The sequence below is a fragment of the Urocampus carinirostris genome, chromosome 14 (genome assembly GCF_059441175.1).
Source record: "Urocampus carinirostris isolate Australia breed hairy pipefish chromosome 14, RoL_Ucar_1.0, whole genome shotgun sequence".
Lineage (NCBI taxonomy): Eukaryota > Metazoa > Chordata > Actinopteri > Syngnathiformes > Syngnathidae > Urocampus > Urocampus carinirostris.
This window is the reverse complement of record NC_142362.1, coordinates 2,485,940-2,558,028: the sequence shown is the minus strand read 5'-3', so window position 1 is coordinate 2,558,028 and position 72,089 is coordinate 2,485,940. Positions and strand designations below refer to the sequence as shown.

General features: G+C 41.7%; 1 protein-coding gene across 1 annotated transcript; it reads left to right on the top strand.

The window, feature by feature from the left end:
* The first annotated feature begins 21,103 nt into the window (after positions 1–21,103).
* Positions 21,104–51,224, top strand: tnfsf11 (TNF superfamily member 11). The gene is made up of 4 exons (XM_088352333.1): positions 21,104–21,355; positions 42,822–42,857; positions 48,541–48,667; positions 49,547–51,224. The coding sequence occupies exons 1-4, from the start codon at positions 21,155–21,157 to the stop codon at positions 49,981–49,983; spliced, it is 801 nt and encodes a 266-aa protein (XP_088208459.1). The 5' UTR covers positions 21,104–21,154; the 3' UTR covers positions 49,984–51,224.
* The last annotated feature ends 20,865 nt before the right edge of the window (positions 51,225–72,089 follow it).

Sequence of the window (72,089 nt, the reverse complement as noted above, 5' to 3'; positions counted from 1 at the left end):
AACACAGCAATCTGTGTTTCCAGCTACCAACCTTCCTGTGCGGAGTTTGCATGTTCTCCCTGTGCTTGCGTGGGTTTCCTCCGGGCACTCCGGTTTCCTCCCACATTCCAAAAACATGCATGTCCGGTTGATTGGCCAGTTGAGGGTGTCCCCTGCCCACTGCCCGAAGATAGCTGGGATGGGCTCCAGCACCCCCGCGGCCCTAATGAGGATAAGCGGTGCAGATAATGGATGGATGGATATATATTTATTTTTGCATATCTATTATGACTGTGCCACCTATGACTGCATCTCCCTTGGTTCAGTTCATGTTGCATGACATTCAACAAAAAACAAAATTATAAGGTAAACACTTGTGACCCGGCTAAGATAACCCGGTGTATGTTCTGTTGTTACTCTTCAAGTCGTAAGCGATGGTGACAGTTGGCTGCGCCTTAATCAATATAATTGTCCGGATTGTTTTTGCAAACATAATTTTAGATAGTTTAAGTCTAATCCACTGTCAAACTCCTCTATAATCCTTTCGCATGACGCTGTATTCCCTAAAAAATGTGGTCAAATTATGGTATCGGTGCATACTCGGCCTTGATACCCTACGGGACAAATAACGTTGTTGCGGTTTAGCCGCAACAGAGCCATATTTGAAAACGTCTCATCCCATTAGCTACACCGCTTATCCTCAGTAGGGTCGCGGGGGTGCTGGAGCCCATTCCAGCAATCATCGGGCAGTGGGCAGGGGACACCCTGAACTGGTTGCCAGCCAATCGCAGGGCACACAGAGACAGACAACTCACTCCTAGGGACAATTTGGACCGGCCAATTCACCTGAAATGCATGTTTTTGGAATGTGGGAGGAAACCGGAGTGCCCGGAGGAAACCCACGCAAGCACGGGGAGAACATACAAACTCCGCACAGGAAGTCTGGAGCTGGATTTGAACCCACGCAGGAGGTTCCCAAGACATCAACTGTGCCGCACATGTGCTAACCACTGCGCCGCCGTGCTGCCCCTATTTGAAAACGTACAAAATGTAAAAATAGTTCATGGTTTTTACACAAAACCTACCTACCGATGTACCTACTTACCTACCTACCTACCATACAAAACGAAAAAAAACTTTATTTCTTGGTGTGACACTGCTACCAGCCTTCCTGTGCGGAGTTTGCATCTCCTCCCCATGCTTGGCATTCAGAAACATTAAAAGAAATGAAGAAAAAACATTGCAATAGTCAGAAAATGTTACTTTTGTAGAGCAAGTGGAGGGAATTCAATATGGAATTACTCCATTCTGAGGAAAAAAGCTATTGAATCGGTGTATTTTGAGTAGAAAATAAGGACACACCCAGTCAATTTCCTTACCTTAACTTCTTAACTTAACTTAAATAAAGTCTTGTTAGTCAGCAGTTAAAAAACAGAGCAGTTTTCACACCTTGGATGGTTCCTGGACTAGGGGATTAGCAAGAATCTACTCGTATGGTTGCCAAAGATGTGGGCTGTTCACAGTCAGCTGTATCAAAGATTGGGACCAATTACAGACAGCATGCGAAGGTTGTTAAAGTCAAGCCAGGGAAGACATGTAAACGTGAAGAGAAACAACTAAAGGCCGTATGTCTTGGTGCTACAAAGTCCAAGAAACATTACAAGAATAAGAAAGAAAAAATGGGAAAAGGATGTCAAAGAAACAAGGTAAAACTAAGAAAAAAATAAAACAAAAATAAAAACATTACATGAAAAAAGTAGGACAAAATTACCTCGAAAAGGAAAATGAGTTATTTGATATGTTCTTACCAGGTTATTGTTTGGAAGTAGGGTTGAATAGTCAGTCAATCAGTCAATAACTGTACAACAAGACAAATGAAGAGGAAATGAGGGGAAGTTGGAGTAAATGTATGTGACAAAAAGTGTGCAAAATCGCCTCAAGGGAATGGGATTTTCATATAGGAAAGTTAAAAGGAAACTAAACACAAAAAAAACAAGACTGCAATAGGCTAAGGAGAGGAAATCATGGACTGTGGATGACTGGATGAAGGTTATCTTCAGCGAGTCACGAATCTGTGTAGGACAAGGTGATGATGCTGGAAACTTTGTTTGGTACTGTTCCGGTGAGTGTTGCCTGACTTTCCATGTACAAAAACCCAGGCTTCGCACGGTCCTACCACAGAGCAACACAGAAAACATTGGCATTACCAGAAAGAGCCACAGGTTCCCGACCCCCTGCCCCGATCGGCCACCCCCGGAATCCTGTTCCGCCCGCCAGGTTATCGTCCGTTCCGCTCGTTCGACTCCCGAATTCCTGACTTTTTGTCCCGCTGCTGAAAATCAGCAGTCAGCAAATTTCGGGAGAGGCCCCGCAGTGTTGTGTCTTGTCCTCTATGCGGTGTCAGTGACATCAGATAGGCGGCGTCCTGGCGTGGTGGATCCCCTGCTGACATCACTTCCCACCCAACAGCAACAAACGGCCGAGTTGTTGGGAGAGTCTGAGAAGGGGGGCGGGGTGTGGGTTGACTCCGTTCGGTGGAATCCATGATCCCTGTGAGCCGGGCTTTGTGTCGGAGGGGAAAACCGGCTACATCATCCCACCCGGGCCTTTTGTTTACCTCGGCTGGAAGAAACTCTCCATTGTTTTGCTTGGTGTGCCCCGTCTTTCATCATCTGGGTTCTCAATAGGTGAGGAGCTTCAGGACCTTTGTGAGGGAGGCTAGGAAACGCTAGGGGAAGAGGGAGGATGACTCGATGCCGACTCATTTCCACCGATTTCCACATCAATGCCCGTTTTGTCTGAGGAAAGGACGCCGGTCTTAGTGAAGAGTTGACGGTTCGAGGAATGGTTTTCGACCAGTTTGCCGGGGCATACTAGGGTGCCGCAAGAAATTGCTCGATTTTATATTTGCAAAAAGCATTGTTCAGAAAAAATTCTTCTACTCTATAGCATATGAATATGAATAACCTATATTTTTTGTTGACAATATCTGTGTATTATTTGTTATTGCAACATATGTTGCAGCTTAGTCATCCTGGAAGGGGATTACCTCATGTGTGGCCCCCTCGCAGGGTTTCTTCAGTTTCTTCATGTTGAGGTTTTTGAGTTTTTCCTTGCCCTCATGTTGGTTTCAGATCAGGGGATGGTCTAATAATAGTCTGCATTAATACTCTGTGGTTTGCAATAACCTGCGCAGCCCTTTGAGACTCTTTGTGATTGAGGGCTATACAAATAAACATGACTTGACTTGAGGTTTTTGAGTTTTTCCTTGCCCTTATGTAGGTTTTAGATCAGGGGATGGTGTCATAATAGTCTGTAGTTTGCAGAATTCTGTGGTCTGTGCAGCCCTTTCAGAATCCTAGTCATTAATAGCTATACAAATAAACATGACTTGACTGGAGGTTTTTGAGTTTTTCCTTTCCCTCATGTAGGTTTTAGATCAGGGGATGGTGTCATAATAGTCTGTAGTTTGCAATAGTCTTTGATTTGTGCAGCCCTTTGAGACTTTGTGATTATGGGCTATACAAACAGACTTGACTTGACTTAAGGTCTTTGAGTTTTCCTTTGCCCTCATGTAGTCTTTAGATCAGGGGATGGTGTCATAATAGTCCGAAATAATCTGTGGTCTGTGCAACCCTTTGAGACTCTTTGTCATTAAGGGCTATACAAATAAACATGACTTGACTTGACTTCATTATCCTCATTTTGAGGTTTTTGAGGGTTTTCGAGTTTTTCCTTGCCCTCATGCAGGTTTTAGATCAGGGGATGGTGTCATAATAGTCTGTAGTTCGCAATAGTCTGTGGTCTGTGAAGCCCTTTCAAACTCCTTGTGATTAAGGGCGTCACAAAAAACATGACTTGAGGTTTTTGAGTTTTTCTTTGCCCTCATGTAGGATTTAGATCAGGGGATGGTGTCATAATAGTCTGTATTAATGGTCTGCGGTTGGCAATAACCTGCGCAGCCCTTTGAGACTCTTTGTGATTGACTTGACTTCCTCTATTGATCATCCATATCAGTAGGTGGCAGCAGATTACTATTTTTTTTCATATAAACTTAAATAACTTATTGTGTTTGATGAAGCGGTCTAAAATTGCATTTAAAAATTAAATGATTATATAATATTATTTTGATTTATATTTTCTTATTTTACCCTGCAAAAATTACCAGTGGAACAAAATTATTATTATTATAACAATGTCACAAGGTGTTGGCAGACCCAAATGCAGGACAAGGAGACTGAATCGAATGGATGGGGGGGCGATTATTTAGCAACAACAGGTCTTTACTAGGGAGAAGGGAGTGTGGGACCGGAACTGCTGAGGAGGGAAACTTCAGAGGGAGTCTTGGTGTCAAGAACCGGAACAGATACAGGACCCAATCGCGTGACGTTCTCACGCAAGCCTTTTATTTTACGCGAAATGGGGAGTCTTGCACGTTAGGCAGCCGGTCTGGCGTGGAAAAACAGGAAGCCAAAGACCGACGAGATCGATTCCAATTGCCCGAGTTGATATCGGACGGATGGGGAAGATACCGGACAGGACAGACATACAGGATTGATAACGAATCAGGATATCGAAAAAAAAAAAACAGGAGAAACTAGACGGGAGCAAAAACTGGAGCAAATAACAGGACAAAAACAGATGGAAACAAAACTGGAACCCGAAATTAAACAGGACAAAAATAAACGGACTGAAAATATCAACAGGAAAACAGGACCGAGTCAGAACCCACGTCTTGCGGGGCAGAAGTCTGTTTGACGGGCTGACAAAGGAAGCAAGAGAGAGCTGAGCTTTATATAAACAGAAAGTCAATCTCTCAACCAGCCGCAGCTAACACCACACGGGCGGGGCCAATTGGGCACCACGGCAACCGTGACACACACGGGCGTGGCTAATTAGGCACCACGGCAACCGTGACACACACGGGTGTGGCCAATTGGGCACCATGGCAACCGTGACACTTGGGGGCGGTGAAAATCTTGAGAAGGAGATTTGGGAGTACTTTTAAAAAGATGGCTAGAGTAAAAGACCTTTGGACTAAAAGGGAAATGAATGAGGTCTGGGAGGAGAAGCTTTAAATCTTGAAAGGGAGATTTGGGAGTACCTTTAAAGAGGTGGATAGAGTGGCTGGTAACGGAGTAGGTGAAAACGGATCGAGGAGGGAACTAAAGAAGGAAGTCCTGGGATGAGAAGCCTTTAAGGAAAGTTTTTCAGGAATCAAGACAATTCAGCAACGTGAGTTGGGAGCCTGGGGTGTTTATAGTAGAGGTGGCTAACTGTCTAATTAGAATCACCTGGATAGAAGAAAAGCGAGGGGACTGGAAAATTGGGCAATTCTGCCGTCTTCTGGAGAAAATAGGGACCACAGGCACCAAACCATGACAAACTTAGGCCACTACGTTGGAAATATTTTTTACCTATTCATCCTTCCAGTCTTTTAGCTTTTTTTTTTCTTTAAAGTGTTGTTTAATTTCAAGTGCCATCTCTAATCGTTTTGTATTTATGTTTTCACAACGTTGATATCAAAGACAATAAAGGAAATTGAATTCAAACTGTTTTTACTGCGCAGTTTTTTTTTTTTCAATCGAGCTGTAGGAAATTTGCATCTCTCTACCGCCATCTCCTGGCTCATGTCATCATTGCAGCTCACGTGTCATTTTGGATGCGCTTGGATAAACTCTGTTTGGTGTGTCTTGGCCTTTTCTTACTTTCACCATTTTCATCCTGCACAAAAAATGGGAACAAAAATCCTTGGGGAACAGCTTAACATCAATACCTCAGCTTCCATTCCTGGTACCTAATGTGTTCCACCCCGAACAGCTCTGCTCAAAGTAAGATAAGAGCAAATAGGTGTCGTGGAAAACAAAAAAATAAAAGAACCTCTTGATGGAACCGAAACACACGGATGGAATTCTTCTTGGGGAAAGAAAGGAGGATGGATTCGATAAAAAATGACCGACTGAGGAGATCAATTCTTCCTCATGCCATGAGGCTCTTTAACACCACCCGGGGGAGTAAAAGCCCACATGAAACCCCACCCCCACATTTGCATATTAGCCTATTTTTATGACAGTGTGTATTTTATGTAGCACTATTTAGATACTCTATATCAACACGTTATATTGGGTATTTTTGTATTCTATTTCTTTTATTCTATTATTTTATTTTTCAACACAAGCGTGAATTTCCCTACGGGGATGAATATAGTATCTATCTATTTATCTATCTATCTCTGTCTATCTGTCCATCCATCATCCATCTATCTATCTATCTCCCCTCTCTATCACTCTCTACCTATCTATCTCTCGTTCTCTACTGTATATCACTCTCTCTACCTATCTCTCTCATACTGTATCTATCTATCTAGATCTAACTAAAGATCTGTCTATCTATCTAGATCTAACTAAAGATCTGTCTATCTATCTAGATCTAACTAAAGATCTGTCTATCTATCTATCTAGATCTAACTAAAGATCTATATGTTCATCTATCTAGATCTAACTAAAGATCTATCTGTCTAGATCTAACTAAAGATCTATCTATCTAGATCTAACTAAAAATCTGTCTATCTCTCTAGATCTAACTAAAAATCTGTCTATCTATCTAGATCTAACTAAAGATCTGTCTATGTGTCTATCTAGATCCAACTAAAGATCTGTCTATCTATCTAGATCTAACTAAAGATCTGTCTATCTATCTATCTAGATCCAACTAAAGATCTATCTATGTATTTATCTAGATCTAACTAAAGATCCATCTATCTATCTAGATCTAACTAAAGATCTGTCTATGTATCTATCTAGATCTAACTAAAGATCTGTCTATCTATCTATCTAGCTCTAACTAAAGATATATCTATCTATCTAGATCTAACTAAAGATATATCTATCTATCTAGCTATCTATCTGGACATCTATCTATCTATCTATCTCTAAGATATGTGAACATTTCAAAATAATATTATAATTTGTTATTTCAGTCAATATTTAGCCGTAGCCATCCTCAAGGCCTAGGTGTGAAACACTCGTTCTGGCACTGCTTTACGGTTGAGGATTTCTCTCCCAGGTTGTGTTTGGTGGATGGTCGCCATCTTCTGGAACTGTTACATGACTTCCTCCCGGAGTTGAAGCCAACCATAGGACCTTTGGCCCACGTCATTTGATCCCGACTCGTTTCGTGCGGGGGATTCTGGCCTCCGTGTTTCGAAACATCTGCAGTTCCCGCCCGAAATCAGACGGGATCGACCCGGACTTCCCGCCACCCTGATAGATTTCGTCCCGGGAGGGAGATCAGGAAGGCGATCGTTCGTCTTTATCTATAGCGCTCATTAGCGTCGGGGAGTGTTCACTGATAACATTGGGTCTTTTGTCTGAGGATGAAAAGCTAATCCATTATCTCTTCAACTTTGATCTTTATTCTCCAATATGCTATAAGCGCAGAAGTGGAAGTACTCTGTTAAATTTACTTGAGTAAGTTTTGGGAAATGTTGTACTTCTAGGAGTATTTTTGATTCCCTTGAGTAAATGTGTGAAGACAAAAAGGTACTTTTACACCGCAACATTGAAGTCGTTACTTCGTTACCTAAAAAATCCACTCTACGTAAGTACGCGTCTGTCTGTCTCCGCTAAGGCGCAATTATTTCCTGCCAGGCTCTACCATGTTCAACCAATCAAACGTAGCATCCTCATCACGTGACCATATGTAAACGTTGTTTACAGAGGAAACAGAAAGAAAATGTCGCTTAGCAACACGGACTATGAAAACATGCTAACAGTTAAATGCTAACAAAGTATGCTTATGGCTAAATGGTAACAAGTAATGCTAACAGGTAAATGCTAAGGGTTGCATGCTAACAAATTATGCTAATGGCTATATTCTAACTAGTAATGCTAAAGGTTAAATGCTAATAGATACATGCTAAGAAGTCATGCTCACGGATACATGCTAACAAGATATGCTGTATATAACAACCAGATGCTGACGACCATGTGCTGTGATTTGCATAATAGGTTAGCGTGAAGCTTTTAGCATTTAGCAGTTAGCATGACTTGTTAGCATGAGTCTGTTGGAGCAACTTGTTAGCATGTACCCGTTAGCATGTATCATTTAGCATTACTTGTTAGCATTTAGCCGTAAGCATACTTTGTTTGCATGTAACTGTTAGCATGTAGTGATTAGCATAATTTGTTCAAAATCTCCCGAAATGCAACGACCAATGAGATCCATTACTTCTTCTATTCCTGAACCAATAAAACGTTTTTCCCCTTATTGTGCTAATCTCAACAGCCAATCAAATTTCCTCCTTTAAATTTTGTTTTCAGAAGCCAATCAGACAAGAGTCCTGTGCAGTTTAATTAAAGTCTTTCTTTTAAACAACAATGTTAATGTAGCTGTTGGAATAACTTGTTAGCATGTACCCGTTAGCATGTATCATTTAGCATTACTTGTTTAGCCGTAAGCATACTTTGTTAGCATGTAACTGTTAGCATGTAGTGATTAGCATAATTTGTTAGCGCAAAGCTGTTAGCATTTAGCCGTTAACATGACTTTTTAGCATTTAGCTGTCAGCATAATTTGTTAGCATGGAACAGTTAGCATTTAACCGTTAGCATGACTCGCTAGCATGTTGCCGTTCGCAATACTTGTCAGAATGTAGCCGTTGGCATCATTTGTTAGCGTGAAGCAGTTAGCATTTGGCTGTTAGTGTACGTTATTTGGACGTGAAGCTGAAAGTGTGAAAGCTATCCATACACGTATTGTTTATTCATCCCTTAAAGGAGCAGTATGTAATTTTTTAGCGCCTCCTAGTGATACAAAAAAACTTTCATTGAGAAAAATCAACAACATTCATTTTAATGCTAGACAAAAGCTCATCAACTAGGATATCAAAGTTATTTTTTGATAAATATTCATACGTGGAATCCCTACCTCGAAAAGACATTATGTTTGTCTGTTGTTTATCTTGCTGCTACGCTGTGCTCCGTGGCACTGTTTTTTCTTCGAATTTGACCATCTTGCGGTGAAATATTACACGATGGGGATTCGAACTGCCAACCTGATCCGCCCTTCATTTGCCTTCATCCATCTTCCCATCAAGTTTAATGATCTTCCCAGTCCCTGCTAAAGAGAAGCAACACAAGAACGTGATGCTGCCACCACTATGTTTAACGGTGGGGATAGTGTTTTCGGGTGTGTCTCCCATGCGGCTTCTTGTAAATACCAAAAGAGCATTTGTTTTCAAGCTAGGGCTTTCTTCTCTCTACTCTTCCATAAAGACCCTATTTATGCAGAGTATGACTAATAGTTGTCTTATGCACGGATTGTCCCACCTCAGCTGTGTATGCCTGCAGTTCATCCAATGTTTTTGTGGGACTCTTTGTTGCTTCTCTGATTAGTTTTTTCCTTGTTTGAGCTTAAAGTTTAAGGAAGCGGCTAGGTCTTGTTTGGTGATTTTAGTCATTTTATGCTCTCTCCATTTTTATATTATTGGTCGCACAGTGCTCCCTAGGTGTCAGGACCAGAGCGGAAACAGGACCCAATTGCGTTACGTTTACCACAAGGTTTATTGAAAGAAAGAGGAAGGGCTGCACCCACGATCTGGTATTCGCAAGAAGCAAGTCACTCTCACACTCAGACTGTGATCCTAACATGGAAGTGGATCTTCCGTAGTGAGCGATGGCAGTGTCAGGGACGGAAAAACTGGTCAGTAGCCGGGACCGGGAGAGCAAACCGTGGTCGGGGTCGGAAACGAGTCGTAAGCCAGGACGGGAGAGCAGACGTGGTCGGGATCAAAACAGGTCATAGCCGAAGACAAACGGGAGCAAAACGGGACAGGCAGGAGTCAGGGTCGAAAAAGGCTTGCCTCGTATGAACAGAGGTTCGCAGACGGACTGACAACAGGAGAGTGAGAGGACTGGGTTTCAAATAGTGACAGGGAGCCAATCAGAACCCGCGGCAGTTGGTGCCAAATGAGCGGGCACAGGTGATTCACATCGGTAATCATGACACCAGGATGTGTAAATCTTCTTATATCCCTGCTTCCTGCTTTGAACTTCTCAAACAACTTATCCAGGACCTGCCTGGTGTGTTCTCCAGTCTTCATACTACGGTCTGTTCTCCAGTCACATCACAGAGCGAGTGCATCGAGACTCAATGACACGCAGGTGTACTCAGCCGTTGTTAGTCATTCAGGTCTTCATTGGATCATTCAGAAGTCATCCTGGAACTTCTAGAGTCAGTTGGATGAGGTATGAGAACAGGGGGGGGCGATATTTTTGCAACACATACTTTTCAGTTTTTTTAACAATGTGGTTGTCTTACAAGTTGTCGATTCTTCGAAAATACGATCAGTTTTGTATCTATAAATTTGGAGCCTGAAACGTGGCAATACTCTCGCTAGGCGCGGTAAGAAGTTCCTTTGATGCTCTCCGCCCGTACAGTGTGAACGTGCATGCGCGCACGGCCGTGCGTTTGACCCCCGGCGCTATGAAAACGAGCTGCGTGAGAGCGGCAAGGTGGAGAGCGCAAAAGTGAGCGGGAGATGAGACTTTCCATGCAGGAGGGCGGCGATGAGAGGTGTATTCACCGAGAAGTACTTGGTGAAAAACTGACTCAAGTACTGAGTAACCGTAGCAACGTCATAGTTATTGATTTTGTTGAAACAACCAATCAGATCATCCAATGATCAAAGTCCATCCAATCAAGAACTTCTCAGGACACCGAAGTTCACTGTACGCAGAATATCAAACAGGAATAAAACAAGCAAGTCATGTAAAGTTCAAATTAAGATTCAGGATGTGAAGCCATGGGTGCGCCTCTTCTTCTATGTTTTTATAGTCGGTATTGCTAAGCGACATTTTCTGTCTGTTTCCTCCTCCAACCACGTTTATATATGGTCACGTGACGAGGCTGCCACGTTCGATTGGTTAAAAATGGTCGAGCCTGGCGGAGTTCTGAGTCAAAATGATTGCGCCTTAGCGGAGACAGAGAGACACCTATTTTATGTTGACAATATGTGTATCATTTGCCCTCATGTAGGTTTTAGATCAGGGGATGGTGTCATAATAGTCTGTAGTTTGGAATAGTCTGTGGTCTGTGCAGCCCTTTGAGACTCTTTGTGATTAAGGGTGTCACAAATAAACATGGCTTGACTTGGCTTGAGGTTTTTGGGTTTTTCCTTGCCCTCGTGTAGGTTTTAGATCGGGGGATGCTGTCATAATAGTCTGTAGTTTGCAGGGGTCTTTGAATTGTGCAGCACTTTGAGACTCTTTGTGATTATGGGCGTCACAAATAAACATGACTCGACTTAAAGTTTTTGAGTTTTTCTTTGCCCTCATGGTGGTTTTAGATCAGGGGATGGTTTCATAATAGTCTGTAGTTTGCAATAGTTTGTGGTCTGTGCAGCCCTTTGAGACTTCTTGTGATTAAGGGTGTCACAAATAAACTTGACTTGACTGAAGTTTTCAGTTTTTCCTTGCCTTCATGTAGGTTTTAGATCAGGGGATGCTGTCATAATAGTCTGTAGTTTGCAATAATATGTGGTCTGTGCAGCAATTTGAGACTCCTTGTGATTAAAGTCACAAATAAACATGGCTTGACTAGACTTGAGGTTTTTGAGTTTTTCCTTGCCCTCATGTAGGTTTTAGATCAGGGCATGGTGTAATAATAGTCTGTAGTTTTCAATAGTCTGTGGTCTGTGCAGGACTTTGAGACTCTTTGTGATTAAGGGCTAAACAAATAACATGACTTGACTTGACTGAGGTTAAGAGTTTTTCCTTGCCCTCATGTAGGTTTAAGATCAGGGGATGGTGTCATAATAGTCTGTAGTTTGCAGAATTCTGTGGTCTGTGCAGCCCGTTGAGACTCCTTGTGTCATGTCCAGCATGGTCGCCATGACAATCAGCTGGCCCCGCCCCTTGGCACCGGCTGTATCAGATTGTCTAAATTGCGTGAGTGCTTCTTAAGGGCGGGTTTTGGGGACTGCCGGTTGCTGGATCATTGCATTGTTCATTGTTCTGTTTTGCTCTGTTCTGTTCTGTTTGATTCGAGGAAGACCTGCAATGCCCGTTTGTCTGACTTAGTGCCTTTAAGCCTGTTTTGTGAGTATTTCCTAGTCTGAGTTTCTGATTGCCTGTAAGCCTGTTTTTGTTTTGTTTTTGTCCCTGCGTGTTGGACGACTTTTATTTTCCAAATAAAAGTAACTGATCGTTACGCAATTGAGTTCACACTTCCTGCCTCCCGGTCCGGTCCTTGACACCTTGTGATTAAGGGTGTCACAAATAACTATACTTGACTAGACTAAGGTTTTAAGTTTTTCCTTGTTCTTATGTCGGATTTAGATCATGGGATGGTGTTATAATAGTCTGAAGTTCGCAATAGTCTGTGGTCCTTGCAGCCCTTTGAGACTCTTTGTGATTAAGGGCAAAACAAATAAACATGACTTGACTTGATGTTTTTGAGTTTTTCCTTGCCCTCTTGTAGGCTTTAGATCAGGGGATGGTATAATAATAGTCTGTAGTTTGCAATAGTCTGTGGTCTGTGCAACCCTTTGAGACTCCTTGTGATTACGGGCTAGACTAATAAACATGACTTGACTTGACTGAGGTTTTGAGTTTTTCCTAGCCCTCATGTAGGCTTAAGATCAGGGGATGGTGTCATAATAGTCTGTAGTTTGCAATAGTCTTTGATCTGTACAGCCCTCAGTCTTTGTGATTAAGGGCTATATAAAAATAAACATGACGTGACAGAGTGGACAGAAGGTCCCTGGACGACACCTCCATTCCCGACTCCGATAACATCTATAACGTGTGACAACGTGACACTCGGGAAAGGAAGAACCTAAAACGACGGTCTTTGTTGTGTCTGTTCTCTAGATGAGAACAATCTGGACGAGTCTTTTGTTTTGGTGACATCATCGTATCTCCTGCGCAGAGGTGGAGGGGGTGGGTCAAGTCCGGGAGAGCCTGCTGATGTCATTAATTGGATTTAGCCTTTGTAATGTGTGTCACTTTATCTAAGGGGGTCTGGAACATTTTTGAAAGCAAAAATATTTCGATTTTTTTTGTTGGGGGGGGGAGACACACCATATACATATTGTATTCTATAGTTTATGAATGATCTATATTTCATGTTGATATCTGTGTATTAATGGTTATTACAACATCCGTTGCAGCCTGGTCATCCTGGAAGGGGGATGACCTCATGTGCAGTCCCTTCTCAAGGTTTCTTCATGTTGAGGTTTTTGAGTTTTTCCCTTGCCCTCATGTAGGTTTTAGATCAGGGGTCTAATAATAGTCTGTAGTTTGCAAGAGTATGTGGTCCGTGCGGTCCTTTGAGACTCCTTGTGATTAAGGGCGTCACAAATAAACATGACTTGACTTGACTGAGGTTTTGAGTTTTTCCTTGCCCTCATGTAGATTTTAGATCAGGGGAGGGTGTGATAGTAGTCTGTAGTCTGTACTCGGCATTGGTCTGTGCAGCCCTTTGAGACTCCTTGTGATTAAGGGCGTCACAAATTAACAGGACCTGACTTGACTTGAGGTTTTTGAGTTTATCTTTGCCCTCATGTAGGTTTTAGATCAGGGGATGGTGTGATAATAGTCTGTAGTCTGTACTCGGCATTGGTCTGTGCAGCCCTTTGAGACTCCTTGTGATTAAGGGCATCACAAATAAACAGGACCTGACTTGACTTGAGGTTTTTGAGTTTTTCCTTGCCCTCATGTAGATTTTAGATCAGGGGTGTAATAATAGTCTGTAGTTTGCAAGAGTATGTGGTCCGTGCGGTCCTTTGAGACTCCTTGTGATTAAGGGCGTCACAAATAAACATGACTTGACTTGACTGAGGTTTTGAGTTTTTCCTTGCCCTCATGTAGGTTTTAGATCAGGTGATGGTATAATATCAGTCTGTAGTTTCCAATAAGCTGTGGTCTGTGCAGCACTTTGAGACTCCTTGTGATAAATGGCCATACAAATAAAAATGACTAGACTTGACTTGACTTGAGGTTTTTGAGTTTTTCCTTGCCCTCATGTAGATTTTAGATCAGGGGAGGGTGTGATAGTAGTCTGTAGTCTGTACTCGGCATTGGTCTGTGCAGCCCTTTGAGACTCCTTGTGATTAAGGGCATCACAAATAAACAGGACCTGACTTGACTTGAGGTTTTTGAGTTTATCTTTGCCCTCATGTAGGTTTTAGATCAGGGGATGGTGTGATAATAGTCTGTAGTCTGTACTCGGCATTGGTCTGTGCAGCCCTTTGAGACTCCTTGTGATTAAGGGCATCACAAATAAACAGGACCTGACTTGACTTGAGGTTTTTGAGTTTATCTTTGCCCTCATGTAGGTTTTAGATCAGGGGATGGTCTAATACTGGTCTGTGGTCTGTGCAGTCCTTTGAGACTCCTTGTGATTATAAAATCAAGCTTCCTTATTGGTTATTTGGGAAGCCATCTAGCTAAGTTGCTATTTTAGAAATGTAACTCAAACTGGAGTACCCTTTGAGCTAGTTCCTAACACATAGTAGTTCTCAGGTTGTGGACCCCTGACCTACTGGATTGGGAGCCCAACGCCGAGATTTGACACCACCTTGAAAGTAGTTTTCCCATTTCAAATCGTGAAATAAATTCGATACCCCCGCATCCTTGACTCCCCCTCCTCCATTTTTCAACCTGAGGTTAAAACCCCCGAAAAGAAAGAACCCACCCGCCTACCATCTCTCCACTGACGCAGCACACGGATCCCGACCTTGCCAGGAATTAGCCGCAACCCAACGAATAAACAACAACCGGGTCTCACGAGGTTATTAACGACCCCCTGAATGCACCGCACGGAGGCCCCGCCAAAATAAGAGAAGGGGATAAAATCAGGACGACGGTACTATAAATGTGACGTGGGGGGGAAATGTATGAGAGGCTGTTTCAGAAGTAAATCATAGCCTAATACTCTCACACATGCTACACTATACTGTCATACAGTCACAATCATATCCAGGCATAAACACTCCTCACTCACACATACTACTATAATCTCATATACAGACTACTACGCTTTCACACGCAAGCTACCATACTCTCACACACATACTGCTGTACTCCCACACATACTCACACTGTTATATTTTCTCAAACATACTATGATGCGCCCTACAAACCCTTCTATGGAATCTCACACATACTTTTATACAATATGCATACCTATATACTATAGTGTTATACGCCACTCACGCGCACTACTATGGAAACCCAGAAACAATATTATACTCTCACACACATACTGCTATACTCCCAACACATACAATACCGTAGACTCTCACACACTGTTATACTTTCTCACAAACACTGTGATACGCTCTACAAACCCTTCTATGGAATCTCACACATTCTTTTATACGATATACATACCTATATACTATAGTGTTATACGCCACTCACGCACACTACTATGGAAACCCAGAAACAATATTATACTCTCACACACATACTGCTATACTCCCAACACATACAATACCGTAGACTCTCACACACTGTTATACTTTCTCACAAACACTGTGATACGCCCTACAAACCCTTCTATGGAATCTCACACTTACTATTGTACTCTCTCACACATAGCTAAACTGGTATTACTATCAGGGTTTTTTATACCTAGTATAATGATCACCTCATCTCTCAGCACAGTTTTACTGGGGTACACACTGATGTGTGTAACCCACTACTATACTACACTACACTACTATACTGCCCCACACCGAATATAATAGACTCTCACACACTGTTATACTTTCTCAGACACAGTATTATACGCCACCCACACACTACTATGGAAACTCAGACACAGTATTATACTCTCACACACATACTGCTATACTCCCACACATACAATACCATAGATTCTCACACCCTGTTATACTTTCTCACACACACTGTGATACGCCCTACAAACCCTTCTATGGAATCTCACACATACTATTATACTCTCTCACACATAGCTTAAACTGGTATTACTATCAGGGTTTTTTATACCTAGTATAATGATCACCTCACCTCTCAGTGCAGTTTTACTGCAGGTACACGCTGTGAGTAACCCACTACTATACACTACTACTATACTACACTACACTACTATACTGCCCCACACTGAATACACTGAGTACACACTGATCTGTGTGTAAGCCAATCTCTAAATAATTATGTCTTCCTGTTAGACCGAATCAACTTCCTGTTTAATACTGCACATTGAAATTGTCCGTGAATGAGATTATACTAGTATGTGTGAGTTTTATCGTGTGTTGCTTAGGGTATAGGAGTATGTGTGAGAATTTAGTAGTGGCCATGAGAGTATAAAGGCTTGAGTGAGAGTCGCGTTTGAATAAGCGCATAGTTGTATGAGTGAGAGAGAATAGTAGTATGTATGTGACAACATTTTAGTGTGTGTAAGAGTATAGTAAATCTGTGAGAGAGTATAGTAGTGTAAATGAGAGTATAATGGTATAAATGAGGGCGGAGAGTAGCATGTGCATAAGAGTATTTTAGTTAGAGAGTATTGTCTTATATGTGAAAGAATATAGTAGTATATGTATTTGTATATGTATGCATTGTAGTGTGTGTAAGAGAGTATAGTAATATAAATGAGAGTATAGTAGTCTTTGTGTATGTGCATGGCTGTGTCTGAGTAGACTTGTGCTTGTGATTGAGAATGATGTTGTATATGAGATCAAATAGATTGTCTATAAATAAGATTATACTAATTTGTGTAAGAGGGTATTATAATGTGTTGCATAGTGTATATGAGTATGTGTAAGAATTTAGTAGTGGCCATGAGAGTATAAATGCATGTGTGAGAGAGTATTATAGTGTGTTTCTTAGAGTAGAGGAGTATATGTGAGAATCTAGTAGCATGTATTACTGTATAGTGCTATGAGTAAGAGATTAGTGTGTAAGCGCATAGTCGTATGAGTGAGGATAGTAGTGTGAGCATAAGAGTATAGTCAAGACTATAGTAGTACATGTGAGAGAGTAGAGCAGTAAGTGACAGCATTTTAGTGTGTGTAGGAGAGTATAGTAAAACTCATGAGAGAGTATAGTAGTGTGAATGAGAGTATAGTGGTATAAATGAGGGAGAATAGTAGTGTGTGCATAAGAGTATTGTAGTTAGAGTGTATAGTAGTATATGTAAGAGATTATAGTAATATTTGTGTGACAGCATTGTGTAAGAGTATACTAACATAGTTTACTAGTATAAATGAGAGTATAGTAGTGTTGTGCATGCCTATGACTGTGTTTGAGTTTAGTAAAATTGTCTATAAATGAGATTATACTAGTAAGTGTGAGAGAGTATTGGAGTATAAATGAGAGTATAGTAGTATTTGTGTACGCGTATGACTGTGTCTGAGTTTAGTTGTGCATGTGATAGATGTGTTATATATGAGAGCAAGTAAATTGTCTATAAATGAGATTATACTAGTATGTGGGGGAGAGTATTTTTGTGTGTTGCAGAGTGTAAAGGAGTATGTGTGAGAATTTAGCAGTGGCCATGAGAGTACAGAGGCATGTGTGAGAAAGTATTATAGTGCGTTGCTTAAAGTATTGGAGTATGTGTGAGAATCTAGTAGCGTTTATGACAGTATAGTGAAATGAGTGAGGGAGTAATTGCATAGCTGTATGAGCGTGTGCATAAGAGTATAGTAGAGATTATAGTAGTATATGTGAGAGAGTACAGTAGTATGTGACAGCATTTTAGTGCAAGTAAGAGAGTATAATAATACCTGTGAGAGAGTATAGTAGTGTGAACGAGAGTATAGTGGTATAAATGGGGGAGGAGAGTAGTGCGTTCACAAGAGTATAGTAGTCGAGAGTATAGTAGTATATGTATGAGAGACTATGGTAGTATGTGTGTGACAGCATTGTGGTGTTAGTAAGAGAGTATAGTAACACCTGTGAGAGAATATAGTAGTGTGAACGAGAGTATAGTAGTATAAATGGGGAGGAGAGTAGTGTGTTCATAAGAGTATAGTAGTTCGAGAGTATAGTAGTATATGTAAGAGAGACTATGGTAGTATGTGTGTGACAGCATTGTAGTGTGAATAAGAGAGTATAGTAATACCTGTGAGAGAGTATAGTCGTGTGAACAAAAGTATAGTAGTATAAATGGGGGAGGAGAGTAGTGTGTTCATAAGAGTATAGTAGTTAGAGACTATAGTAGTATATGTAAGAGGGAATATTGTAGTATGTGTGTGACAGCATTGTAGTGTGAGTAAGAGAGTATAGTAATACCTGTGAGAGAGTATAGCAGTGTGAATGAGAGTATATTAGTATAAATGGGGGAGGAGAGTAATGTGTTCACAAGAGTTTAGTAGTCAGAGAGTATAGTAGTATATGTAAGAGGGAATATGGTAGTATGTGTGTGACAGCATTGTAGTGTGAGTAAGATAGTATAGTAATATCTGTGAGAGAGTATAGCAGTGTGAATGAGAGTATAGTCGGATAAATGGGGGAGGAGAGGAGTGTGTTCACAAGAGTATAGTAGTCAGAGAGTATAGTAGTATATGTAAGAGGGAATATGGTAGTATGCGTGTGACAGCATTGTGGTGTTAGTAAGAGAGTATAGTAATACCCGTGAGAGAGTAAAGTAGTGTGAACGAGAGTATAGTGGCATAAATGAGGAGGAGAGTAGTGTGTTCACAAGAGTATAGTAGTTAGAGAGTGTAGTAGTATATGTAAGAGAGAATACGGTGGTATGTGTGTGACATCATTTTAGTGTGTTAAAAGAGTATAGTAATATGTGTGAGAGAGTATAGGAATATAAATGAGAGTATAGTAGTCTCTGTGCTTGCGAATGAGTGTGTCTGACTATAGAGCACGATGTTATACATGAGAGCAAGTATAATATATTTCTCAAACGGCCTCTGGCAGGAATGCGGTTGTGTAAACATAACTGATATCTTGCGTGCGGTTAATGGAAATAGAAATACGGCGCACTAAACGCTTATAGCATATTGAGGTTTTTGGGGTTGGGGGGTGGGTGGTACTTGGGGAGGGTCATATAAGAGGGGGGGTCTGGAAGCTGCCTAAGAAAACTTGTTCCTGGAAAACCCGATTTAAGACCGACCAGAAACCCCCACCCCCCCCCCCCCCACGGGTGGATTTTGCTGAAATGTGTTAAAAGACTGCAGTGTTAAACATGTTGAGTTTGAGGTGATGGACCCATGCGGGGGAGGCGGAAACTAGGAAACAGGGGTGCTTGAGACAAGGGGGGTACTAGGGGTCTGACAAAATTCCTAAACAAGAAACCGAAAACAAAAATAAACCTCTCTCCCCCTCTCACTCTCTCTCTCTCTCACTCTCTATTTTATCTTTCCTTTTATTTTTTCATTCTCTCTCTCTTTTTCCATCTCTCTTTTGTCCAAACCTTTCTCTCTCTCCCTATTCCCCACTCCCCTCTCTCTCTCTTTTTTCTCTCTCTCTCTCTCCTTTATCTTTTATTTCCTCTTCTTTTTTCTTTCCCTCTTTTTCCATTTCTCTTGTGTCCAAACCTTTCTCACTCTCTCTCTCTCTCTCTCTCTCTCTCTCTCTCTCTCTCTCTCTCTCTCTCTCTCTCTCTCTCTCTCTCCTTTATCTTTTATTTCCTCTTCTTTTTTCTTTCTCTCTTTTTCCATTTCTCTTGTGTCCAAACCTTTCTCTCTCTCTCTCTCTCTCTCTCTTTTTTTTCTCTCTCTCTCTCCTTTATCTTTTACTTCCTCTTCTTTTTTCTTTCTCTCTTTTTCCATTTCTCTTGTGTCCAAACCTTTCTCTCTCTCTCTCTCTCTCTCTCTCTCTCTCTCTCTCTCTCTCTCTCTCTCTCTCTCTCTCTCTCTCTCCCTCTCTTTCTCTTTCTCCTTATTGTTCTTCATCCCTTATTTAATCTGTCCCTCTTTCTCTTTTTCCCCTGTTGTCTCATTCTCTCATTTTTGCTGTTGTCTCTCTCTTTCTCTTTCCTTTCTCAAGTTTTGCCTTTTTATCCCTCTTCGCCCTCTCTCTCTAGCTCTCTCTCTCTGTCGATCTATTTTTCATCTTATTTTCTCTCTTTTGTCCAAACCTATCTCTCTCTCTCTCTCTCTCTCTCTCTTCCTCTCTCTCTCTCTCGCTCTTTTTTTCTCACGCTCTCCTTTATCTTTCTTCTCTTCTTTTTTCTTTCTCTCTTTTTCCATCTCTCTTGTGTCCAAACCTTTCTCTATCTCTCTTCTTCTCTCTCCCCCATCTCTCTCTCTCTCTCTCTCTCTCTTTCTCTCTCTCTCTCTCTCTCTTCGTGGGGCAGGCCCGCCTATAGTGACGGGGTTGAACGAGAGCCGTGGGCCAAATTTCACGTCACGCTCTCTCTCTCTCTCTCTCTCTCTCTCTCTTTTTTCTCTCTCTCTCCTTTATCTTTCTTTTCCTCTTTTTTTTTCTTTCTCTCTTTTTCCATCTTTCTTGTGTTCAAACCTTTCTCTGTCTCTACCTCTCTCTGTGTCTCTCTCTCTTTCTCTTTCTCTATTCGTGGGGCGGGCCCGCCTTTAGTGACAGGGTTGAACGAGAGCCGTGGGCCAAAATCACGTCACGCTCTCTCTGTCCCTCTCTCTCTCTCTCTCTCTCTCTCTCTCTCTCTCTCTCTCTCTCTCTCTCTCTCTCTCTCTCTCTCTCTCTCTCTCTCTCTCTCTCTCTCTCTCTCTCTCTTTATTGTTGTCTTTCCCTTACTCGATCTTTCCCTCTTTCTCTTTTTCCCTTTTTGTCTCATTCTCTATTTTTTGCTGTTTGTCTTTGTGTTTCTCTCGTTCGTTTCTCAAGCGCACCCTTCTCTCTATCTCTCTCTTGCTCTATTTTTCATATGTTTTCTCCGTTTTTCAATTTCTCTTTAGTCCGAACCTATCTCTCCCCCCCATTTCTCTCTCTCTCTCCCCCCATCTCTCTCTCTCTCTCCCTCTTTCTCTCTCTCTCTTCGTGGGGCGGGTCAGCCCCACTACGGCCCGCCTATAGTGACGGGGCTGAACGGGAGCCGTGGGCCAAATTTCACGTCACGCTCTCTCTCTCTCTCTCTTCCACTCTCTCTAGCCCTCATCTACCGCCCCCTCCCTCCCTCCCTCCATCCCTCTCTTTTTTCCTCCAGGCACTCTCACTCCGACTCTCCACTCGACTGAGGAGCGCATCGCGACGTCGGCACGGGGGGGAGCATGGCAGCAGCCGCCCACGGCGATTACAGAGGCTACCTGCGCAGCACCGTGGAGGCGGAAGGCGGACATCAGCGCCTCCAGGCGGCCGCCTCGGAGCACTCGCACCGGCCGCTCCTCTTCGGGACCCTGCTGCTCATGGGATTGCTCCAGGTGGCCTCCAGCGTGGCCATCCTGCTCCACTTGACCGGATACCTGCAGGAGGTAAGAGCTTTTTTTGTATATACCTCGTTTCAACTCGGGGGGGCCACACCGTAGAACAAACATTCCGTCGGGGGCCGGACGAGTAGATTCAAGAGAAAGAAAAAGAGGGATCAAGAAATAAGAGAAAGAGGGAGGGACAAAGAAAGGGAGAGAGCGTGAGAAACAAAAGAGGTAAGAGTCGTGAGAGAGGGGGAAAAGAAAGGGAGAGGAAGAAAAGAGAGAGAAGAGAAAAGAAAGCGCAAAGGGTATGAAGAGAGAAAGAGAAATGAGAAGTTAGAGCAAAAGCGGTTAAAAGACACAGAAAGAAAGAGACAAAGAGCAATAAAGGAAGAGAAAAAGAGAGACATGGAGGGTGAAAGAGACAGAGACAGAGTGGGAGAAAAGGGGTGGAAAAGAAAGAGAGAGAGAGAGAGCGTGAGAAACAAAAGATAAAAAGTCGCGAGAGAGGGGGAAAAGAAAGGGAGAGGAAGAAAAGAGAGAGAAGAGAAAAGAAAGCGCAAAGGGTATGAAGAGAGAAAGAAAAAGAGAGAAAAAGAGAAAAAGGAAGTTAGAGCAAAAGAGGTTAAAAGACACAGAGAGAAAGAGACAAAGAGCAATAAAGGAAGAGAAAAAGAGAGACATGGAGAGTGAAAGAGACAGACACAGAGTGGGAGAAAAGGGGTGGAAAAGAAAGAGAGAGAGAGAAAGAGAGATAGAGAGAGAGATAGAGAGATAGAGAGAGAAATATAGAGAGAGAAGAAATAAGAGAAGGAGGGAAGGAAAAGGAGAGAGGGCGGGACAAAGAAAGAAAAAGAGAGAGAGGGAGAGAGCGTGAGAAACAAAAGATAAAAAGTGTCGTGAGAGAGGGGGGAAAGAAAGGGAGAGGAAGAAAGAAATCCAACGAGAAATTGAAAGAGAGAAGAAGAGAAACAAGGAGAGAAAGAGATAAGGAGAAATTAAGAGAGACAGAGAAGGAGAGAAAAGGAAAAAAGGAAGAGAGAGCAAAAGAGGTTAAAAGACACACAGAGAGAAAGAGTCAAAGAGCAACAACGGAAGAGAAAAAGAGAGACACAGAGAGTGAAAGAGACAGAGACAGTGGGAGAAAAGGGGTGGAAAAGAGAGAGCGAAAGAGAGAGAGAGAAATAAATACAAGTACATTGTCTTTGTTCGAGGCACCTGGCTTTGGCAACATCAAGTGGACATATTTCAACCTACAGCTTATTTTTCTCTTGCGCTTCTCTGAGTGTTGTCTCGCGGGCCGGATTCAATCCCTTAGCGGGCCTGATATGGCCCGCGGGCCGCCTGTATGACACCTGTGCTCTAAAGAAAGGGTCTCACACTCATATGAGTTTGGATTTAGGGGTGTAACATTTCATTATAAAGCAATAATCGGGTTTTCTTTCCTCTCAAAATGTTTCCCTTTACTAATATATAACCTCTTGTAGAGTTAGCAACTGTTTATTTATCGAAACAACAATTAAATTAATTTCTACTGTGGTTTATTGAACTCGAGGGAAGTTCATGTAGAATGGAAAGTGACCAAGATACCGTGCACTCATTTGAAAACAGGGACCCTAATTTATATAACGGAGAAAAAAACGAGGAAAATCATGTAAAAATAATCATTTTTTCATTGTTCTCTATCTTGAAAGACATTCAAAAGACTTTATAATGTCACGACTGGTACAAGCAGGGGACCCAAATGCGTAACGTTTCACACAATGCTTGATTAAGGGATCGGGAAAGTCAGGGCGAGAGGAGAAGACAGCGATCTGGTGCTCCCTGGGCAGTAGGAGCGGGAAACCCTCGCGAACGAAGCGGGGTCGGAGATCGGAACTCGTCGGGTTGCCGGGACGAGCAGGAAGTCGAGGATCGGGGATTGATACAGGAAACAGAATCACGATATGAGTAGCTGGGACAGGAGAACGGAGCTAGGATTGGGCGAGAGGAAAAAGACAGTGATCTGGTGCTCCCTGGGCAGTAGGAGCGGGAAACCCTCGAGAACGAAGCGTGGTCGGAGATCGGAACTCGTCGGGTTGCCGGGACGAGCAGGAAGTCAGGGATCGGGAATTGATAAAGGAAACAGAATCACGATATGAGTAGCTGGGACAGGAGAACGGAGCTAGGATTGGGCGAGAGGAAAAAGACAGTGATCTGGTGCTCCCTGGGCAGTAGGAGCGGGAAACCCTCGCGAACGAAGCGGGGTCGGAGATCGGAACTAGTTGGGTAGCCGGGACGAGCGGGAAGTAAAGGATCGGGGATTGATACAGGAAACAGAATAAGGATATGGGTAGCTGGGACAGGAGAACGTAGCTAGGATTGGGCGAGAGGAAAAAGACAGCGATCTGGTGCTCCCTGGGCAGTAGGAGCGGGAAACCCTCGAGAACGAAGCGTGGTCGGAGATCGGAACTCGTCGGGTTGCCGGGACGAGCAGGAAGTCAGGGATCGGGAATTGATAAAGGAAACAGAATCACGATATGAGTAGCTGGGACAGGAGAACGGAGCTAGGATTGGGCGAGAGGAAAAAGACAGTGATCTGGTGCTCCCTGGGCAGTAGGAGCGGGAAACCCTCGCGAACGAAGCGGGGTCGGAGATCGGAACTAGTTGGGTAGCCGGGACGAGCGGGAAGTAAAGGATCGGGGATTGATACAGGAAACAGAATAAGGATATGGGTAGCTGGGACAGGAGAACGTAGCTAGGATTGGGCGAGAGGAAAAAGACAGCGATCTGGTGCTCCCTGGGCAGTAGGAGCGGGAAACCCTCGCGAACGAAGCGTGGTCGGAGATCAGAACTCGGCGGGTTGCAGGGACGAGCGGGAAGTCAAGGATCGGGGATTGATACAGGAAACAGAATCACGAAATGAGTAGCCGGGACAGGAGAACATAGCTAGGATTGGGGATCGATACAAGAAACAGAATAGGGATACGAGTAGCTGAGACAGGAGAAGGGAGCTAGGATCGGCGATCAATGGTGTTTTACATGGGCTATGTAGCTGATGCCTAGAAGTTTCCTGTAGCATCTCCAAAAACTGGATTTTTTTCCCAGTTTTGCTGTGAGAGTCCATGTCTCCTAAGCGTAGAGGAAGATGGAAGTAACCAGGGCTTGCATGATCTTGTTCTTGTCCCTCAAGATGGGTTTAAGTCTGGCAAGCGCGGCTGTGGTTTGAGCTAACCTGGCCATGATTTCTGGTTTTGACCCCTCTTCTGATATGACAGCTCCAAGATGATTAAATTTGGTGACAGGTTCTAGCTCTCCGTGGTTGATGGTGATGTCTGTGGTGATACCTTGGGGATTGTTGGTCATAACTTTTGTTTTTCTCTGTGCTGGTTTGGTTCTTTGTCCAGGCAATTGACCAGATCTCTTGAGTTCCTGTCCTTCCAATCTGGCAAGATCATAGTGATGTTGTGTCCCCCAATACTGACTGTACCTTCATGTTGCTCCAGAGCTTTGGACATGATCCTCTCCAGGAAGATGTTGCAGAGAGAATACAGCCTAGTCTCATTCCGACTGTGGTTTCAATGGTACCATTGATCAGTACTGCACGGTGGCAATGGCATACAGTTGCTCAAAGGTCTAAACGAGTTGCTGGCCCAGGTTGTCCTTCTGGATGGGTTTAAGACTGGCAAGCGCAGCTGTGGTTGAAGCTATCCTGGCCATGATTACTAGTATTGACCCCTCTTTTGATATGACATCCCTAGAATATTTATATTTGGTGACAGGTTCTAGCTCTCTGTGGTTGATGGTGATGTTTGTGGTGATACCTTGGGGATTGTTGGTCATTATTTTTGTTTTTTTCTGCGCTGATTACCACCCCATACTTGGTTGATGCTTTGTCCAGGCGATTGAGCAGATCTCTGAGTTCCTGTTCGTCTCCTGCCAATCCGGCAAAACAGACGTTAGTGACTGTACCTTCATGGTGCTCCAGAGCTTTGGACATGATCCTCTACGGGAAGATGTTGCAGAGAGAATACAGCCTCGTCTCACACCGACTGTGGTTCTAAACCAGGCTTAGCATATTTGGTATGGGAGTCATCCAAAAGTCATTGAAAGTAATCCAGTTAAAGTAACCCTACCCAACCCTGGTTTTGCCGGGGATCAAAGAGATCAAAGCCAGGAGAGAAAGCTGACCATGTGTTGTGAGTCATCATTTTATTCCTATTTACTTTCTTTTGTCTTTAATTAGCATGCTTGGTATTGGAGTCATCCAAAAGTCATTGAAAGTAATCCAGTTAAAGTAACCCTACCCAACCCTGGTTTTCCCGTGGATCAAAGAGATCAAAGCCAGGAGAGAAAGCTTACCAAGTGTTGTGAGTCATCATTTTATTCATATTTAGTTTTTTTTATCTTTTATTAGCATATTTGGTTTTGGAATAATCCAAAAGTCATTGAAAGTAATCCAGTTAAAGTAACCCTACCCAACCCTGGTTTTGCCGGGGATCAAAGAGATCAAAGCCAGGAGAGAAAGCTGACCACGTGTTGTGAGTCATCATTTTATTCATATTTAGTTTCTTTTGTCTTTTATGAGCATATTTGGTATTGGAGTAATCCAAAAGTCATTGAAAGTAATCCAGTTAAAGTAACCCTACCCAACCCTGGTTTTTCCAGAGATCAAAGAGATCAAAGCCAGGAGAGAAAGCTTACCACGTGTTGTGAGTCATTATTTTATTTATATTTCATTTCTTTTGTCTTTTATTGGCATATTTGGTATTGGAGTCATCCAAAAGTCATTGAAAGTAATCCAGTTAAAGTAACCCTACCCAACCCTGGTTTTGCCGGAGATCAAAGAGATCAAAGCGAGGAGAGAAAGCTTACCACGTGTTGTGAGTCTTCATTTTATTCCTATTTACTTTCTTTTGTCTTTTATTAGCATATTTGGAATTGGAGTCATCCAAAAGTCATTGAAAGTAATCCAGTTAAAGTAACCCTACCCAACCCTGGTTTTGCCGGGGATCAAAGAGATCAAAGCCAGGAGAGAAAGCTTACCACGTGTTGTGAGTAATTATTTTATTCATATTTACTTTCTTTTGTCTTTTATTAGCATATTTGGTATTGGAGTCATCCAAAAGTCATTGAAAGTAATCCAGTTAAAGTAACCCTACCCAACCTTGGTTTTGCCGGAGATCAAAGAGATCAAAGCCAGGAGAGAAAGCTTACCATGTTGTGAGTCATCATTTTATTCATATTGAGTTTCTTTTGTCTTTTATTCGCATATTTGGTTTTGGAGTCATCCAAAAGTCATTGAAAGTAATCCAGTTAAAGTAACCCTACCCAACCCTGCTCATTTGTATCTTATCAGTTATCTGTAGGCAATAATTATTATTGATCCCTACGATTAATCTTAGTTTTTGCGTTTATGATATTTATGATGAGTAAAAAAATACATTTGGCATCGGGTTAATCATTTCCGTACTGTATTTTGATACGGCATGTCGTGAATAGAATAGAATATACCTTTATTGTCATTGTTACGAAATGGGTTAACATATTGTGACAACGAAATTGGGCATGACGCTCCAGTTTCACACATTAACAGTGAGGTAAAAAAGACAAGAAGATAAAGGAACAGAGAGGGTAAGGTTATAAAACAAGGAGGATAAGGTTCTAGTTATGTCAGGAGACCGGACCAGATCGGGGCAGGAGGCAGGAAGGGTGAACTTATTCGCGTTAACGATCAGTTACTTTTATTAAGGAAATAAAAGTCATCCAACACTCAGGGACAAAAACAAAAACAGGCTTACAGGCAAACAGGAACTCAGACTAGGAATACTCACAAAACAGGCTTTTACTCAGAACGGGCAAGTACAGGTTTCCTCAAGTCAAACAGAACAGAATAATGCAAAGTCATGCAATGAACCCGCAACCTGCAATCCCCGAAACCCGCCCTTAAGAAGCACACACGCAAATGAGAAAATCTGCTACAGCCCGTGCCAAGGGGGCGGGGCCAGCCGGTTGCCACGGCGACCATGCTGGACATGACACGTTATGATTTACACCAAATTTACACAAGAAATGTCGGCATGTAGGATGTTACAAACAGTTTGGTATCGTAATATAGTTGGTATCGTAAGGGTTTGTACAATTATGAGAAACTGTCTCTGAGTCTGTTTGTTTTTGTTTTGTGTGACCTGTAGCGCTTGCCGGAAGGCAGCGGGTCGAAGAGGTCTGCTGAGGTAGAGAGAGCAGGCAATGTCCTCCAGACTGGGCAGAGAGCAACCGACGATTTTCTGGGCTGTTTTGATGACCCTCTGGAGCGTTTTATGTTGCTTATTGGTAGAGGTACAGTGGAACCTCGGTTTTCGAACGGCTCTCAGTTCGAACAAATCAGTGTTCGACCAAAAATTTCGAGAAATTCTTGCTTCGCTGTTCGGTCAAAAAATCGGAGTTTGAACGCCGGTACGCTAGGGTGCGAAGTTGAGCAGCGTACGGGTGTTTTAGCCCCTTATTATTGGGGTGGCAGTGGCTCAGGAGGTAGAGCGCTCGTCTTGGGATCAAGAGATCGCAGTTCGAATCCCAGCTCCTCTGTGTCACATGTCGAAGTGTCCTTGGGTAAGACACTGAACCCCTAATACCCCCAATAAGCAGGTTAGCGCCTTACATGGCTGCACGGCCGCTATTGGGAAATGTGAAGCACACTGTAAAGTGCTTTGGGAAGTCATTGACTTGAAAAGCACTATGTAAATCATTTCATTTCATTATTATGCCTCCGAAGAAAGTCAGTGCAAGCAGCCAAGTTGCGACAGGTGAAAAAAGAAAAGTAGTATGTACAACTATTGCATTTAAGAAAGAAATAATATAAATAGATATTAAGGCGTGCGAGCGCCTTCTGCTGACCACCACAAAGGTAAGACATCCTATTCATAAGATTATGAAAACGCGGATGTACGATTAGCCCGGGTTAGCTTTAAGTTTACGTTAAACATTCAGGGTGTTGGAACGGAGCCCAACATTGAGGGTGTTGGAACGGGGCCCCTTTCCGATGAACCGCTCACCACTTGTTGTGGAGACCCGGGTGCTAAATGACTTGTAAACGACCTGATTATTTTATTTTTACACGATCACGTTAGCGTCATCTTACGTACGGAAGATTACGAAAACACGGACGTACGATTAGCCTGGGTTAGCTTTATGTTTACGTTAAACATTCAAGGTAAACATTCAGGGTGTTGGAACGGATTAAAACGATTGACATTATTTTGAATGGGAAAAACGATTTCGGTGATGGAACAAATCGGTTTTCGAACAGGGTTCTGGAACCGATTATGGTCGAGAACCGAGGTTCCACCGTATCGGCCTTTAGAAGAAGGATTCTATCGGTTCTTATAACGTAGGAATGAACAATTATGGTGTATCGCTAGTGTCAAGTAGTTTCTCACTCCGAGTTGAAAACCACAGCGATTGCCTAACACCCCCGCTCTCTCCCTGACTCCACCGGTTGATTTTTTCTTCACGGCTCTCGGCAAAGTGTTTACGCAGAAGACAAAACAGAGACGTATCATTCCATAAACAAAGTCAGAGTGCAGCAGGAAATCAAAACCGAGGCTTTCCAGGTGAACCCGAAGCACCCTGACGCAGCTCCGACGCGGTCTGCTTTCTTTTCGGGCTTGTCTGGACACGGAGGGCGTCCGACTCCCCCCGAAACCGCCGAGAAAATCATAAAAAAGGAAAACATGGTGACAGAATGTAAATATTATTGTAAACGAGGAATGGGTTTTCGCAATGATCTTACAAAAACAACGAAGGCTGGGTTTTTTTCAGTTTTTGCACATCTACGTCTTGCACAAATTGCAGGAGAAACATCTCCATGGTGCAAGATGATGTTCAGAGTCTTCAGTTCTTTGTTTTAAAGGACACTGTGTATCGTGACCCGGGGTTGCTCAAACCACAGCCGCACTTGCCAGTTTTAGTTTTCATTTGAGCTCTGAAAAGTGATGAGTCCCGGGGACTCGCATGCTCAAACATCTATGCAGGGGTGTCAAAGTCATTTCAACTCGGGGGCCACACGATAGAACAAACATTCTGTCGGGGGCCGGATTAGTAGATTAAAGAGAAAGAAAAAGAGAAAGAAATAAGAGAAAGAGGGAGGGAAAAGGAGAGAGGGCGGGAAAAAGAAATAAAAAGAGAGAGCGTGAGAAACAGAAGATAAAAGTCGTGAGAGAGGGGGAAAAGAAAGGGAGAGGAAGAAGTAAATCCAAAGACAAATAGAAAGACAGAAGGAGAGAAAGAAAGTGTGAAGGATATGAAGAGAGGAAGAGAAAAGAGAGAAAAGGAAAAAAGGGAGTTAGAGCAAAAGAGGTTGAAAGACACAGAGGGAGAAAGAGACAAAGAGCAACAAAGGAAGAGAAAAACAGAGAGTGAAAGAGACAGAGTGGGAGAAAAGGGGAGGAAAAAGAAAGAGAGAGAGAGAAATAAATACAAGTACAGTGTCTTTGTTCGAGGCACCCTTTGGCAACATCAAGTGGACATATTTCAACCTGCAGCTTGTTTTTCTCTTGCGCTTCTTTGAGTGTTGTCTCGCGGGCCGGATTCAATCCCTTAGCGGGCCTGATCTGGCCCGCGGGCCGCCTGTTTGACACCTGTGATCTATGGTGCCGAACCAATGTTCCCAGTAATTTTCCACACGGGTCTGAGCGTTCACACAGGTGAGCAACGCTTGAAACGACAGTGAGCAACGGCAATCCCAAGTGTGGCAACTGAGTCATGATCAAACATGTCCAAAACTTGACATCAAGTTACATTTTGCTGAGTTTCCGGCAATGCAAAATTAATTTTCTCTTTTGAATGAATTGACTCATGTACGATGGCCTACAAACGTCATTTGTTTTTACAATTCTTTCACAAGATTTCCATTTCTTTTTTTTCCCGGTATCTTTTGTGGCATAATATGAACATTTTTGGGGGATGATTGAGTCGGTTGTGAGATAAAGAACTGTACTTAATCCCATTTTTGAGTGGAAGTACAATGTTGGCAACAAGATTCACTTGATATCATTGGAAATGATTTGAATGCTGTCATGATGACCTAATTGGAGCCACCTGGGGTAATCATCTGACGCGCTGGAATGCGCTCCCTGATTGGTTTATGTTCCCTTTTTAAGCACGCTACGCGGAGACCTCTTCGTCCGAGGTTACTTTTTACCCCGTTTGACTCGCCTGATTTTCCTGTGTCTTTTTGACTTGTTTACCTGATTCTGCCTGCCTCCGATCCGACCTGCTTCCGTCCCACGCTACGATCTTCTCTCCAGTCCCGGTAAACTCGACCCGCTTCCGTCCCACGCTACGATTGGCTACGTGTCCCGAAGTCGTCTTCACGGCGTTGCTGCTGACGTTCGACGGTCATCGCGTCTCCCGCTAACCCTGTACGCTTCCCCAAATAAAAGACTTGGGGTCTCCTGCTCTGTTCTGGTCCGCCCTGACAGAATGCAACACAAACTTTTTCTTCTTTTTCCCTGTTTTTTTTTTCCAATTTTTTTTAATTGCTTTAAAAAAAATCTCATTGTGTTTATTTTTCCTAGCTGTTACTTTTTTACTTTGTTTTACACTTTGGAAATACTGCAAACATAAATAGTACAAAAATATTAAAAAAAATAATAATAGAGTATTACTACAAATCACCAAAATCATAAAAGTACTGCAATACTACAAAACACGACACACATACAATTAAAAATCTATTATCTTAATACAACAAAAATACTACAGAAACACTAAAAATTTACTACTATGGAAAAACTACCGAGAAAACTACTTCATAAATAGTACAAAAATAAAACTACAGTAATACTACAAAAATTCGACAACAGAAATATTGAAAAAAAATACTTTGATAAAGTACAACTACTGTAACGCTTGAAAACTAAATATCAAAGATCGGCCCATTGGCCCAAAATTTTGGACCCAATGCGGGCCCCCGACTCCAAATAGTTGCCCACCCCTGGAGTAGATGGAGAATTAAAGGTACAATGTACATTATTTAGCGCCCTTTAGTGGTAAAATATTGGATTCATTAAAAAAAATAAGCAAAAAAATTTGACTTGGTCCTGTTGCCTGTTGGCATTTCCTGTCCGGTATTGTTCCCGTTTATTGTTTAATATCGGTTTCTAGTTTCGTTCCCGCTTACTTTTGTCCTGTTTACCATTCTCCCCAGTTTTCGTTTCCGTCTAGTTTGTCCTGTTCTATTTCAGTATCCTGTATTATCATCACTCCTGTCTGTCCCGTCCTGTCCGGTATCGACCCCATCTGGCCGATATCTACTCGGGCAATTGGTATCGATCTCGTCAGCCTCTGGCTTCCTGTCATTCCACACCGGACTGGCGCCTAACATGCATGACTCCCCATTTCCCGTAAAATGAAAGGCTTGCGTGAGAAACGTCACACGTTTGGGTCCTGATCCGGTTCTGGTTCCCGACATTGACAACTATTGAAGAAGGAAATGAAATACAAAATGATGTATGAGTGGCCGCCATTGAACTGCTACTGAAAGGTAGAGTAAATGGTTTAAAAATGTTATATTTTTAGGATTTACCAGTAAATTAATACATTTCTTGTTTTTTTGGCATGGCACGACCTACTGAAAATGGGTCCCAACCCACTTTTGGGTCCTGTCCCATCAGTTGAGAAAAAACGGTTCAGTCTGATTGTAATTATGTAAAAAAATCAGAAGGGACCTCCAAAGAGACGTGTAAATCAGTATAAACACAGAACACATAGATGACTCTCGCGTTTACGTCCGACATTTTGGTTTCAAAACAAAGATTTGTATTTTTTCCTCTCGAATTTAAATAGTCAACAGTAGGGCTGCTCGACAATTGTGTAATTACAAGACACTGCAGTTTTTTTTAAGGATTCACAGTTCCTCTTTGTGATTTGGGTTATAATGGTGTAGGGTTTTTTGCTTTAGTTTAATGTATTTAGTGTTGAAAATAATCATTCCTTATGTACAAATTCGCCTCTAGATGTCGCTAGCGCTACACTAAGTTATTTCTTTGAGTTCTTGGAATTCTGATATGAATGACTGATCCAGAAAGAGATGGAACCAAGGAACCAGGAAGAGGTTGTCACGGTTGGCATCAGCTGCGGCTTGTTGACTGATTGGCTTCCCTCCTACTTAAGCTCAGTGCTCTCACTCGCCCTTTGTCAGTCCGTCAACGAACCTCTGCACCCGGAAGACATAGGTTTTGACTCTGTCCGGTTTCGTGCTTGTGTTTCCTGTCCGGTATCGTTCCCGTCTATTTAGTCCTGTTTGATATCGATCTCCAGCTTCGTTTCCGTCTATCTCGTCCTGCTTGTTATCGGACTCCAGTCTCCAGTGCCTGATATCAATCCTGTCTGTCCCGTCCTGTCCGGTATCGACCCCATCTGTCCCATATCTGCTCATGCAATTTGGTATTGATCTCGTCGGCCTCTGGCTTCCTGTCATTCCACACCAGACTGCTGCCTTACGTCTTCCGCCCAACAATCGCCGGATCACCGGCATTTGGGTTCACGTGCATGACTGCCCCATTTCCTGTAAAATAAAGCTTGTGTGAGAAACGTCACGCATCTGGGTTCTCCTCCTGTTCCGGTTCTTGACAAATATAACACAAACAATTTATTAATACATGTAATCAAGACAGAGAACGCAAGGGTTACTGCGAAAATCGGCCGGTAAAAAGTTACGAGTAAAAACAAAACAAAAGATTTTTGCTATAATGCTAATCCATTTGGGGGGGAATCCCTTTGTACGGAAAATTTCACTTATATTTTCTCCAGGAACCAACAGGATGATGTTTAGTTTAAACCGTCACCTTGGAAGCTGCGCCTGGAGCTGAATTTACTTTGTGCTCCAAGGTGTTTATGGCTTTCGTGTTGACAAAAAGGCTGCAAATTGGGCTGATGCGGTTGGGTTCTAGTCCAGGCATAACACTCGGTTTGAAATTGATAGTGGGCCAATGGGTCGTCCACAATGGGCAGAAATTTAGCAAAGTGAATCTGTACGCTGGAATGTCCCCTAAACGATACATTCTCTAATTATGCCAAAATTATTTCATCAATACATAGCCCTGAATGTTTCAATTACAATTAAAAACTTCATGTTATCAAACTTTATTGTAATCCAATGCAGATTTGTGGTCTCTGTGGGGAGACCAAGGAACTGTCCATCAGGGGGTGGAGTCATCCCAGCCTGAGCTCTTTGAACTGGGGTGAAATGTGAGAGTTCAGTTCTGTCTCCCGTTTATTGTTTTCTTGTTTCATTTCTGGTTCCAGTTTAGCTTTCGTCCTGTTTATTATTTTCTCCAGTTTTCGTTCCCGTCAAGTTTCTCCTGTTAATTTTCGATATCCTGATCAGTTATCTATCCTGTCTGTCACTTTCTGTCCGGTACCGACCCCCTCTGTCCGATATCAACTCGGGCAATTGGAATCGATCTCGTCGGTCTCCATTTCCCATAAAATAAAAGGCTTGTGTGAGAAAGTCACGCGATTGGGTCCTGTATCTGTTCTGGTTCTGAGGGATTGGTCTTAAATGTATTGCATGTGGTCTTGAAAAGGTCTTACAGGGTTCCTGCGGATCCTTGAAAATTATTTAAAAAAGCATTAAATTCATTTTTTTCCTAAATAAAGCCTTAATTGGCATTAAAATGTCTTAATCTGTAATCAGTCTGTAGTCTGCAATATTCTGTGGTCTGAGCAGCCCTTTGAGACTCCTTGTGATTAAGGGCGTCACATATAAACATGGCTTGAGTTTTTCCTTGCCCTCATATAACTAGACTTGACTTGACTGAGGTTTTGAGTTTTTCCTTGCTCTCATGTTGGTTTTAGATCAGGGGACTGTGTCATAATAGTCTGTAGTTCGCAATAATCTGTGGTCTGTGCAGCCCTTTGAGAGTCCTTATGATTAAGGGTGTCACAAATAACTATACTTGACTAAGGTTTTGAGGTTTTCCTTGCTCTCATGTAGGTTTTAGATCAGGGGATAGTGTCATGATAGTTGGTAGTTCGCAATAGTCTGTGGTCTGTGCAGCCCTTTGAGACTCTTTATGATTAAGGGTGTCACAAATAAGTAAACTTGACTAAGGTTTGAGTTTTTCCTTGCTCCCATGTTGGTTTTAGATCAGGGGATGGTGTCATAATAGTCTGTCATCTGCAATCATTTGTGGTCTGTGCAGCCCTTTGAGACTCCTTGTGATTAAGGGTGTCACAAATAACAATACTTGACTTGACAAAGGTTTTGAGTTTTTCCTTGCTCTCATGTAGGTTTTAGATCAGGGGATGGTGTCATAATAGTCTGTAGTTGGCAATAATCTGTGGTCTGTGCAGCCCTTTGAGACTCTTTATGATTAAGGGTGTCACAAATAACTAGACTTGACTAAGGTTTGAGTTTTTCCTTGCTCTCATGTTGGTTTTAGATCAGGGGATGGTGTCATAATAGTCTGTCATCTGCAATCATTTGTGGTCTCTGCATCCCTTTGAGACTCTTTGTGTTTAAGGGCTATACTGATAAACATGACTTGAGGTTTTTGAGTTTTCCTTGCCCTCATGTCGGTTTTAGATCAGGGGATGCTGTCATCATGGTCTGTCGTCCGCAATAACCTGTGGTCTTAAGGGCTTTACAATCAAACATGTTTTTTACTTGACTTTTATCATGGAAAATTGGAAAACTGGTCTGAAAAATCCCAACGAATCCTATCCCCCAAAAATCGTTTCAATCCCCTCCTCTCAAATTTCAACCGGCATGTTCTCATCCCGAGAGGAAAAACGGAACCCCTGGAGGGAGCATAATACTGTCGCTCAGTCTGCAAAGAATTGGCCGAGGGCCCCGAGGCCACCGGGTTCATGACCTGCCGCTAACCACAATATGGAAGTCGGGGCGGCTTTGCGGAGAGAAGACATCTGACATCCATATTAAAGAAATACGAGTACTCTTACTGTACACTTGGCATTTCTACTTCTTCTGAAGATATTTTGTTTTCATAAGCGTGCTATTTGTTGCTGGGCGGGGGCCAGAGAAGAGTGACTGTTGCTTTTGGACTCGGCATAGCGGTCGGAGTTCGTCTCTTCCTCCAGGAGCGGCTCTGGCAGACAGGGGTGCGGTTTTTGGTCATTTTATGATGCTTTGGGATGGGTGGGGGTTATTACCTACATGGGTGAGTCAGGAGATGCTCCAGGAGTACCTTCTGGCAATGGACCATCAGATGCCTTCAACACCTGCACGGGGTTTCCCTAGCTCAGGGGTGTCAAACTCATTTGAACTCGGGAGCCACACGATAGAACAAACATTCTGTCGGGGGCCGGACGAGTAGATTAAAGAGAAAGAAAAAGAGAGATGAAGAAATAAGAGAAAGAGGGGGAGAAAAGGAGTGAGGGCGGGACAAAGAAAGAAAAAGAGAGAGAGGGAGAGAGCGTGAGAAACAGAAGATAAAAAGTCGTGAGAGAGCGGGAAGAGAAAGGGAGAGGAAGAAAGAAATCCAAAGAGAAAAGGAAAAAATGAAGTTAGAGCAAAAGACGTTAAAAGACACAGAGAGAGAAAGAGACAAAAAGCAACAAAGGAAGAGAAAGAGAAAGAGAAAGAGAAAGAGAGAAAGAGAAAGAGAAAGAGAAAGAGAGAAAGAGAGAAAGAAAGAGAAAGAAAGAGAAAAAGAGAGAGAGAGAGAGAGAAAGAGAGAGAAAAAGAGAGAAACAGAGAGAAATGAGAGAAAAAGAGAGAAAGAGCGAGAGAGAGAGAGCGAGAGTGAGTACAGTGTCTTTATGAGAGGCACCTGGCTTTGGCAACATCAAGTTGACATATTTCAACCTGCAGCTTGTTTTTCTCTTGTGCTTCTCTGAGTCTTGTCTCGCGGGCCGGATTCAATCCCTTAGCGGGCCTGATCTGGCCCGCGGGCCGCCTCTTTGGAACCTGTGCCCTAGCTCATAGAAGGAATGTTGCATCTAATGTTATTTTTTTCTTTCTTTTCCTTTCCTGGCATTGTTCCTGGTAGTTTTCCACCAAGTCGGTGAGCAACGCTTGAAACAACAGTGAGCGGCGGCGATCCCAAGTGTGGCAACTGAGTCATTGTCAAACATATGAAATGAAATGATCTGCATTTCTATCGCGCTTTTCAAGTCAATGACTTCCCAAAGCGCTTTACAATGTGCTCCACATTTCCCAATAGCGGCCTTGCAGCCATGTAAGGCGCTAACCTGCTTATTGGGGGTATTAGGGTTCAGTGTCTTACCCAAGGACACTTCGACATGTAACACGGACGAGCCAGGATTCGAACTGGGATCCCTGGGATACCTCCTGAGCTACTGCCGCTACATTTTTGGGGCCTTATTGAGTCGGTTGCACGATACAGAACTGTATTTAATCACATTTTTGAGTGGAAGTACAATGTTGCCAACAAGATTGACTGTCATGAACCAGAATGGAATCTCGGACCCAATTGCGTTCGTTTTAAAGTCAAGTCAAGTCAGTTTTATTTGTATAGCCCTTAATCACAAAGAGTCTTAAAGGGCTTCACAGGATATTGCACAGACTATTTTTTCAGACTATTATGACACCATCCCCTGATCTGAAACCAACATGAGGGCAAGGAAAAACTCAAAACCTCAGTCAAGTCATGTTTATTTGTGACACCCTTAATCACAAAGAGTCTCAAAGGGCTGCACTAATCACAGATTATTGCAAACCACAGACTATTATGACACCATCCCCTGATCTTAAACCTACATGAGGGCAAGGAAAAACTCTTAACCTCAGTCAAGTCAAGTCTAGTTATTTGTGACACCCTTAATCACAAAGAGTCTCAAAGTCCTGCACAGACCACAGACTATTGAAAACTACAGACTATTATGACCCCGTCCCCTGATCTAAAACCTACACGAGGGCAAGGAAAAACTCAAAAACCCCAAGTCTAGTCAAGCCATGTTTATTTGTGAGGCCCTTAATCACAAGAAGTCTCAAAGGGCTGCACAGACCCCAGATAATTGCCAACTACAGACTATTATGACACCATCCCCTGATCTAAAACCTACATGAGGGCAAGGAAAAACTCAAAACCTCAGTCAAGTCATGTTTATTTGTGACGCCCTTAATCACAAAGAGTCTCAAAGGGCTGCACAGACCACAGATTATTGCAAACCACAGACTATTATTCCACCATCCCCTGATCTAAAACCGACATGAGGGCAAGGGAAAACTCAAAAACCTCAAGTCAAGTTATGATTATTTGTATAGTCCTTAATCACAAGGAGTCTCAAAGGGCTGCAAAGACCACAGATTATTGCAAACCACAGACTATTATTCCACCATCCCCTGATCTAAAACCTACATGAGGGCAAGGAAAAACTCAAAACCTCAGTCAAGTCATGTTTAATTGTATAGCCCTTAATCACAAAGAGTCTCAAAGGGCTTCACAGACCACAGATTATGGCAAACCACAGACCATTATTCCACCATCCCCTGATCTAAATCCTACATGAGGGCAAGGAAAAACTCAAAAACCTCAACATGAGGCAAATGAAGAAACCTTGAGAAATGGCACATGAGGTAATCCCATTTCCCCCTTTCCGGGATGACCAGGCTGCAATAGATACCCTGTTTTGGCAGTAGGTCTCTCAGAAATCCTTTCAAAGTAAGCACACTTAACTGTACACTCCGCGCCGAAGGTAAATACGACGATATCCTTCTCGTTTGCAGTATTTTGTAACGTTTTTACAAAATAAATTTGCTTGTACCTTTTTCAAAACCATTTTTTAATTGGAAATTATTTAAATGCAACACAAACTTTTTCTTCTTTTTCCCTGTGTTTTTGTACTTTTTTTGAATTCCTTTCATAAAAATCTCATTGTGTTTATTTTTTCCGAGCTGTTCCTTTTTTCTTTTTCTTCTCTATTTACTTTTTTTCCTACATTTCTTTCTTTTCTTTTTTTCAAAATTTAAGCTACATTTGACTGTGGTTTTTTTCCGACACCAAGACCTAAAAATCATATGTATAAATTCACACGCAGGATTAATTTGTGGCTGTCAGGACCAGAACAGAGACAGGACCCACGCACATAACGTTTGTTACGAGTTTTATTAGAAGATTGCTGGACGCGGAAAGCAGGTCGCTCTGAACGCGGAAGTGGGACTTCCGTGGCGAGCGATGGCGGTGTCGGGAACGGAAAAAACGGGTCAGTAGCCGGGATAGAAGAGCAAAAAACGTGGTCGGGATCGGAAACAAGTCGAAAGCCAGGAGAGGAGAGTAGACGTGGTTGAGATCAAAACAGATCTAGCGGGAGAGAAACGGGAGCAAAAAACGGGATCGGCGAAAAAGGGCTTGTCGTGTAAAAACAGAGATTTGCAGACAGACCGACAAAAGGGGACTGGCAGGACAGAGTTTAAATAATGACAGGGAGACAATCTGTCAACAAGCTGCAGCTGGCGCCACACGAGCGGGGCCAATTGGGCGTCATGACAGTGGTTTTGCAAAATACATGTTCCACACCTGATTTTTTCTTTTAATGATACTGGAGAAATTGGAAAATTGTGTTTATTTTTTCCGAGCTGTTACTTTTTTCTTTTTGTTCTCTATTTACTTTTTTCCTACATTTCTTTCTTTTCTTTTTTTCTGGCTTTCTTCTAAATTTTTCTTTCCTTTTTCCCTTCCTTTTGTTTCTTTTTTTCTCAGCTTTTCACTCCTTTTTCATTTTGGTTTTTTTTTCTTTTTTGTTCTGTTCCCCCTTTCTATAAGTCATTTTGTGCATCATTTTACATCATATTTGGTCATATAGGAAAGTACATTTTTTAGTGGAAGTACAATGTTGGCAACAAGATTGACTTGATATAATTGGAAATTATTTGAATGCAACACAAACTTTTTCTTCGTTTTTCCGTTTTTTTTTTCTACTTTTTTAAAAATTCCTTTCAAAAAAACTCATTGTGTTTATTTTTTCCAAGCGGTTACTTTTTTCTTTTTGTTCTTTGTTTACTTTTTTCCTTTGTTTCTTTATTTTCTTTTTTTCTGGCTTTTTTTCTGAATTTCTCCTTTTTTTCCCTTCCTTTTGTTTCTTTTTTTCTCACCTTTTCACTACTTTTTCATTTTGGTATTTTTTTTCTTTTTTGTTCTATTCCCCGCCTTCCTTTAAGTCATTTTGTGCACAATTTTACATCATATTTGGTCATGTAGGGATTAAAGAAGCAAAAACAACCCGAAGAGCCGTTTAGGACCCGAAAGAGCCGGTTCTCTTTTAGTGAGCCGAGCCAAAGAAGCCGGTTCTCGAAAAACTCTACTGACTTTACTCGACTTCGTTCTACTTCGACCTTGACTTCAAAATACCGCATTTAGGACACAACGTGAGGGAAACCCGTGTCATTTGACCTTCATGCACTGTAACTTTAACTTAATTGGCTTCTTAATGAGCAATTTCGAGCCCTGATTTTTGTGAGCTGGCTAAATTTTCTTGTGCGCTGAGAATGGGCGGGCATCTTAGAGGGAACATTGCTCCCTTGTATGAAAGCCCTAATGGAGCTAGAAAACCAAAGCTCCAAATCACTTTTGACTTTTAAGCGTTTGGGAACGCCAAGTGATTTTGGAACTGGAAGAATAGCAAACTCCCACCCACGTGCTGCTTGAATTTCCTCTATTGAGCTTATCAAGAAATCGCCTGTTGAGTTTATTCTAAGTACCAGGTGTCAAAGAGGCGGCCCGCGGGCCGGATCAGGCCCGCTAAGGGATTGAATTCGGCCCGCGAGACAACGGTGAGGGAAGCGCAAGAGAAAAACAAGCTGCAGGTTGAAATAGGTCAACTTGATGTTGCCAAAGCCAGGTGCCTCGAACAAAGACACTGTACTTGTATTTCTCTCTCTCTCTCTCTCTCTCTCTCTCTCTCTCTCTCTCTCTCTCTCTCCCTTCCACCCCTTTTCTCCCACTCTCTGTCTCTATCTCTTTCAATCTCTGTGTCTCTTTTTCTCTTCCTTTGTTGCTCTTTGTTTCTTTCTCTCTGTGTTTTTTTATATTCTTTTGCGCTAACTTCCTTTTTTCCCTTTCTCTTTCTCTCTTCCTACCCTTCGTGCTTTCTTTTCTCTTTTCTCTCCTTCTGTCTTTCTATTTCTCTTTGGATTTCTTTCTTCCTCTCCCTTTCTTTTCCCCCTCTCTCACGACTTTTTATCTCTCGTCTCTCTCACTCTCCCTCTCTCTCTCTCTCTCTCTCTCTCTCTCTCTCTCTCTCTCTCTCTCTCTCTCTCTCTCTCTCTCTCTCTCTCTCTCTCTCTCTCTCTCTCTCTCTCTCTCTCTCTCTCTCTCTCTTTTCCACCCCTTTTCTCTCCTTCTGTCTTTCTAATTCTCTTTGGATTTCTTTCTTCCTCTCCCTTTCTTTTCCCCCTCTCTCACGACTCTTTCTTTTGTTTTTCACTCTCTTTCCCTCTCTCTCTCTCTCTTTCCCCTTTTTTCCCACCCCTTTTCTCCCACTCTGTCTCTGTCTCTCACTCTCTGCGTCTCTCTTTTTTTCTTCCTTTGTTGCTCTTTGTTTCTTTCTCTCTCTGTGTCATTTTAACTTCTTTTGCTCTAACTTCCTTTTCTCCTTTTTCTCTCTTTTCTCCTTTCTCTCCGTCTTTCTATTTCTCTTTGGATTTCTTTCTTCCTCTCCCTTTTTTTTTCCGCTCCCTCATGACTTTTTATCTCTTTTGTTAATCACGCTCTCTTCCTCTCTCTCTCTTTTTCTTTTTTTGTCCCGCCCTCTCTCCTTTTCCCTCCCTCTTTCTCTTATTTCTTGATCTCTCTTTTTCTTTCTCTTGAATCCACTTGTCTGGCCCCTGACAGAATGTTTGTTCTATCGTGTGGCCCCCGAGTTAAAATGAGTTTGACACCCCTGTTCTAAGTGATGCTTGAAATCCTTGAAATTGCTTACATTTTAATGTATTTTTTCATGGATTTAAGAGCGCTTGAATTTTGGGTGAAGTGCTTGTAAATGCTTGACATTGTTGCGTGTTTCCCAACAAGTCTGCTTAAAAATGTCATGGTTGCTGTGGTGCCCAATTGGCCCCGCCCGTGTGTGTCACGGTTGCCATGGTGCCCAATTGGCCCCGCCCGTGTGTTGCCAGCTGCGGCTCAATGAGAGATTGACTTTCTGTTTATATTAAGCTCAGCGCTCTCTTGCTGTTTTGTCAGTCCGTCAAACAAACTTCTGCCCCACAAGAGGTGGGTTCTGACTCGTTTCGGATTTCCTGTTGATTTTTTCAGTCCAGTATTGTTCCCGTTTATTTTTGTCCTGTTTTATTTCGGGTTCCAGTTTGGTTTCCGTCTATTTTTGTCCTGTTTATTATTTTCTCTAGTTTCTCCTGTTTGTTATCGATATCCTGATTTGTCATTCCTGTCTGTCCCTTCCTGTCCGGCATCGACTCCATCTGTCCGATATCAACTCGGGCAATTGGAATCAATCTCGTCGGTCTCTGGCTTCCTCTCCTTCCACGCCAGACCGGCTACCTAACGTGCATGACTCCCCATTTCCCGTAAAATAAAAGGCTTGTGTGAGAACGTCACGCGATTGGGTCCTGTTTCTGTTCTGGTTCTGACAAAAAAAAAGACGCAGCGACTGCTCTTTGGGGGTGTCTCTTTTACCATTGCATTTCTTCTTCCCTCGTGATTAATGGCAGCTGGTTTTAGTTCGTTCGGCATTGTTCTGTTGTAACGGGAAGAACTTCCTGCAACTGAAAATTAAAGCTACACATTGCTGTCAATTTTACCCAACACCTATTTGGCGAGAGATTTCTTTAAAAAATGTATATATTCGAGATTTACCCAAGATCTAAAAATTAGTTAGTGCTTCCAAGTGGTAAATTGTAATAAGAAGAACTTCCTGCAACTGAAAATTTAAGCTACATATCACTGTCGTTTTTTTCCAACACCAAGACCTAAAAATCATATGCATAAATTCTTGCGCAGGATTAAAAATTGCAAACATAAATTGCAGATATATTTGTGGCTGTCAGGACCAGAACAGAGCGAGACCCACTTGTGTAACATTTCTTACAAGTTTTATTCGAAGAAAGGGGATTGCTGGACACGGAAAGCAGGTCGCACTGAACGCGGAAGTCGGACTTCCGTGGCGAGCGATGGCGGTGACGGGAACGGAAAAAAACGGGTCAGTAGCGGGGATAGAAGAGCAAAAAACGTGGTCGGGATCGGAAACAAGTCGAAAGCCAGTTGGGATCAAAACAGAGCGTAGCGGGAGACAAACAGGATCAAAAAACGGGATAGGCAAAAAAGGGCTTGCCGTGTAAGAGCAGAGATTCGCAGACGGACCGACAAAAGGGGACTGGCAGGACAGAGTTTAAATGATGACAGGGAGACAATCTGTCGATAAGCTGCAGCTGGCGCCACACGGGCGGGGCCAATTGAGCGCCATGACAGTGCTTTTGCAAAATACATGTTCCACACCCAATTTTTTCTTTTAATGGTACTGTAAAAATTGGAAAATTAGCTTTAAAGGTCCTTAAAAACTGTTTGAATTTGGTCATGAAAAAACTGACCTTGTTTCCGTTTGTCATTTCCAGGTGGACCTGACCACAGCTCCACGTCGACCCATTGAGGTGAGTGTATATGCTTATAAAAGACATACATAAGTGTCAGGACCAGAACAGGAAACAGAACCCACTCGCGGAACGTTTCTCACAGTTTTATTGGGAAGAAGGGAAAGGAGCGCACACACGATCCGGAGATCGCTGGTCGCGCGGCGTAGGTTGCTCAGACGCGGAAGTGGGACTTCCGTGGCGAGCGATGCCGGTGTCAGTAATGGAAAAGCGGGTCAGTAGCCGGGATGGAAGAGCAAAAACGTGGTCAATATCAGAAAACGAGTCGGTATTCGGAACGGGAGAACAGACGAGGTGGAGATCAAAACAGTCACTGCTAAAAACACCACCACTGAAGCAAGCTATCACATTGCTCAGTGCATAGCAAAGCACAGAAAACCATTTACTGATGGCGAATATTTTAAGTTTCGACATTTTCTGCGGCAAATTATCATTGATGAAAGGTATGGTAGCTGTCCGTAGCACTTGTGTTTTGATTGTAGTTCATTGTTAATGAAGAATGGTTGATTCCGGTTAACTCTTCCATCCACTTCGACTTAGTTCCTCCAACGTGGTAATCCCTAGGTTATCCTCATGTCTCAACATGCCTGGAAACAACTCGAAAGAATTGTCTATAAGCCACCTTAGATGGCTCCACTCTACCTCGACGCAAAAGAGCGTAGACTGTAGTCCACGGGTGTCAAACGGGCGGCCCGCGGGCAGGATCAGGCCCTCTGAGGGATTGAATCCGGCCCGCAAGCTGAGAGAAGCGCGAGAGAAAAACGAGCTGCGAGTTGAAATATATCCACTTGATGTTGCCAAAGCCAGGTGCCTTGAAAAAACGCTGAACTTATATTTTTCTTTCTCTCTCTCCTCCTCCCCTTTTCTCTTACTCTCTATTTCTGTCTGTTTCACTCTCTTTTTCTCTTTGTTCCTCTTTGTCTCTTTCTCCCTCTGTGTCTTTTGGACTTCTTTTGCTCTCTTCTCCTTTTGTCCTTTGCTCTCTCTTTTCTTTCTTTCTCTCTCTCTTGTGTTCCCCTGCTCTCGTTCTCCCCTTCTTTCTTTCTCTCCTCTTTTCACTCCCTCTCTCTCTCTCTCTCTCTCTGTTGCATTCCCTTTCTCTCTATCTCCCCTTCTTTCATTCTTTTCTCTTCTACTCTTTTCTCTCTTTCTCTGTCTCTCTCTTGCGTTCCACTTCTCTCATTCCCCCTTCACTCTTTCTCTTCTTCTCTTTTCTCTCCTTCTAACTTTATTTCTTTCTATTTCTCTTTGTATTATGTTCTCTCTCTCTCTCTCTCTTTCTTTCCCCTTCTCTCACTATTTCTCTTTTTAACGCTTTTGTTTCTCAAATTCTCTCTCTCTCTCTTGTGTTCCCCTTCTCTCTTTCTCCCCTTCTTTCTTTCTCTCCTCTTTTCACTCCCTCTCTCTCTCTCTCTCTCTCTGTCGCATTCCCCTTCTCTCTATCTCCCCTTCTTTCTTTCTCTTCTTCTCTTTTCTCTCATTCTCTCTTTTATATCTTTCTCTCTCTCTCTCTTGCGTTCCACTTCTCTCATTCCCCCTTCACTCTTTCTCTTCTTCTCTTTTCTCTCCTTCTAACTTTCTTTCTTTCTTTCTATTTCTCTTTGTATTATGTTCTCTCTCTCTCTATCTCTCTCTCTCTTTCTTTCCCCTTCTCTCACTATTTCTCTTTTTAACGCTTTTGTTCCTCACATTCTCTCTCTCTCTCTCTCCCTCTCTCTCTCCCACTCTCTCCTTCTCCTTTTCTCTCTGTCTTTGTCCCACTCTCTCTTTTTTTCTCTCCCTCTCTTTCTCTTATTTCTTTCTCTCTATTTTCTTTCTTTAATCTACTAGTCCGGCCCCCGAGAGAATGTTTGTTCTATCGTGTGGCCCCCAAGTTGAAATGAGTTCGACACCCCTGCTGTAGTCCGAAACCAAGGTTTTGGGGCTAATCCTGTCTCGGTCTCCAAGCACTCAAGTCTTGGCGATGGTCTGGTGTCCATTGTTTTTGTCTCACCTTGACACTATGTCTTCATTGTGGAAGACCATGTCCATTGTCCCTGTGACAGGTCCGGCTAGATGTCATACAAAGACTGTGACTTCATCATAGAAAGCAAACTACCGTAAATTCCGGACTATAGAGCGCACCTGATTATAAGCCGCACCCACCACATTTTAAGAGGAAAACCGATATTGTACATACACAAGCCGCACCTGATCACAAGCCGCATGCGCCCACATTCAAACATGTAACACAAACACAAAATGAACCCAAACCCGACTTCGAGTCCCGCGATTGAAACTAAATGTCCTTCGTTAAAGTCCACAGTTCAAAAATCACAGCCGGCAAAATGAACGGAAAATAATACCGGTGCTTAAGGTTTGATGCAGACCTGCAGAGTCCGGGTCCCGTTGAAAGTAATCCAAGGAAAAAAGTGTATATTTCCAAAGGTAAGGGTGGGAAAAATATATCGGATGAACACATTTACTCACGCAACTCCTTTTTCTTTTACCCCCTCTTCTTTCCTTGTCCGTCCCTCACCTTTAGCGGTCCCCACTTAAACTCGGCACCCCGCGTTTGTTCCGCCCCTCATTTTTCGTTCACCTGTGCAAAACATATCACAATAAGGCTCTAAAATAAATACATTACAAAAATATACAGTTGCAAATCCATATTATACATGGGTTACACATATTGACAAAGAAAAGACAGTACACCGAGAGAGTTTTCAAAGCTTTAATAATAAGAATATAGCTTTGACAGGGCAGTTCATGGTAGCAACACTCGAGCGCCGCATCACTGAATAAGCCGCAGGGTTGAAAGTTAGGAAAAAAAGTAGAGGCTTATAGTCCGGAATTTTCGGTATATTTTTGTTCTTATCGGCAGCAGGAGGTGTAGCAAGCAATGTTCCCTGTGATTTTCCTTACGGGTGTGAGCGTTCACACAAAGTCGGTGAGCGACGCTTGAAACAACAGTGAGCAACCATAATCCCAAGTGTGGCAAGATAATTCATTATCAAACTTGTCCAAAACTTAACGTCAAGTTACATTTTGCGGAGTTTCCGGCAATGCAAAATGATTTTTCTCTTTTGAATGAATTGACTCATGTACGATGGCCTACAAACGTCGTTTCTTCTTACAATTCTTTCACAAGATATCCATTTCTTTTTATTTCCTGATATATTTGTCGCATAATATTAACAGTTTTGGGGGCTTATTAAGTAAGATACACAACTGTACTTAATCACATTTTTGAGTGGAAGTAAGATGTTTGCAACAAGATTGACTTGATATCATTGGAAATTATTTGAATGCAACACAAACTTTTTCTTCTTTTTCCGTTTTTTTTCTACTTTTTTTTTAAATTCCTTTAAAAAAAATCTCATTGTGTTTATTTTTTCCGAGCTGTTACTTTTTTCTTTTTCTTCTCTATTTACTTTTTTTCCTACATTTCTTTCTTTTCTTTTTTTCTGGCTTTTTTTCTAAATTTTTCCTTCTTTTTCCTCTTCCTTTTGTTTCTTTTTTTCTCAGCTTTTCACTACTATTTCATTGTAGTATTTTTTTCTTTTTTGTTCTATTTCCCCCCTTCCTTTAAGTCATTTTGTGCTCAATTTTACATCACATTTGGTCATGTTGGGATTAAAGAAGCAAAAACAACCCGAAGAGCCGTTTAGGACCCGAAAGAGCCGGTTCCTTTTAGTGAGCCGAGCCGAAGGAGCCGGTTCTCGACAAACTCTACTAACTTTACTCAATTTCGTTCTACTTCGACTCGACTTCAAAATACCGCATTTAGGACACTACGTCGGGGGAACCCGTGTATTTTGACCCTCATGCACTGTAACTTTGACTTAATTCGCTTCTTAATTAGTCATTTTGAGCCCTGATTTTTGTGCGCCGGCTAGAATTTCTTGTGCGCCGAGAATGTAGCTTAGAGGGGACACTGGTAGCAACCACTTGAGTTCTGAAGTCATGTTGATGTCAAAAGTGTCTAAATTGTTGCTTTTACTCCAGCTGTGAGCAGACGGTAACTGTTTACTCGCTTGGAAACCGTGTTTGGACGGAGTGAGCGATCGTTACACCGTCTCGGCTCCTGTCGCGTACTTAAAACCTAATGTTGATTTCAAATGACAGCTGTGGTCAGGGTTGGGTAGGGTTACTTTAACTCATTTGATTCGTATTTAGTTTATTTAGTCTTTTATTAGCATATTTGATATTGGAGTCATCCAAAAGTCATTGAAAGTAATCCAGTTAAAGTAACCCTACCCAACCCTAATAAAGATCTATCTATCTATCTACCTAGACATCTATCTATCTATCTACCTATCTATCTAGATCTGACTAAAGATCTATCAATCTATCTCTCTATCTAGATCTAACTAAAGATCTATCTATCCATCTATCTATCTAGATCTAACTAAAGATCTATCAATCTATCTATCTATCTAATAATAATAATTAATAATAATAATAACTATCTAGACATCTATCTATCTATCTATCTATCTATCTATCTATCTATCTATCTATCTATCTATCTATCTATCTAGATCTAACCAAAGATCTATCTATCTATCTATCTATCTATCTATCTATCTATCTATCTATCTATCTATCTATCTATCTATCTATCTATCTATCTATCTATCTATCTATCTATCTATCTATCTATCTATCTATCTAGATCTAACTAAAGATCTATCTATCCATCTATCTATCTAGATCTAACTAAAGATCGATCTATCCATCTATCTATCCATCTAGATCTATCTTAAAATCTATCCATCTATGTAGATCTAACTAAAGATTTATCTATCCATCTTTTTATCTAGATCTAACTAAAGATCTATCCGTCCATCTATCTATCTAGATCTAACTTAAGATCTATCTATCTATATAGATCTAACTAAAGATTTATCCATCCATCTTTTTATCTAGATCTAACTAAAGATCTATCTATCCGTCTATCTATCTAGATCTAACTTAAGATCTATCTATCTATATAGATCTAACTAAAGATTTATCTATCCATCTTTTTATCTAGATCTAACTAAAGATCTATCTATCTATCTAGATCTAACTAAAGATCCATCTATCCATCTATCCATCTATTTATCTAGATCTAACTCAAGATCTATCTATCCGTCTATCTATCTAGATCTAACTTAAGATCTATCTATCTATATAGATCTAACTAAAGATTTATCTATCCATCTTTTTATCTAGATCTAACTAAAGATCTATCTATCTATCTAGATCTAACTAAAGATCCATCTATCCATCTATCCATCTATTTATCTAGATCTAACTAAAGATCTATCTATCCATCTATCTATCTATCTATCTATCTATTTATCTATCCATCCATTTATCTAGATCTAACTAAAGATCAGGGTTGGGTAGGGTTACTTTAACTGGATTACTTTCAATGAATACCAAATATACTAATAAAAGACAAAAGAAACTAAATATGAATAAAATGACTCCATTTTGTGCAGGCTTGGGGAGTAACGGAATACACGGAACGGCAAAAATGATGTTTGGATGGATTTTCATTTGGTTTCCGTCGCAATTTATGTTCGTTTTGCCGGAGATCAACCCTGGCTGTGGTGAAACGTATCATGGGTTTATTACCGCAATTTTGGGGTTGTTTTGTCGTTTTGCGTGTTCCTGGACGATTTCTCACAATTTGCCATCTCCTTTGCGGTAGGAAGTACAGACGGAGCCGGTCCTGAATGCGTTGCGAGCCACCAAGAAGACCCGACGCTTCAAGAACCAGAAGGAGAACCTGCCTTCCGCCCACCTTCCCATCAAGGTGCAGCAACAGCTAGCTAAACGTGAGTCTTCTTCAACCAATATTTTGCATGAAACAACAAGTGTTATGAAGACTTATAACCAGGGTTGGGTAGGGTTACTTTAACTTGATTACTTTCAATGACTTTTGGATGACTCCAATACCAAATATGCTAATAAAAGACAAAATAAACTAAATAGGAATCAAATGATGACTCACAACACGTGGTAAGCTTTCTCTCCTGGCTTTGATCTCTTTGATCTCCGGCAAAACGAACATAAAATGCGACAGAAACAAAATGAAAATCAATCCAAACAGCTTGCCAACATCTTTTTTGCCGTTCCACGTGTTCGGTTACTCCCCAAGCCTGCACAAAATTTTGCACTGATTGACTAAACCTGAAAAGATAATGCGGTCAAAGACCAGAAACAGAGACAGGACCCAGTAGCGTTCGTTTACCCAGTTTTATTGATAAGGAGGGAGAGCAGTTCGGTATCGAGGTCAGAAAACAGGTCGGCTCCGGGTATCAGGCAGAAAACAGGTCGGCGGTTGGGATTGCAGATCAGGGCAGAAACGGGTCCAGAAACAGGTCGGCAACAGGTATCAGGCAGGAGGAAAACAGAGCAGGAAAATGTCGGAAGGTATCAGCTTGCCGAGCTTGGAGCATAGACGGTCTGACGGCTTCTTCCTGGAAGCCGGGGGTTTAAAAAGAGTCTCTGAACCAATCAGCGCTCAGGGCTGTTGGTGCCAATTGGGCAGTCACAGGTGCCCTGAATCAGCAATCGCCGTCTACTGTTAAGGACTGAAATTGACCTTCAGTTTCCTTCTTTACTCTTAGCATTATTTTGCCAAGGCCAAAGCCCGCCGACCCACCGTTTGACAAACACTATCGTAACTCTCCCCCAACCGTCTCTCGTTACAGCCGGCGAACCGAGCCCGGTCCCCATCGACTGGGACGAGGTACACGGCTACCGCCACAGGATGGACTACCAGAAGGGCAAACTGCTGGTAGTCAAGTCGGGCTACTACTACGTCTACGCCAAGACCTGCTTCCGATACTACGAGTACGCCGGGGAGGAGAGTCAACGCCAGGGTCCCTCGGTGGACGTGAGCAACACGCAGCTCATCCAGTACGTTTACCACGAGAGCATCAAGCAAAACGGCAAAGCCGAACTGTTGATGAAGACGGGCAGTACCATGCGCTGGGACAACTCCAGCTACAACATGTACTGCGCCCAACAAGGCCGGGGTCTTTGGCTGCAGCAGGGGGACGCCTTGTACGTCACCGTTTCCAATGCCTGGATGTTGGACCCCGATGGAGTGGGGACCTACTTTGGGGCCGTCAAGTTGGGGAACTGAAAGTCCGGACACCCGGGACGTTGCCGTGCTACTGAAGCAACCCTTAAGAACCACTGACATTTTGTATTGAAACGTTTTACCGCAGAGCATTTTCTTGACGCAGACCAGAACCACTCTCGACCCAGGTCTATGTAGTACTGGATTCGTAAGGGTGGGGTGCGGAGGTTGAGTAGTCCTTTAAAAGTTTCATAGTAAGATTTTCTTGATTAAGGATGTGTTAACAAGGCCAAATTGAGTTCAAAGAGCCTTTACATGTTTTCCCCATTGGTCGAGTTAAGTCAAGTCATGTTTATTTGTGACGCCCTTAATCACAAAGAGTCTCAAAGGGCTGCACAGACCATAGATTATTGCAAACCACAGACTATTATGACACCATTCCCTAATCTAAAACCTACATGAGGGAAAGGAAAAACTCAAAACCTTAGCATGAAGAAAATAAAGAAACCTTGAGAAGGGACAGTCTCAAAGGGCTGCACAGACCACAGACTATTGCACACTACAGACTATTATGAAACCATCCCCTGATCTAAAACCTACATGAGGGCAAGGAAAAACTCAAAAACATCAAGTCATGCTTATTAGTATAGCCCTTAATCACAAAGAGTCTCAAAGGGCTGCACAGACCATAGATTTTTGTAAAGCACAGACTATTATGACATCGGTAAGGCGCCCGCTTTGAGACTGGGAGGTCGGTGGTTCGCGCCCCGGCCGAGTCATTCCTAAGACTTAAAAAGTGGTCGGCGGCGCCCTCTGTTGGCTGCGGCTGCATCGGCTCGCTACAACGGGTCAGGTGCAATCGACATTTCGTTCTGTGTACATTGTTACACAGAATGACAATACAAGGAAATTATTATTATTATTATTATTATTATCATCCCCTGATCTAAAACCTACATGAGGGCAAGGAAAAACTCAAAAACCTCAAGCCATGTTTATTTGTGACGCTCTTAATCACAAAGAGTCTCAAAGGGCTGCACAGACCATAGATTATTGCAAACCACAGACTATTATGACACCATCCCCCGATCTAAAACCTACATGAGGGCAGAGAAAAACTCAAAACCTTAGCATGAAGAAAATAAAGAAACCTTGAGAAGGGACAGTCTCAAAGGGCTGCACAGACTATTGCACACTACAGACTATTATGACACCATTCCCTGATCTAAAACCTACATGAGGGCAAGGAAAAACTCAAAAACCTCAAGTCACGCTTATTAGTATAGCCCTTAATCACAAAGAGTCTCAAAGGGCCGCACAGACCATAGATTATTGCAAACCACAGACTATTATGACACCATTCCCTAATCTAAAACCTACATGAGGGAAAGGAAAAACTCAAAACCTTAGCATGAAGAAAATAAAGAAACCTTGAGAAGGGACAGTCTCAAAGGGCTGCACAGACCACAGACTATTGCACACTACAGACTATTATGAAACCATCCCCTGATCTAAAACCTACATGAGGGCAAGGAAAAACTCAAAAACATCAAGTCATGCTTATTAGTATAGCCCTTAATCACAAAGAGTCTCAAAGGGCTGCACAGACCATAGATTTTTGTAAAGCACAGACTATTATGACATCGGTAAGGCGCCCGCTTTGAGACTGGGAGGTCGGTGGTTCGCGCCCCGGCCGAGTCATTCCTAAGACTTAAAAAGTGGTCGGCGGCGCCCTCTGTTGGCTGCGGCTGCATCGGCTCGCTACAACGGGTCAGGTGCAATCGACATTTCGTTCTGTGTACATTGTTACACAGAATGACAATACAAGGAAATTATTATTATTATTATTATTATTATCATCCCCTGATCTAAAACCTACATGAGGGCAAGGAAAAACTCAAAAACCTCAAGCCATGTTTATTTGTGACGCTCTTAATCACAAAGAGTCTCAAAGGGCTGCACAGACCATAGATTATTGCAAACCACAGACTATTATGACACCATCCCCCGATCTAAAACCTACATGAGGGCAGAGAAAAACTCAAAACCTTAGCATGAAGAAAATAAAGAAACCTTGAGAAGGGACAGTCTCAAAGGGCTGCACAGACTATTGCACACTACAGACTATTATGACACCATTCCCTGATCTAAAACCTACATGAGGGCAAGGAAAAACTCAAAAACCTCAAGTCACGCTTATTAGTATAGCCCTTAATCACAAAGAGTCTCAAAGGGCCGCACAGACCATAGATTATTGCAAACCACAGACTATTATGACACCATCCCCCGATCTAAAACCTACATGAGGGCAAGGAAAAACTCAAAAACCTCAAGGCATGTTTATTTGTGACGCTCCTAATCACAAAGAGTCTCAAAGGGCTGCACAGACCATAGATTATTGCAAACCACAGACTATTATGACACCATCCCCCGATCTAAAACCTACATGAGGGCAAGGAAAAACTCAAAAACCTCAACATGAGGAAAATGAACTAACTCACGCAAAATTTTTTGGACCATGGCCAACTCAAACACCCAAACAAGTTAGGCACCTCGGCACCCAAGTCGGTCATGCTTTCGTCCCTCCAGATGAAACGGGACACAAGAAAGCGGCCATGTCACAACACACTCTTCTGTTCAACAGCAGGGCCCGACAGCTTTCACTGGTTTACCCCTGCCGTATCATAGAACCCGTCCAGACATCCCACTATCCTTTTACAACACCTCTCCACTCATTCCTATCACCAACAAGAGCTCTTGCTTCCACTATATTTAGAATAGTTTTTTTTAAATAAAACACCAAAAATGTTTTCACGTATTGGCAAACATGATTCTGAAAACGTATTATTACGTCATGGCATTAAATGAGTTAAGGTGCCATTTTTTTTTAAATGACAAAAAGACTCACTTTCCAGCATAATTTCTGTAAGGCCAAGACAAGATTTACAGTATTTCTCGTCTTGGGTGCGTATGCACTGAAGGGATCCGACCAGGGTTGGGTAGGGTTACTTTAAATGGATTACTTTCAATTACTTTTGGGTTACTCCAATACCAAATATGCTAATAAAAGACAGAAGAAACTAAATATGAATAAAATGATGACTCACAACACGCGGTAAGCTTTCTCTCCTGGCTTTGATCTCTTTGATCTCCGGCAAAACCAGGGTTGGGTAAGGTTACTTTAACTGGATTACTTTCAATTATTTTTGGATGACTCCAATACCAAATATGCTAATAAAAGACAAAAGAAACTAAATATGAATAAGATGATGACTCACAACACGTGGTAAGCTTTCTCTCCTGGCTTTGATTTATTTTCATTTGGTTTCTGTCGCATTTGATGTTAGTTTTGCCGGAGATCAAAGAGATCAAAGCCAGGAGAGAAAGCTGACCACGTGTTGTGAGTCATCATTTTATTCCTATTTAGTTTATTTTGTCTTTTATGAGCATATTTGGTATTGGAGTAATCCAAAAGTCATTGAAAGTAATCAAGTTAAAGTAACCCTACCCAACCCTGGTTTTGCCAGAGATCAAAGAGATCAAAGCCAGGAGAGAAAGCTTACGACGTGTTGTGAGTCATCATTTTATTCATAATTAGTGTTTTTGTCTTTTAATAGCATATTTGGTATTGGAGTAATCCAAAAGTAATTGAAAGTAATCCAGTTAAAGTAACCCTACCCAACCCTGGTTTTGCCAGAGATCAAAGAGATCAAAGCCAGGAGAGAAAGCTTACCACGTGTTGTGAGTCATCATTGTATTCATATTTAGTTTATTTTGTCTTTTAATAGCATATTTGGTATTGGAGTAATCCAAAAGTCATTGAAAGTAATCAAGTTAAAGTAACCCTACCCAACCCTGGTATTGCCAGAGATCAAAGAGATCAAAGCCAGGAGAGAAAGCTTACCACGTGTTGTGAGTCATCATTTTATTCATATTGAGTTTCTTTTGTCTTTTAATAGCATATTTGGTATTGGAGTAATCCAAAAATAATTGAAAGTAATCCAGTTAAAGTAACCCTACCCAACCCTGGTTTTGCCGGAGATCAAAGAGATCAAAGCCAGGAGAGAAAGCTTACCACGTGTTGTGAGTCATCATTGTATTCATATTTAGTTTCTTTTGTCTTTTAATAGCATATTTGGTATTGGAGTCATCCAAAAGTCATTGAAAGTAATCCAGTTAAAGTAACCCTACCCAACCCTGGTATTGCCAGAGATCAAAGAGATCAAAGCCAGGAGAGAAAGCTTACCACGTGTTGTGAGTCATCATTTTATTCATATTTAGTTTCTTTTGTCTTTTAATAGCATATTTGGTATTGGAGTAATCCAAAAATAATTGAAAGTAATCCAGTTAAAGTAACCCTACCCAACCCTGGTTTTGCCGGAGATCAAAGAGATCAAAGCCAGGAGAGAAAGCTTACCACGTGTTGTGAGTCATCATTGTATTCCTATTTAGTTTTGTTTGTCTTTTATTAGCATATTTGGTATTGGAGTAATCCCCAAATAATTGAAAGTAATCCCGTTAAAGTAACCCTACCCAACCCTGGACCCGACTATTTGTATACTTTTTCGTATTTTTGTGGCAATGTCGTCCAAATCCGACTCCCGGCTCGATTTATTTCAGATTTACCGAGCCGGTTTGTTCTCTTCGGTGTGATGCAGATAGCTGGACTGTCTGTTTCTGAACAAAATGAAAATACTTTTGAAAAGAAGGAAGCAGAATTCCTTTAGTTTTTGTCTTTAACTTATTTTTTCCTCGGTTTTCATTTGACGGTGAGGTCAATGGGAATATGCACTAACTATTTATTTATTTACGACAGAAGTACAGAGGCGGGTCATGGTTATGTGACTTTTCACCTGTAGAAAAAAAAATGTATATTTTATGTCAACATTAATTATGCAAAATTGTAGGCACGCTTTTTGTTCATAAAAACACCGGGGCTTCTGATCTAGTATCATATTTATGTATCTCCATTTTGTCTGCACCCGCCTGGCTGAAAGCGATATAGGATTGTTGTTTATTCCACAAGACGGTAGCATATCTGATTTTTCTGTCGGTATGATTTTCTTTTATTTATGAATGTATGTTTAAATAAAAAAATACTACTTTTGTAAAGAATTTTCTCAGTGTTTGGAAGCGGGACGTGGAAATGAAAAAACACGTGCTTGAAATCCTTAAAAAGGGTTGAATGTTGTGATTTCAAGGGTTGTAAATTGCTTGAATTTGGGGTGAGGTTCTAGTAAATGCTTGAAATTGTTGCCATTTATTCATTGCATGTATTCCCTCGTGAATAACTGCAGCTGGCATTAGTTTGTATGGCATTGTCCTATAAAGCCTCATACGGGTCATGCACAAAAGGACAGGTGCATGCTACACATAAACAGGGCACTATGAAATGTGTATTATTATAGATAGATAGATAGATAGATAGATAGATAGATAGATAGATAGATAGATAGATAGATAGATAGATAGGTAGGTAGGTAGGTAGGTAGGTAGGTAGGTAGGTAGATAGATAGATGTCTAGATAGATAGATAGATAGATGTCTAGATAGATAGATAGATAGATGTCTAGATAGATAGATAGATAGATAGATAGATAGATGTCTAAATAGATAGATAGATGTATAGATAGATAGATAGATAGATAGATGTCTAGATAGATGTCTAGATAGATAGATGTCTAAATAGATAGATAGATAGATAGATGTCTAGATAGATAGATAGATAGATAGATGTCTAAATAGATAGATAGATAGATGTATAGATAGATAGATAGATAGATGTCTAGATAGATGTCTAGATAGATAGATGTCTAAATAGATAGATGTCTAGATAGATGTCTAGATAGATAGATAGATAGATAGATAGATAGATAGATAGATAGATAGATAGATGTCTAAATAGATAGATAGATAGATGTATAGAGAGATAGATAGATAGATGTCTAGATAGATGTCTAGATAGATGTCTAGATAGATAGATGTCTAGATAGATGTCTAGATAGATGTCTAGATAGATAGATGTCTAGATAGATAGATGTCTAAATAGATAGATAGATAGATAGATAGATGTCTAGATAGATAGATGTCTAGATAGATAGATAGATAGATAGATAGATAGATAGATAGATAGATAGATAGATAGATAGATAGATAGATAGATGTCTGGATAAATAGATAGATAGATGTCTAGATAGATGTCTAGATGTATAGATAGATAGATAGATGTCTAGATAGATAGATGTCTAGATAGATAGATGTCTAGATAGATAGATAGATGTATAGATAGATAGATAGATAGATAGATAGATGTCTAGATAGATAGATGTCTAGATAGATAGATGTCTAGATAGATAGATGTCTAAATAGATAGATAGATAGATAGATAGATGTCTAGATAGATAGATAGATAGATAGATAGATAGATAGATAGATAGATAGATAGATAGATGTCTGGATAAATAGATAGATAGATGTCTAGATAGATGTCTAGATGTATAGATAGATAGATAGATGTCTAGATAGATAGATGTCTAGATAGATAGATGTCTTGATAGATAGATAGATAGATAGATAGATAGATAGATAGATAGATAGATAGATAGATAGATAGATAGATAGATGTCTAGATAGATAGATAGATGTCTAGATAGATAGATAGATGGATAGTAATCCAAAAGTCATTGAAAGTAATCCAGTGAAAGCCTCATTTGGAGAAGAAAACAAGCTCAAGAAGGGGGAATCCCCCTTCCAGTATGACAAAGCAGCAGTAGATGCTGAGTGAGCAACATTTAACTCATAACATACTTCACAAAGTTAAAGGAAATACAACTAAGTGCTGACATCATCGAGGAAGTGGTTGTGAATTGAAGTATTCCAAGAAAGGAGATAAAATCAAGCTTCAACTCAAGATTTAAGCCAAGGGTGTCAAACTCATTTGAACTCGGGGGCCACACGATAGAATACAGGTGTCAAACAGGCGGCCCCGCGGGCCAGATCAGGCCCGCTAAGGGATTGAATCCGGCCCGCCAGACAACACTCCGAGAAGCGCAAGAGAAAAACAAGCTGCAGGTTGAAATAGGTCAAGTTGATGTTGCCAAAGCTAGGTTCCTCGAACTAAGACACTGAACTTGTATTTATTTCTCTCTCTCATTCTCTCTCTCTCTCTCTCTCTCTCTTTCCCATCCCTTTTCTCCCACTGTCTGTCCCTTTCACTCTCTGTGTCTCTCTTTTTCTCTTCCTTTGTTGCTCTTTGCTTCTTTCTTTTTTCGTGCCGAAATTATTGCCGTTGTTATCCCTTTCTGTGTTATGTTTTGACTTATTACAGACACTGAAGAAATGACCAATTTTTTGTTGTTTTGCACCTAATACTGTTTTTTCGGAGGCATACTTCTTCTTCACTCGACAACCGCCACAACAATGACGTCATCTCGAAGCAACGAGATCTCGTTTGCCGAGATCGGCGCGAGACCAAAACAACAATGGCGGATCTGACTGACGAAAAATTTGGAGTGCGGTAAATCTTTGTTTAAAAAAAAAAAAAAGTAATCGGGTAATAATGACAATTTGGTGTCAAAGATTCGACCAAATGCGTCCCCAGCAAAAATGATGCGTCTAGGACGCAGGGATGCGGGCAAACCAGAATACTGCTTTTTGTCTATTTCTCTTAAAATGTGGAATTTTTAAATACCGTATTTTCCGCACTATAAGGCGCACCGGGTTATAGGGCGCACCCCCAAAAAATAGTTTTTGGTCCTATATTTTCCATACATAAGGCGCACCGCATTATAAGGCGTTACAATGGGAACGTGGACAAAACAGTCAGATAGTTCAGTCCAACTTATTACCCCCTTAACATTCCCAAAGCTTGCAAATAAGCAAATACGTGTCTCAGACATGTAAATCGTTCTAAAACAAGATACCGGGAAAATATAAAGCCACGTAGCTCACCTAAGTTCTCTTGCAGCCATCACGTTCAATAATGATACGTAACCATGGTAGTAAATCCAGGAGAGTCAAATATTTACAAATACAGAATAGTAAAACATGTTTTCTCTATGCCGTAGTGCAACCCAACGTGCGATTCGCATTCATCTTTTTCGGCCAATCGCAGGCTTTGTTTTGCCGTTTAAGTCTATGCCAGCCTGTAAATGATAAAAAGGATCCGCCCCCTTTACCTCCGAATAACTTTAGCCAATAGTGACCGATTCAAATGATGATTGACACATTGGTTAGCCAATGAAACGCCGGTAAATAAATCCCAGCATACACCGCGGACTACTTCGCCTTCGGGGGAAAATCGAGTCGACGGCTGACCTTGCGACTTAATAATGATCCATATATAAGGCGCACTGTATTATAAGGCGCATGGTCAGCTTTTGAGAAAAATAAAGGCTTTTAGGTGCGCCTTATAGTGCGGAAAATACGGTACGTTTTACTGCAATATTATGGTATTCGGGTTCTATTACTGATTAATTTTTCGACAGCTAATTAGTAACTCTATCGGATTAACCACCCAACCCCGGATATCAATGACAATTCAATTCAAGATGGCCTCCGTTAGACTCCTGGAGGCTCTGTGCCCAGGGGTGCCACACTATGGCTAACCCACAGCAGATGTCGGGACCACAAAATAAACCCCAATCCGACCTCGTCGAACCCGAGTTGCGTCGGAAAAATTTTCCGCGTCATGCTTATAGTTTCAGGACATTTTGAAGGCCCGGCATGTTAAAATATGTCGGCCATTCCCACGCTTGTACTCGGGAATCGGACCTCACACGGCGTTGAAACGATGCCGTGTCTTTGGTGTAAAGTCTGGTTTTTGAAAAGAATCAATAAAAAATGGAGGATTGGAATGTGTTCAGCGCTAACGTGAGCACTGTTCAATTATTTTTATAGTGAACGCCCATTTATAGTAAGGAATATGTTCCAGACATGACTACAGGAAGTGAAAATTCGCCATTATTATCCCAGGCATTTTATACATAGTTAAAACTATAAAAATGAAGTCAAGTCATGTTTATTTGTCTAGCCCTTAGTCACAAAGAATCTCAAAGAGCTGCACAGACCACCGATCATTGCAAACCACAGACTATTATGACACCAACCCCTGATCTAAATCCTACATGAGGGCAAGGGAAAACTCAAAAACCCCAAATCAAGTCAAGCCATGTTTATTTGTTTGGCCCTTAATCACAAAGAGTCTCAAAGGGCTCCACTTATCAAAGAATATTGCAAACTACAAAATATTATGACACCATCCCCTGATCTAAATCCTATATGAGGGCAAGGAAAAACTCAAAAACCTCAAATCAAGTCGAGCCATATTTATTTGTTTATCCCTTAATCACAAGGAGTCTCAAAGGGCTGCAAAGACCACAGATCATTGCAAACCACAGACTATTATGACACCATCCCCTGATTTAAAACCTATATGAGGGCAAGGAGGAACTCAAAAACCTTAAGTCATGTTTATTTGTGATGCCCTTAATCACAAGGAATCTCAAAGGGCTGCACAGACCACCGATTATTGTAAACCACAGACTATTACCACACCATCCCCTGATCTAAAACCGACATGAGGGCAAGGAAAAACTCAAAAACCTCAAGTCATGTTTATTTGTGACGCCCTTAATCACAAGGAGTCTCAAAGGGCTGCACAGACTACCGATCATTGCAAACCACAGACTACCTTTACGCCATCCCCTGATCTACAACCTACATGAGGGCAAGGAAAAACTCGAAAACCTCAAATCAAGTCAAGCCATATTTATTTGTGACACCCTTAATCACAAAGAGTCTCAAAGGGCTGCACAGACCACCGATTATTGCAAACTACAAACTATTAAGACACTATCCCCTGATCTCAGACCTACATGAGGGCAAGGGAAAACTCAGAAACCTCAAATCAAGCCAAGCCATATTTATTTGTGACACCCTTAATCACAAAGAGTCTCAAAGGGCTGCACAGACCACAGATTATTGCAAACCACAGACTATAATGACACCAACCCCTGATCTAAAACCTACATGAGGGCAAGGAAAAACTCAAAAACCTCAAGTCATGTTTATTTGTGACACCCTTAATCACAAAGAGTCTCAAAGGGCTGCACAGACCACAGATTATTGCAAACCACAGACTATAATGACACCATCCCCTGATCTAAAACCTACATGAGGGCAAGGGAAAACTCAAAAACCTCAAATCAAGCCAAGCCATATTTATTTGTGACACCCTTAACCACAAAGAGTCTCAAAGGGCTGCACAGACCACAGATTATTGCAAACCACAGACCATTATGACACCATCCCCTGATCTAAAATCTACATGAGGGCAAATAATACACAGATAGACAGATATTGTCAACACAAAACATATTATATGGTATAGAATAGAAGTGTGTTTTAATCTTAGATTTAAACACTTCCACTGAGGTTGCAAGTTATTCATGTAGCCCTAATTTTTCTAGTACCGTTCCTCATTAGCTATGTGTATGAAATGAAGACACTTTTCAGGGGACAAAAAAATACAAACACCACAATGGTCACCATCCGATCCAATTAGTGTACTTGTCACGGTTGCCACGGCGCCCAGTTGGTCCCAGCCGGGTGGCGGCGGGTTCTGTCGCGGTTGCCACGGCGCCCAATTGGCCCCGCCCATGGACACCGGCTGAGACGCGTCGATTGATTGCTCCTTGGGAGTACTTAAACGCAGTCCTTTGAGTTGTTAGTTGTCTGAGCGTCTGTGAAACTTCTGCAAGACTCCTGTGAAATGCCTAGTGTTTGATCCTGTTTTATTTTTAACCTGATTTGTTTGATTTTTACCACTCTTTTGTTTGAAATGAAATGATGTGCATTTCTATAGCGCTTTTCAAGTCAAGACTTCCCAAAGCGCTTTACAGTGTGCTTCACATTTCCCGATAGCGGCCGTGCAGCCGTGTAAGGCGCTCACCTGCTTATTGGGGGTATTAGGGGTTCAGTGTCTTACCCGAGGACACTTCGACATGTAACACGGAGGAGCCGGGATTCGAACTGCGATCTCTTGATCCCAAGACGAGCGCTCTCGATTTCAATCCGCTTCTGCCACCCTAGATCCCCGGATCGACTGTGCGCGCATACCTCCTCTCCCTAATAAATCGCGAGTACGTTACGCTATTGGGTTCTCAATCCTGTTTCCCGCCTTGGTTCGTGATGGTACTTTTAATCATGTTTTTTAATCCGCATGCATAGAAAGAAACTCGCAAATCGAGGAGCCAAACCGTTTCAACATATGTGCCCCCTACCAAGCAGAGCATATCCACAAAGGAATTTCACTCCTTTCGTTAAACCAGTACATTTGGCAAGAAAGAGAAAAAAAAAATGGCACCGGTCTTATTTTTATTGCTCGCATATGTAAAAACACCGCGGCTCGTGGCGGCGAGAAGTAGTGGGAACGGACTTCGAGACGTGGAAACGTACATTTAACCGTATTCAGATGTTGACCATCAGCAAATTGACCCCGCGTTTGGGTCCAGACATGACTTCAACGTCATTACCGATGCTCAAGGATGAGGCGCGCGTGTTTATCCAGAATAAAATTTTGCTGGAAAGCCGATCGGGGTATTTTCCTCTCCGAGGGGGAACGGCACGCATCAAACGTTATACAATTAGGGGCTGCCGAGACTTTACGAGGGTTTGCGGTTTTCGAGAAATCGAGCGCTACAAAATGTTTGGCTAACGGCTAAATGCATAGGTTTGTGGATAAAACACACATATCCTCTCGGATTCCGTTCCACTACACTGTTGAGTCAGCGGGGTTGGGTATTTTCACAAGACGTGGGCTTTCACCCTATTACCGGCGCACAGGTATGGCGTGTGGTGTTTGAAGTCTGGAAATTTGACGACTTGGCAAAAGTCGGATTGCGTGAAAACAAAAAACAGGGAGAGATTTACGGGCTTTAACATGGGCATGGGAGCAAAAGGGGACTATTACTCTAGCTAGATCAGGGGTGTCAAACTCATTTTACCTCGGGGGCCACACGATATAACAAACATTCTCTCGGGGGCCGGACGAGTAGATTCAAGAGAAAGAAAAAGAGGGATAAAGAAATAAGAGAAAGAGGGAGGGAAAAGAAGAGGGGGCGGGACAAAGAAAGAAAAAAAGAGAGAGGGAGAGAGAGGGAGAAACAAAAGATAAAACGTCGTGAGAGAGGGGGAAAAGAAAGGGAGAGGAAGAAAGAAATCCAAAGAGAAATAGAAAGAAGGAAGGAGCGAAAAGAGAAAAGAAAGCGTGAAGGGCAGGAAGAGAGAAAGAGTAAAGAGAGAAAAGGAAAAAAAGGAATTTAGAGCAAAAGAGGTTAAAATCCAGTTAAAGTAACCCTACCCAACCCTGATTAAATATAATTTGTATTCAATCGTATCAAATCCTTTATAGTCCAATTTATAGTCCAATCGGGGCGGCAGTGGCTCAGGAGGTAGAGCGCTCGTCTTGGGATCAAGAGATCGCAGTTCGAATCCCGTCTCCTCTGTGTTACATGTCGAAGTCTCCTCGGGTAAGACACTGAACCCCTAATACCCCCAATAAGCAGCTTAGCGCCTTACATGGCTGCGCGGCCGCTATTGGAAATGTGAAGCACAATGTAAAGCGCTTTGGGAAGTCTTGACTTGATAAGCGCGATAGAAATGCAGATGATTTCATTTCATTGCATTAAATGTAATTTGTATTCAATCGTATAAAATCCTTTATAGTCCAATGTATAAAATCCTTCAAAACTGAATAAAACACTTGCGCGTATTTAAATCCATTTTCAAAATGGATGCCACCTCACTACGAGATAAATCATCGAGTACTCAATGATGTTATAAGACCTTACATTATCCACTGACTTTCAACAAAATATTTCCGTTTAAATTGATGCCCCTTGGCTGGGACCTAATGCCTCATAGAAATATTTCCAGCTAATTCCGCAGGGAACTTTTGGAAGAAAGCTCTGTTCCATGCTCAGACTTCTCCAGCCATAAATCAAGCCGAGAAATGTGTTAAAGGCACACTTTATTTTTACAGCGATCACAGCCCATTACTCCAAAGTTGTCATCTTATTTTATGAGCCACAGACAAATCTCTTAACACTGATTTGAGCATTGAAAGATGGATGAATGTTCATTGTTTTCCTTTTTTTAACCGCTGTAATCTTTATTACAGGTTCAACGTGCATAGTAAATATGAATGGTGAATCAATTATTCTAACAAACAATTTATTGACCGATTAAATTAAAGAACAGAGCTCGATTGTTTTTTTTTTTTCCAATTTATAAATCAAATAACTTCATACCTGTCACGCTCCAATGAATCGATCTGCATTTCTATAGCGCTTTTCAAGTCAAGACTTCCCAAAACGCTTTACAGTGTGCTTCACATTTCCCAATAGCGGCCATGTAAGGCGCTAACCTGCTTATTGGGGGTATTCAGTGTCTTACCCAAGGACACTTCGACATGTAACACGGACGAGCCGGGATTCGAACTGGGATCCCTTGATCCCAAGACGAGCGCTCTACCTCCTGAGCCACTGCCGCCCCCCCAAAAAATAGCGGCCATGCAGCCATGTAACGCGCTAACCTGCTTATTGGGGGTATTCAGTGTCTTACCCAAGGACACTTCGACATGTAACACGGACGAGCCGGGATTCGAACTGGGATCCCTTGATCCCAAGGCGAGCGCTCTACCTCCTGAGCCACTGCCGCCCCCCCAAAAAATAGCGGCCATGCAGCCATGTAAGGCGCTAGCCTGCTTATTGGGGGTATTAGGGGTTCAGTGTCTTACCCAAGGACACTTCGACATGTAACACGGACGAGCCGGGATTCGAACTGGGATCCCTTGATCCCAAGGCGAGCGCTCTACCTCCTGAGCCACTGCCGCCCCCCCAAAAAATAGCGGCCATGCAGCCATGTAAGGCGCTAACCTGCTTATTGGGGGTATTCAGTGTCTTACCCAAGGACACTTCGACATGTAACACGGACGAGCCGGGATTCGAACTGGGATCCCTCGATCCCATGACGAGCGGTCTACCTCCTGAGCTACTGCCGCCCCCTTAAAAAATGTTGTATAGTCCCATACAAAATACCAAATAATCTTACACCATATTTTTTTTTCAAACGTGTGTGTCTCGTTATATCATATATATATTGTCAATGAACATTTTGTTGTGAGATACTGAGTTGCTCGACATGAATGAGGTTTATTTTAAAAAAACTTCAAAAATGAAGTCGCTTGGACGTTCACTGTAGGAGGAAAAAATACATGCAAATATAATTTAGTATAATAATACATTTTCTTATTCAAATTATTAATTCATTTTCTGCATAATTAAATTATTATTGGTAATATACTGATTAAAGGGATAACCCCAAACCTGTCTTTTTTCATTTTCTCCTTTTATACTTCCTTTTTTTCTTAACTTCTTTATACAATAATAATGATTCGTAATATAACGCATCAAAGCAAGTGAGCCGTTGGAGAGCCGGCTCTCTTGAAGGAGTTGAGCCGAAAGAGCCGGTCCTCTAAAAAGAGACGGACTTCCTTTCACTACATAACTACCACATGAAATGCGAGGCGGCAGATGCATCAGTAGCATCAAACCGCTCGCTTCGTTTGCAACGGAAAAAAAACGATACCGAGATAGAGGCTACCGCGGCCAACTCGTTTGACTCGATTGATTTGCCGTTTGGTGATCGTCGGTGTATACCGGAGGGTATCCATAATTGTCAAATTTGCCTTTTTCCGTTCAGATTTTCTTGCACGTCATACTCGTCTTAAAATGTACCATAAACGTACTTTGTACGGCAAAGAGGGTTGGGTAGGGTTACTTTAACTGGATTACTTTCAATGACTTTTGGATGACTCCGATACCAAATACGCTAATAAAAGACAAAAGAAACTAAATAGGAATAAAATGATGACTCACAACATGTGGTAAGCTTTCTCTCCTGGCTTTGATCTCTTTGATCTACGGGAAAACCAGGGTTGGGTAGGGTTACTTTAACTGGATTACTTTCAATTACTTTTGGATGACTCCAATACCAAATACGCTAATAAAAGACAAAAGAAACTAAGTATGAATAAAATGATGACTCACAACACATGGTAAGCTTTCTCTCCTGGCTTTGATCTCTTTGATCTCTGGCAAAACCAGTGTTGGGTAGGGTTACTTTAACTTGATTACTTTCAATGACTTTTGGATGACTCCAATAGCAAATATGCTAATAAAGACAAAAGAAACTAAATATGAATAAAATGATGACTCACAACACGTGGTCAGCTTTCTCTCCTGGCTTTGATCTCTTTGATCTTTGAGAAAATAAACGGCGCGCTATAAAAATCAATAGCTTTCCAAGTCAAATCACTCCGATGAATTTGCACAAGAACTAAACCAAAAATCAGATCTTAAATCTAAGAGGTTCTTGATGTTGAGTGCAAGCTGACTTTCAAATAAATCCAAGGTCCAACCGCAAAATATCGATTTGCTCTCACTCGATTCTCTGATCTTCTGTATAGTGCGACTCAAGACAAAATCAAAAAGAATTCCCAAAAGATAATGGCTGAAATTAGTTTTTGGTAAACCACAGAGTAAGCCTGTTTCGATTGCAAGGATATTTCTTCGGATCACATTGAAGGAATCAAAGATGCCAGGTTCATTTCCTTGCAGTGAGAGTGTTCTTCAAAGGCTGTTTTGACTGCCAACCCAAATAAATAAAGTATCTGATATAAATAATAATAATAATAATAATAATAATTTCCTTGTATTGTCATTCTGTGTAACAATGTACACAGAACGAAATGTCGATTGCACCTGACCCGTTGTAGCGAGCCGATGCAGCCGCAGCCAACAGAGGGCGCCGCCGACCACTTTTTAAGTCTTAGGAATGACTCGGCCGGGGCGCGAACCACCGACCTCCCAGTCTCAAAGCGGGCGCCTTACCATCTAGGCTACTGAGCTGGTAAAAGCAAGAAGATAATTGGACTCATTTTATGTACCGTCTTTTCCGCACTATAAGGCGCACCTAAAAGCCTTTATTTTTTTCAAAAGCTGACCATGCGCCTTATAATACAGTGCGCCTTATATATGGATCAATATTAAGTCGCAAAGTCTTCTAACTAACTTGCAGCCGCCGACTCGATTTTCCCCCGAAGGCCAAGTCGTCCGCGGTGTATGCTGGGATTTATTTACCGGCGTTTCATTGGCTAACCAATGTGTCAATCATCATTTGAATCGATCGCTATTGGCTAAAGTTATTCGTAGGTAAAGGGGGCGGATCCTTTTTATCATTTACTGGCTGGCATAGGCTGAAACGGCAAAACAAAGCCTGCAATTGGTCGAAAAAGATGAATGTGAATAGCACGTGGTTGACGGCATACAGAAAGCATTTTTTTACTATTCTGTATTTGTAAATATTTTATTCTCCTGGATTTACTACCCTCACGGATATAAGAGGACCACGGCTGCACATTATTATTGAACACGACGACTTCGGTGAGCTACTCCGGCTCTATATTTTCCCTGTATCTTGTTTCAGACTGAACTCGAAGTTTCTGTGATAAGCGGTGCAGATAATGGATGGAATGGAGTGTCAATTTTTAAATTCAACTCAATTCCAAGTGTTTATTGTCATATGCACAGTAAAGTTGCGAGCGAAAAAGAAAATAGAAACTAAGGAATGGTTGGCATTTCTTGAATCCCAAGACTTTAACCTTCCGAATGATATTTGGAACGATGCATTTGAGTGACATCGTACGGACACGTATTTGTTTCTTTGCAAGTTTTGGGAATGTTAATAAGTTGGACTGAACCATCTGACTGTTTTGTCCACGTTCCCATTGTAGCGTCTTATAATCCGGTGCGTCTTATGTATGTCAAAAATAGGACCAAAAACTATTTTTTCGGGGTGCGCCCTATAACCCGGTGCGCCTTATATTGCGGAAAAAAATTTTTCTTACAATTTTACAAGAAATACAAAATAAAACAGATGTAATAAGACCAAACAAATGGCATCACATATTGATGAGTTCATCTGTTTTAATATTGAACACTTACATAGGAGATTGCATGGGATACCGTTTCATTATTTCGGCGATTCTGCCTAACTGTTGTTTATTTTGACTATAATGCAATGTTATTGTCACGATCAGCCAATATTGTTGCTGTTTTCTTCCACACTGTTTGTTTCTGTGCTGTGATATTACAAAGGGGAAATGTAAATCATGTATACTGTTTTTACTACAGGACATCTGGAATTTTGTCATTTTGTTTGGTATTTTGGTTCACTGATCATTGTTTTGACCGATATTTCGCACTGTTTTTCGTTATTATTTTGGGCTATTTACATCATTGACGCTATTAACCAATCAGGTTGTTGTTCGTTGGGTTCCAACCCCCTTAGAACGGATCTGGTTTTTAATATTTAATGAAAAGTAAGGGCTCAGGTTGGACTTTCTTATCTATAGGTTTTTCTCCCTGTTCTCTTTGCAAGATTTATTATTTATTTATTTGGACCGTCTACTAAAGTTTGAACTCGAAAACCACCATTTAGGACGGATCTGTGCTTTGTATCCCAGGAGATTTAAACAAATGAAAGAATTCCGGGAAGAGTCTTTAAAACAGTATTTCTTATCTGAAGGCTTTTCTAGCTAGCCTCCCTGCAAAACTGAAAAGCCTCGATTGTCTTCTCTCCCATTTTTGAGTGTCTACTAAAGTTTGAACTTGAGAACCACCCTTTGAGACGGATTTGCTTTTTCTAACCTAGTTAATTTAAGAAAAAGAAAGTTCAGGGGAAGGCCTTTAGGACAGGTTGGACTTTCTTATCTGAAGGCTCTTGCAATATTGAAATCCATTGATGTTTTCTCTCCTTTCAGTGTCTACTAAAGTTTAACCTTGAAAACCACTATCTATGACCGATCAGCTTTTTTTTTAATCCCAGGAGATTAAATAAAATAAAAGGCTTTGGGGAGGGGCCTTTAGAAAAGGTTGGACTTTCTTTTCTGGAGGCTTGTCTCCCTATCTTCTCTGCAAAATTGAAAACCATTGATTGTCTTCTCTCTTTATTTTGAGTGTCTACTAAAGTTTGAAATTGAGAACTACCCTTTAAGGTGGATCTACTTTTTGTAACCTAGATGATTCCATAAAAATAACGTTCAGGGTAGGGCCTTTGGAACAGGTTGGACTTTCTTATCTGAAGGCTCTTCTCCCGGTTCTCTTGCAATATTAAAATACATTGGTGTTTTCTCTCCTTTCAGTGTCTACTAGAGTTTAAACTTGAAAACCACCTTTTAGGAAGGATCTGCTTTTTCTAACCCAGAGGCTTTTAGAACAGATCTGTAGTTTGGCATCGTGAGGGTTTTTTGTATGGTCCTTTCCCGTTCTGCTTGCAAGTTCTCAATGCATTGATGTCTTCTTTCCTTTTTTTGAGTGTCTACTAGACTTAGGGGACCAGGTACAGGTCTTTCATAGAAGTGGACTCACAGAGATCCTGCCAAATTGATATCTGAGGGAAAGTTATATTTATTCCGTGCACGACCATGACAAAAAATGTAGCATGTCAATTTTACAGGGAAGGAGTTTACACATCTGGTAGTCTTGGCCGAATCGATGTGGGAAATGTATGTACCGTAACCAGTGTTCCCTCTAAGCTGCGCGCGTGCGCAATCGCGCACTGCTCGCACATTCTCGGGGCACAAGAAAATCTAGCCGGCGCACAAAAATCAGGGCTCGAAATGACTCATTAAGAAGCGACTTAAGTCAAAGTTACAGTGCATGAAGGTCAAAATACACGCGTTCCCCCGACGTTGTGTCCTAAATGCCGTATTTTGAAGTCAAGGTTGAAGTAGAATGAAGTTGAGTAAAGTTAGTAGAGTTTGTTGAGAACCGGCTCCTTCGGCTCGGCTCACTAAAAGGAACAGGCTCTTTCGGGTCCTAAACGGCTCTTCAGGTTGTTTTTGCTTCTTTAATCCAAACATGACCAAATATGAAATGATGCACAAAATGACTTTAAAAAATGGGGGAATAGAACAGAAAAGAAAAAAATACCAAATTGGAAAAGTGGTGAAAAGCTGATAAAAAAGAAACAAAAGGAAGAGAAAAAAAGAAGGAAACATTTAGAAAAAAAGCCAGAAAAAAAGAAAAGACAGAAACCTAAGAAAAAAGTAAATAGAGAACAAAAAAAAAGTAACAGCTCGGAAAAAATAAACACAATGGGACTTTTTTAAAAGGAATTTCAAAAAAAGTAGAAAAAAAACAAGGTAAAAAGAAGAAAAAGTTTGTGTTGCATTCAAATAATTTCCAATGATATCAAGTGAATCTTGTTGCCAACATTGTACTTTCACTAAAAAATGTGATTAAGTACAGTTGTGTATCGTGCAACCGACTAAATCATCCCCGCAGTATTATGCGACAAAAGATACCAGGAATTAAAGAAATGGAAATCTTGTGAAAGAATTGCAATTGCATTGCCGGAAACTCAGCAAAATGTAACTTGATGTCAAGTTTTGGACATGTTTGATAATGTCTTAGTTGCCACACTTGGGATCGCCGTCGCTCACTGTCGTTTCAAGCGTTGCTCACCGACTTTGTGTGAACGCTCACACCCGTAAGGAAAATTCCAGGGAACATTGACCGTAAGATCAATTTTGTCTTTTGCTTCTCGTCCTCCATGAGCAACAAAAGCAAGACGTGCATTAGTGTCCTCATTCCCACAATAATGTTTTTCCCCATTTACCTTAAGGGATTGGACCGGTTTGATTTCCTATTATATTTCAGGTTTTATTGTCCGCAACGCCCAAAAACCCTGCAGTGCTTTAGACTCTGATCACTTGGGCAGCCCACATCATAAATCAAGAGGAAACGAAACACAGAGGAGACGAGGATTGTAAAAACAGGAAAGAAATTGCGGTGGAAGTGTGGTAATACACCCGTGCGTCCACGCAGACACCGAGTAGATGCATGCGAGCGTGTAACCACGTACGCGCACGGGCACACTAGCAGACTCGTGAAGCTGAACAATAATGCTAAGAGTCATGTTTTTCCCACTCGGACACCGCTGTCTGGTTTTCATTCAAAAAAAAAAAAAAAAAAGAGGGAACCCCCTTATTCATGCAGCAGCGTTTTGTAATCACCAGAAAAACAATATCGGATTTACAGCCCAACAGGTGCAGCTGTTCTATGACGGACACACATCAATGAAGTGAAGACAGCATTATTGAAATATGAATGATTTCTCTGTTTTAGGGGCCAGCGGGTGGGATGAGTCAGGTTCCAGGTTCAAACCGGGACAGGGTAGACACTAAGAGTGAAATCATGTCGTAGACTTCCTTCAAGATGGGCATATACACCCACCCATAAAAATCTCCTTAACATGGAGAAAGTCACTGGTTCACAAATAATCAGTCGATTTTGTTGGGAATTAAATACCGTATTTTCCGCACCATAAGGCGCACCTAAAAGCCTTTATTTTTTTCAAAAGCTGACCATGCGCCTTATAATACAGTGCGCCTTATATAGGGATCAATATTGAGTCCCAACTAAGGCAAGCAGCCGCCGACTCGATTTTCCCCCGAACGCCAAGTAGTCCGCGGTGTATGCTGGGATTTATTTACCGGCGTTTCATTGGCTAACCAATGTGTCAATCATCATTTGAATCGATCACTATTGGCTAAAGGTATTCGGAGGTCAAGGGGCGGATCCTTTTTATCATTTACAGGCTGGCATTGGCTTAAACGGCAAAACAAAGCCCGCAATTGGCCGAAAAAGATGAATGTGTGAGAAAGCATTTTTTACCATTCTGTATTTGCAAATATTTTATTCTCCTGGATTTACTACACTCACGGATATAAGAGGACCACGGCTGCACATTATTATGAACACAACGACTTCGGTGAGCTACTCCGGCTCTATATTTTCCCTGTATCTTGTTTCAGACTGAACTCGATGTTTCTGTGATAAGCGGTGCAGATAATGGATGGAATGGAGTGTCTATTTTTAAATTCAACTATATTCCAAGTGTTTATTGTCATATGCAGAGTAAAGTTGCGAGCGAAAAAGAAAATAGAAACTAAGGAATGGTTGGCATTTCTTGAATCCCAAGACTTTAACCTTCCGAATGATGGAACGATGCCTTTGAGTGACATCCTACGAACGCCGCATCCGCACGTGTCTACGACAATATTTGCTTCTTTTCAAGCTTTGGGAATGTTAAGGGGGTAATAAGTTGGACTGAACCATCTGACTGTTTTGTCCACGTTCCCATTGTAGCGCCTTATAATCCGGTGCGCCTTATGTATGTCAATAATAGGACCAAAAACTATTTTTTCGGGGTGCGCCCTATAACCCGGTGCGCCTTATAGTGCGGAAAATACGGTACATCAAATGTATATCGTCTACCAAATTGTTCGAATGAGTTATCTGACTCCATTAACCAAACACAAACTTCATTCTCCTAAGAATGCATGCTCATTTCTTTCTGGGAAAAGATGGACAAGAATAGCCGACATTATCACACGGGGTCAGATTTAATTTCGTAAATAATAAACTAAGTGAATTCCATCGAATTAGCCGAATTATTGTCGCTCTTCGTCGAGCCTCCTTTCTCGATTGTCCCTCTCGACCGATCTCTTCAAGTTCTTCTGGCCCGCGTCTTTTTCCGCGAGCCGGCGCCCCGGCTCCTCCCATGGGCGTGCCAGAGACTCCCCACGTGGACTCGACCTCGTCCCCTCGATGTCTGGAGAAACTCAAAACAACACCAAGCGTTTATCAAAACAATGCCTAACGTCCTTTGTCAGCGCCCTGTTATCAAAATTCCCTAGCCAAAACACTCCGCACTTGGAACGGGGCGACCTGTCATTGAACTTAAGCCTTCTCTGTGAAAAATCTTTATTGCATTCAATAAATTTAACTTGTATAAAATCCTTTTTAGTAAAATGTATAAAATCCTTCAATTTCTACTGTATTTTCCAGACTTTAAGTTGCAGTTTCTTTCATACTTAAGACAGGGGTGCGACTTATACTCCAGGGCAACCTATGTGTGAAATTATTCACACATTACTATATCATTTTGTAAGGGAAATTATGATTTAAATGTGCTTGTTATACTATATTCTATACTCTTATACCCAATATATACTTTTACTCTTCTATCTTTGTATGTTTC

Coding starts and splice junctions, on each gene's coding strand:
- tnfsf11 (XM_088352333.1), top strand. CDS start 21,155: ATGGCAGCAGCCGCCCACGGCGATTACAGAGGCTACCTGCGCAGCACC. Junction 21,356..42,821: donor TGACCGGATACCTGCAGGAG/GTAAGAGCTTTT, acceptor TGTCATTTCCAG/GTGGACCTGACCACAGCTCC. Junction 42,858..48,540: donor CTCCACGTCGACCCATTGAG/GTGAGTGTATAT, acceptor CCTTTGCGGTAG/GAAGTACAGACGGAGCCGGT.